The sequence below is a fragment of the Labrus bergylta genome, chromosome 23 (assembly GCF_963930695.1).
Source record: "Labrus bergylta chromosome 23, fLabBer1.1, whole genome shotgun sequence".
NCBI classification, from domain to species: domain Eukaryota; kingdom Metazoa; phylum Chordata; class Actinopteri; order Labriformes; family Labridae; genus Labrus; species Labrus bergylta.
The window spans coordinates 21,767,066-21,838,990 of record NC_089217.1 but is presented as its reverse complement, the minus strand read 5'-3'; the positions used below and the strand labels follow the sequence as shown (position 1 = coordinate 21,838,990).

The 71,925-nt window shown below is 40.1% G+C and overlaps 4 protein-coding genes across 10 annotated transcripts in view; 2 read left to right on the top strand and 2 right to left on the bottom strand.

Annotated features, from left to right (window-relative positions):
* Positions 1-29,467: 29,467 nt before the first annotated feature.
* LOC109987626 (cytochrome P450 2J2) lies at positions 29,468-34,621 on the top strand. 4 transcript variants are annotated; one of them, XM_020638767.3, is made up of 9 exons: positions 29,468-29,722; positions 30,247-30,409; positions 30,620-30,769; positions 30,921-31,042; positions 31,138-31,314; positions 32,945-33,086; positions 33,164-33,351; positions 33,519-33,660; positions 33,768-34,621. In XM_020638767.3, the coding sequence occupies exons 1-9, from the start codon at positions 29,540-29,542 to the stop codon at positions 33,941-33,943; spliced, it is 1,443 nt and encodes a 480-aa protein (XP_020494423.1). In that variant the 5' UTR covers positions 29,468-29,539; the 3' UTR covers positions 33,944-34,621. The 4 variants fall into 4 exon arrangements, with proteins under 4 accessions (XP_020494423.1, XP_020494421.1, XP_065807369.1 ...); XM_020638765.3 differs by having other exon boundaries at positions 30,882-31,042; XM_065951297.1 differs by having other exon boundaries at positions 30,620-30,773; positions 30,886-31,042.
* Positions 34,507-60,604, bottom strand: rint1 (RAD50 interactor 1). Of its 3 annotated transcripts, none has more exons than XM_065951295.1 (15): positions 60,189-60,604; positions 59,289-59,414; positions 57,325-57,440; positions 56,390-56,563; positions 56,151-56,291; positions 40,151-40,334; positions 38,937-39,047; positions 38,451-38,676; positions 38,126-38,263; positions 37,749-37,843; positions 37,121-37,225; positions 36,684-36,904; positions 36,365-36,545; positions 35,763-35,881; positions 34,507-34,944 (listed from the first exon to the last, which is right to left on the bottom strand). In XM_065951295.1, exons 1-15 carry the CDS (start codon positions 60,516-60,518, stop codon positions 34,761-34,763), a joined length of 2,451 nt encoding a protein of 816 aa, XP_065807367.1. In that variant the 5' UTR covers positions 60,519-60,604; the 3' UTR covers positions 34,507-34,760. The 3 variants fall into 3 exon arrangements, with proteins under 3 accessions (XP_065807367.1, XP_020494420.2, XP_065807368.1); XM_020638764.3 differs by having other exon boundaries at positions 34,507-34,928; positions 60,189-60,599; XM_065951296.1 differs by lacking the exons at positions 59,289-59,414; positions 60,189-60,604 and adding an exon at positions 58,043-58,051 and having other exon boundaries at positions 34,507-34,928.
* Positions 60,605-63,715: 3,111 nt separating this feature from the next.
* Positions 63,716-67,514, top strand: prl2 (prolactin 2). Of its 2 annotated transcripts, XM_065951389.1 has the most exons (5): positions 63,716-63,833; positions 64,911-65,089; positions 65,257-65,364; positions 66,490-66,669; positions 67,119-67,514. In XM_065951389.1, the coding sequence occupies exons 1-5, from the start codon at positions 63,812-63,814 to the stop codon at positions 67,311-67,313; spliced, it is 684 nt and encodes a 227-aa protein (XP_065807461.1). In that variant the 5' UTR covers positions 63,716-63,811; the 3' UTR covers positions 67,314-67,514. The 2 variants fall into 2 exon arrangements, with proteins under 2 accessions (XP_065807461.1, XP_029134063.1); XM_029278230.2 differs by lacking the exon at positions 63,716-63,833 and having other exon boundaries at positions 64,838-65,089.
* Positions 67,515-68,948: 1,434 nt separating this feature from the next.
* The window catches only part of hspa14 (heat shock protein 14), a 15,658-nt gene continuing 12,681 nt past the window's right edge, over positions 68,949-71,925 (bottom strand). The window contains exons 13-14 of the mRNA XM_020638792.3: positions 69,215-69,279; positions 68,949-69,089 (exon numbers count right to left, since the gene is read on the bottom strand). Coding sequence (XP_020494448.2) covers positions 69,011-69,089; positions 69,215-69,279 — 144 coding nt within the window. The 3' untranslated portion in view covers positions 68,949-69,010. The remainder of the gene's footprint in view (positions 69,090-69,214; positions 69,280-71,925) is intronic.

Below are 71,925 nucleotides of genomic sequence, written 5' to 3'. Positions count from 1 at the left end.
GTTGTGTCTTTTTGTCTCTGTATATTTGTGTCTTTGTGTCTTTGTGTCTTTTTGTCTCTGTGTTTTGTTGTGTCTTTTTGTTGTGTCTCTGTGTTGTTGTGTTGTTGTTGTTGTTGTTGTTGTGTCTTTGTGTTGTGTTGTATCTTTGTGTTGTTGTGTCTTTGTGTCTCTGTATTGTTGTGTTTTTATGTCGTTGTGTCTTTGTGTTTTTGTGTCTCTGTGTCGTGTTGTGTTGTTTTGTTGTGTCTTTTTGTTGTGTCTTTGTGTTGTTGTGTCATTGTGTCGTTGTGTCTTTGTGTCGTTGTGTTGTGTCTTTGTGTCTTTGTGTCTCTTTGTTGTTGTGTTATTGTGTCTTTGTGTCTCTGTATTGTTGTATCTTTGTGTCTCTGTGTCTCTGTGTTGTTTTGTTGTGTTGTGTCTTCGTGTGTCTGTGTTGTTGTGTCATTGTGTTTTTGTGTCTCTGTGTCATTGTGTTGTGTCTTTTTGTCTCTGTCTTATTGTGTCTTTTTGTTGTGTCCCTGTGTTGTTGTGTCTTTGTGTTGTTGTGTCATTGTGTCTCTGTATTGTCGTGTCTTTGTGTCTCTGTATCATTGTGTTGTGTCTTTCTGTTGTTGTGTCTTTGTGTCTCTGTGTTGTTGTGTCTTTGTCTCTGTGTTGTTGTGTCTTTGTGTTGTTTGGTTGGTGTGTCTTTGTGTTGTTTGGTTGTTGAGTCTCTGTGTCTTTGTGTTGTTGGGTTGTTGTGTCTCTGTGTTGTTTTAGTGTGTCTTTGTGTTGTGTTGTGTCTTTGTGTCTTTGTGTTGTGTTGTTGTCTTTGTGTTGTTGTGTTGTGTCTCAGTGTTGTTGTGTTGTTTCATTGTGTTTTTGTGTTGTTGTGTCTTTGTGTCTCTGTCTTGTTGTGTTGTTGTGTCTTTGTGTCTTATTGTCTCTGTGTTGTTGTGTTGTTGTTGTGTCTTTTTGTTGTGTCTCTGTGTTGTTGTGTCTTTGTGTTGTTGTGTCTTTTTGTTGTTGTGTCTTTGTGTCTCTGTCTTTGTGTCTCTGTGTTGTTGTGTCTTTGTGTCTCTGTGTTGTTGTGTCGTTGTGTCTTTATGTCTCTGTGTCGTTGTGTTGTGTTGTTGTGTCTTCGTGTCTCTGTGTTGTTGTGTTGTGTCTTTGTGTCTCTGTGTTGTTGTGTCTCTGTGTCGTTGTGTTGTTTTGTTGTGTCTTTGTGTTGTTGTGTCTTTGTGTCTCTGTGTTGTTGTGTCTTTGTGTCTTTGTGTCTCTGTGTCGTTGTGTTGTGTCTTTGTGTTGTTGTGTCGTTGTGTTGTTGTGTCTTTCTGTCTTTGTGTCCTTGTGTCTCTGTGTTGTTGTGTCTTTTTGTATCTGTCTTTTTGTTGTGTCTCTGTGTTGTTGCGTTTTTGTGTCTTTGTCTGGTTGTGTCTTTGTGTCTTTGAGTCTCTGTGTTGTTGTGTTGCTGTTGTGTCTTTGTGTCTCTGTGTCGTTGTGTTGTGTCTTTTTGTCCCTGTCTTGTTGTGTCTTTTTGTTGTGTCTGTGTTGTTGTGTCTTTGTGTTGTTGTGTCTTTTTGTCTCTGTCTTGTTGTCGTGTATTTTTGCTATCTCTGTGTCGTTGTGTTGTTTTGTTGTGCTTTTGTGTTGTTGTATTGTATTTGTGTCTTTTTGTTGTGTATCTGTGTTGTGTTGCTGTGTCTTTGTGTCGTTGTGTTGTGTCTTTTTGTCTCTGTCTTGTTGTGTTTTTGTGTTGTTGTGTCTTTATGTCTCTGTGTTGTTGTGTCTTTGTGCCTCTGTGTCATTGTGTCTTTGTCTGGTTGTGTCTTTGTGTCTTTGAGTCTCTGTGTTGTTGTGTTGCTGTTGTGTCTTTGTGTCTCTGTGTTGTTGTGTTGTGTCTTTTTGTCTCTGTCTTGTTGTCGTGTATTTTTGCTGTCTCTGTGTCGTTGTGTTGTTTTATAGTGTCTTTGTGTTGTTGTGTCTTTCTGTCTGTGTCTTTGTGTTGTTGTGTCTTATTGTCTCTTTGTTGTGTTGTTGTTGTGTCTTTTTGTTATGTCTTTGTGTCTGTGTTGTTGTGTCTTTGTGTCTCTGTATTGTTGTGTCTTTGTGTCTTTGTGTTGTTGTGTCTCTGTGTTGTTGTGTCTCTGTGTCTCTGTGTTGTTGTGATGTTGTTGTGTCTCTGTGTTGCGTTTTTGTGTTGTTGTGTTTTTGTGTTGTTGTGTCTTTGTGTCTTTGTGTTGTTGTGTCTTATTGTCTCTGTGTTGTTGTGTTGTTGTTGTGTCTTTTTGTTGTGTCTCTGTGTTGTGTTGTTGTCTTTGTGTCTCTGTGTCGTTGTGTTGTGTCTCTGTGTCTTTGTGTTGTTGTGTCTTAGTGTCACTGTGTTGTGTCTCTCTGTCGTTGTGTTGTGTTATTGTGTGTTCGTGTCTTTGTGTCTCTGTGTTGTTGTGTCTTTGTGTTGTTGTGTCTTTGTGTCTCTGTATTGTTGTGTCTTTGTGTCGTTGTGTCTGTGTCGTTGTGTTTCTGTATCTTTGTGTCTCTGTGTTGTTGCATCTTTGTGTCTCTGTGTTGTTGGGTCTCTGTCGTTGTATTGTTGTGATGTTGTTGTGTCTTTGTGTTGTTGTGTTTTTCTGTCTGTGTTGTTTTGTCTTTGTGTCTCTGTGTTGTTGTGTCTCTGTGTCATTGTGTTGTGTCTTTATGTTGTTGTGTCTTTGTGTCTCTGTGTTGTTGTGTCTGTCTCTGTATTGTTGTGTCTTTGTGTCTCTGTGTCGTTGTGTTGTTGTTGTGTCTCTGTGTTGTTGTGTCTTTTTGTTGTGTCTCTGTGTTGTTGTGTCTTTGTGTTGTTGTGTCTTATTGTCTCTGTGTTGTTGTGTTGTTGTTGTGTCTCTGTGTTGTTGTGTTGTTGTGTCTTTGTGTTGTTGTGTCATTGTGTTTTTGTGTCCCTGTGTTGTTGTGTCTTTGTGTTGTTGTGTTTTTGTGTCTCTGTGTTGTTGAGTCTCTGTGTTGTTGTGTCATTGTGTTTTTGTGTCTGTGTTGTTGTGTCTTTGTGTTGTTGTGTTTTTCTGTCTTTGTGTTGTTGTGTCTTATTGTCTCTGTGTTGTTGTGTTGTTGTTGTTGTGTATTTTTGTTGTGTCTCTGTGTTGTTGTGTCTTTGTGTTGTTGGGTTGTTGTTGTGTCTTTTTGTTGTTGTGTCTTTTTGTTGTGTCTTTGTGTCTCTGTGTTGTTGTGTCTTTGTGTCTTTGTGTCTCTGTGTCGTTGTGTCGTTGTGTCTCTGTGTTGTTGTGTCTTTGTGTCTCTGTGTCTCTGTGTCGTTGTGTTGTGTTATTGTGTCTTCGTTTCTCTGAGTTGTTGTGTCTTTGTGTTGATGTGTTTTTCTGTCTTTGTGTGGTTGTGTCTTATTGTCTCTGTGTTGTTGTGTTGTTGTTGTGTCTTTTTGTTGTGTCTCTCTGTCATTGTGTTGTTGTGTCTTTGTGTCTCTGTATTGTTGTGTCTTTGTGTCGTTGTGTTGTGTTCTTGTGTCTGTGTTGTTGTGTTTCTGTGTCTTTGTGTCTCTGTGTTGTTGTGTCTTTGTGTCTCTGTGTTGTTGGGTCTCTGTCGTTGTGTTGTTGTGATGTTGTTGTGTCTCTGTTGTGTTGTTGTGTCTTTGTGTTATGTTTTTGCGTGTTGTTGTGTCTTTGTGTCTCTGTGTTGTTGTGTCTTATTGTCTCTGTGTTGTTGTGTCTTTGTGTTGTTGTGTTGTGTCTTTGTGTCGTTGTGTCTTTGTGTCTCTGTGTTGTTGTGTCTTTGTGTCTCTGTGTCGTTGTGTTGTGTTATTGTGTCTTCGTTTCTCTGAGTTGTTGTGTCTTTGTGTTGATGTGTTTTTCTGTCTTTGTGTGGTTGTGTCTTATTGTCTCTGTGTTGTTGTGTTGTTGTTGTGTCTTTTTGTTGTGTCTCTCTGTCATTGTGTTGTTGTGTCTTTGTGTCTCTGTATTGTTGTGTCTTTCTGTCGTTGTGTTGTGTTCTTGTGTCTGTGTTGTTGTGTTTCTGTGTCTTTGTGTCTCTGTGTTGTTGTGTCTTTGTGTCTCTGTGTTGTTGGGTCTCTGTCGTTGTGTTGTTGTGATGTTGTTGTGTCTCTGTTGTGTTGTTGTGTCTTTGTGTTATGTTTTTCTGTGTGTTGTTGTGTCTTTGTGTCTCTGTGTTGTTGTGTTGTTGTGTCTTATTGTCTCTGTGTTGTTGTGTCTTTGTGTTGTTGTGTTGTGTCTTTGTGTCGTTGTGTCTTTGTGTCTCTGTGTTGTTGTGTCTTTGTGTCTCTGTAGTGTTGTGTCTTTGTGTCTTTGTGTCTCTGTGTCGTTGTGTTGTTGTGTCTTCGTGTCTCTTTGTTGTTGTGTCTTCGTGTTGTTGTGTCTTTGTGTCTCTGTGTTGTTTTGTCTTTGTGTCTTTGTGTTGTGTTGTTGTTTTTGTGAATCTGTGTTGTGTTGTTGTCTCTGTGTTTTTTGTTGCGTCTCTGTGTTGTGTCTTTTTGTCATTGTGTTGTTGTGTCTTTGTGTCTCTGTATTGTTGTGTCTTTGTGTCGTTGTGTTGTGTTCTTGTGTCTGTGTTGTTGTGTTTCTGTGTCTTTGTGTCTCTGTGTTGTTGTGTCTTATTGTCTCTGTGTTTTTGTGTTGTTGTGTCTTTTTGTTGTGTCTCTGTGTTGTTGTGTCTTTGTGTTGTTGTGTTGTGTCTTCGTGTCGTGTCTTTGTGTCTGTGTTGTTGTGTCTTTGTGTCTCTGTATTGTTGTGTCTTTGTGTCTTTGTGTCGCTGTGTTGTTGTGTCTTCGTGTCTCTGTGTTGTTTTGTCTTTGTGTCTTTGTGTTGTGTTGTTGTCTCTGTGTTTTTTGTTGCATCTCTGTGTTGTGTCTTTTTGTTGTTGTGTTGTTTGGTTGTTGTGTCTGTGTGTTTTTGTGTCTCTGTGTTGTTGTGTATCTGTGTCTGTGTTGTTCTGTTGTTTGGTTGTTGTGTTGTTGTGTCTTTTTGTTGTTGTGTTGTTTGGTTGTTGTGTCTGTGTGTCTTTGTGTTGGTATGTTGTTTGGTTGTTGTGTCTCTGTGTCTTTGTGTTGTTGTGTTATTGTTTTGTTGTGTCTGTGTTGTTGTGTCTCTGTGTTGTTGTTTTGTGTCTCAGTGTTGTGTTGTTGTCTCTCTGTGTTTTTTGTTGCGTCTCTGTGTTGTGTCTTTTTGTCATTGTGTTGTTGTGTCTTTGTGTCTCTGTATTGTTGTGTCTTTGTGTTGTGTTCTTGTGTCTGTGTTGTTGTGTTTCTGTGTCTTTGTGTCTCTGTGTTGTTGTGTCTTATTGTCTCTGTGTTTTTGTGTTGTTGTGTCTTTTTGTTGTGTCTCTGTGTTGTTGTGTCTTTGTGTTGTTGTGTTGTGTCTTTGTGTCGTGTCTTTGTGTCTCTGTGTTGTTGTGTCTTTGTGTCTCTGTATTGTTGTGTCTTTGTGTCTTTGTGTCTCTGTGTCGTTGTGTTGTTGTGTCTTCGTGTCTCTTTGTTGTTGTGTCTCTGTGTTGTTTTGTCTTAGTGTCTTTGTGTTGTGTTGTTGTCTCTCTGTGTTTTTTGTTGCGTCTCTGTGTTGTGTCTTTTTGTTGTTGTGTTGTTTGGTTGTTGTGTCTGTGTGTTTTTGTGTCTCTGTGTTGTTGTGTGTCTGTGTTGTTCTGTTGTTTGGTTGTTGTGTTGTTGTGTCTTTTTGTTGTTGTGTTGTTTGGTTGTTGTGTCTGTGTGTCTTTGTGTTGGTATGTTGTTTGGTTGTTGTGTCTCTGTGTCTTTGTGTTGTTGTGTTATTGTTTTGTTGTGTCTGTGTTGTTGTGTCTCTGTGTTGTTGTTTTGTGTCTCAGTGTTGCTGTGAATCTGTGTTGTTTTGTTGTGAATCTGTGTTGTTTTGTTGTGTCTCTGTGGTGCTGTGTTGTTGTGTTGTTGCGTATCTGTGTCTTTGTGTTGTTGTGTTGTTTGGTTGTTGTGTCTGTGTTGTTGTGTTATTGTTTTGTTGTGTCTCTGTGTTGTTGTGTTGTTTCTCTGTGCAATGCAGATTGTGCATGAAGATGGACTTGAAAGTTTGGTTCTCTTCCAAACCTAGAGCCTTACGTCCCTGGAAATATGCAGCCAGTAGGTGCCAGTAATAATCTTTGGGGGCCTCGTGCTTTTGGTGCAAGACACTGAAAGCACTAAGAAGGCCAGATGCAGGGTCAATGGAGGTAGAGTATTCCTGGCGCAAAGCATTGCAGAGTGCAGAGGGTAGTCGTGAAGTTATGGACACTCTTGGAAGTCGTCTTCCAGATCAGTTTCTCTCTTGTGGATGCATCAGGTAAATCACTGAGACACAGGTTAATCGCTCCGAGGTAGTCACTGATGCAGCGGTTTGAGTTATCTGGATCAAACCGCTCTACATCGTTTGCCATAAATTCAATGAGCCTTGTGCGCATTCTTTGATCTCTGGGTAAAAGGTTGCCATCCGAGTCATCTGAGGTTTGGATATTCCTCAGCTGTGAATCATGCGATGGGAAAATTTTCATGAAAAGATTTCGGCTTCAAAAAAGTTGAAAATTTTCATGACGTATTTTGGCTTCAAAAAAGTTGAAAATTTTTATGAAAAGATTTCAGCTTCAAAAAAGTTTAAGTAAGAGGCAGACACCCATGCTTTAACTTTTAACACTTTAACACTTTTTGGGACTTTTCTTTCTCTGGGATGTTGCAGCAGTGCTACCACACAGAGTTCACGCTACATAAAGACCATTTGTACACATTCCTTGAATTATACAATGAATGGGTAGTGATCTTAATATTGTAAGTTGAAATTTCAAGGGCCTAAATCACCCGGTTGCCAAGCATTTACATTTTGAAACAGACAATATCATAGCTGGTAAGAATGGGAGATTCATAATTGTCTCAGGGAAACTATTTAATGCAAAAGTTATCCTTGCCAATGTCTATGCTCCGAATGCTGATGATGTTAGCTTTTTTGATAGTTTTTTTCTCTCTTCTCAATGGCCTAGACACACATTATCTAATACTTGGTGGGGACTTCAACTGCTGGTTGGACCCGACCCTGGATCGCTCTTCCAGCAGACCAGGGGTAGGGAGTAGATCGGCCTCCTGTATCCAGTTTTTTATCTGAGTTTGAGATTTCAGATATATGGCGGTTCCTCAACCCTAGAGCGAGACAGTATTCCTTTTTTTCCAATGTCCATCACACTTACTCCAGAATAGACTATATTTTTGTTGACAACAGACTAATTCCTCCAGGTCCATTCCTGCACATATCACGGTATCGTCATATCTGATCATGCCCCTGTTGTGATGTCAACGGCCTACGAGGCACTGGTGTCTTAACCCAACCCTACTTTCAGACCCCCAGTTTGTTAAATATATAGAAGAACAGATTAACTTTTTCTTTGAAACTAACTGTACCCCGGATGTCTCTGCTCTTGTTGTCTGGGACGCATTTAAGGCCTACTTGAGAGGGCAAATTATAGCGTTCACTGCAAATAAGAAAAGACAGTCTCAGAAGGACCAAATGGAATTGATATCTAAAATTCAAGAAACCGATCGACAATATGCACTTAACCAAACTCTAGAACTATATAACCAACGATTGGAATTGAAAACTAAGTTTGACCTTCTCACCACTTACCAAACGGAAAATCTCCTATTAAAAAGTAAAAGCACCTACTATGAACATAGTGAAAAATGAATTCACACAGACAGTGGAGATACCACTCTAGACCCCACTAAGATAAATGATACCTTTAAAGGTTTTTACTCCCAACTGTGTACCTCACAATTTAATGGTGACAATGCAGCTATTAAGGCCTTTCTTGACCCTTTGCCCAACCCAACCATTCCACCAGAGTTGGTGGAGAAAATGGAGGCTCCTCTGTCCCAGGCGGAGATAGCCCTGGCTATATCATCCATGCAATCCGGGAAATTCCCTGGCCCTGATGGCTTCCCAGCTGAATTTTTACAGGAAATTTACAGCACTCCTCTCTCCACACCTTGCTACTGTCTTTTCCGAGTCTCTTAGGCAAGGCTCACTTCCTCAGTCGATGAATGAGGCTCGTATAACTCTTATAGCTAAAAAGGGTAAGGATCCCACATACTGTGCCTCGTACAGGCCAATCTCCCTGCTCAACACAGATGTGAAAGTCCTCGCTAAGACACTAGCACACAGGTTGGAGAAAGTTGCCCCCTTAATAATAGCGCAGGATCAGACTGGCTTTATAAAGAACTGACACACCTTCTTTAATGTCCACGTTTATTTAACATTCTATACTCAAGCTCTAGTAATGTCCCCGAATGTGTCGTGTCACTAGATGCCGAGAAGGCGTTTGATCGCGTTGAATGGAAATATTTGTTTAAAGTTCTAAAAAATGTTTTGGATTAGGTCCGTTACTTATAGCCTCGATTAAATTATTGTATGCTTCTCCCATTGCTAAAGTTCAAACAAACAGCACAATCTCTCAGCCCTTCGCACTGGGTCGCGGAACCCACCAGGGTTGCCCACTGAGCCCAATTCTCTTTGATCTACCGATTGAACCGCTCGCAATGGTTCTTCGGAACAGCCAGGGTGTCTCTGGTATTTAGAGAGGGGGTACAGAGCATAGGGTGTCTTTATATGCAGATGATCTCCTATTATATGTTTCAGACCCAAATACCTCACTTCCAGCAGCTCTCTCCCTGCTTGAGCAATTTGGATCTATATCTGGATACAAGATCAATATGCACAAGAGCGAACTGTTTCCAATTAACAGAAAGGCGTTTGACTTAAGACTACAGCGGCATTCCATTCCAAATTCAAGAGAGACAATTTACCTATTTGGGAGTGGTTGCTACCTGACAATTTAAGAACCTTTTGAAAGAAAATTTTATTACCCTGTTAAACCAGGTCAGAACATCACTATCAAAGTGGTCCCCTCTCGCATTATCGCTCGCTGGGCAAATAAACTCCATAAAAATGAATATACTCCCAAAATTTACATATTTGTTTCAGTGTGTCCCAGTAGTTGTTCCGAAATCGTTTTTTGTTTCACTGGATTCCATTATCTCCTCATATATATGGCAGGGCAAGAGGCCTCGAATTAGCAAAGCCCTGCTTCAGAGACCCAAAAGGGACAGAGGTATGGGGCTCCCTGATTTCCGTCACTACTACTGGGCTACCAATATTCGTTGTATTGCTTTTTGGACTCGCTGTCCAGACTGGACATCTCTGGAGCTAAATTCATTCCGAAACATCTCCCTCCCTGCACTCCTCGGTGCGCCGCTTGACTGCCCCTTCCCAAAATCTCTGGATAATCCAGTGGTACGTCATACCCTTCGGGTGTGGACCCAATTTAGGAGATACTTTCGATACAAACTCTTTTCCCTTTTGAGTCCGATTGCCTCCAACCATCTCTTCACCCCCTCACGCTCTGACTCAACTTTTCGGACTTGGCATGAAAGGGGCATCAGATTGTTTGCGGACTTGTTTGAAGACGGCTGTTTTGTTTCCTTTAATCGATTGACTGAGAAATACAATCTACCCAAAATGCACTTCTTTCGGTATTTACAGGTCAGACAGTATGTTCGCTCGCAAGTGCCTTCTTTCCCTTCAGTACCCATAGCTAACCCAATAGATACCTTTCTTTCCTTTGACCCACTGTCTAGAGGTCTGTCCAAGTTACACAATATCATTTCGATGCTGATATGTTCACCACTGGACAAGATTAAGATGGCCTGTGAACAGGACTTGGGACACATCTCTGATGACCAATGGGACTCCATTCTTGTATCAATACATAAATCCTCAATCTGTCTACTTCAATTTAAGGTGGTCCACAGGGCTCACATGTCCAAGGTTAAGCTGTCCAGCATGTACCCCGATATAACTCCCACCTGTGACAAATGCAATTATAGTGATGCTACCCTGATACATATGTATTGGCTATGTCCTAAATTGCAGAAATTCTGGCATGACATTTTTCTTACTTTATCAACAATATTAAAGAAAAATCTAAGCCTTAGCCCTACCCTTGCCCTGTTTGGTGTTGCTAGTGGAGATAACCCCCACCTGACTTCTACAGAACACCACATGGTCGCTTTTGCCTTGCTCTTGGCCAGACGTGCAATCCTGCTGAAATGGAAGGGTGCTGCCCTGCCCACGCATGACCAGTGGCGTCAGGATGTAATGTCCTGTCTCAAACTTGATATGTTACGTTTTTCTGTCAGAAGCTTGAAGGGGAAATTCTATGAGACATGGGAACCTTTCTTAACTTACTTTCATAACACTCAAACTAAATAATCATGAGATGAGCTTTGATCCAGTCCTTGGCATAAAAAGTAAGATCTGACTCTGTGTGGTGCGCTGCAAACTAACTCTTAGATGTTACGCCTTAATTTTTTCAGGACAGCTGGGGTTGGGAGGGTGGGAAGGGCTATTGCACAGAGACTTGTTTGTCTTACTTGTTGTAAGGACACACTCTGGCTTCTCACTGGGGTTGGTGAATTAATCACTGAAATGCAGAGTCAAGTGTGTTTGTGGCTGATTGGCCTTGATTAAAACTAGGTGTGGGGAGCTTATATATACTCCTGGAATTCAGTGCTCTTTGCTGACTCATTATCTCACCTTCAGAGGTAGTGAGAGGTTCTCCCTGTGTTCTCTTGTTGTCTGTGTGTTCATAAGCACAAACAAATAACTTTCTGTGTATTTGTGTCTATTGCCAAAATAACCTTTGGGTGCTGGGTAGTTGATATGCCCCAGCCTTTTGTGTTGAGTTTTAAGGCCTCCCTGGCAGCCTTTACTTTCGTGAATTGTTTCTGGGTCTCCCGGACAATTTAGTTTCGAGTCAGCTGCCTGGCAGCAGTGGTTTAGTTGATAATTTTCGGTGCATTAGTTAGAAGAGCGTTTTGGCTGTATACTATTTTCATTGTTCCCTACCCCCCCTCCAATCTATTGCTTGCGATTTTTGTGGTTATCCTTCTTGGATAACTTTAAGATTTTCATGACAGGATTTCGGCTTCAAAAAAGTCTAAAATTTTCATGAAAAGATTTTGGCTTTAAAAACGTTGAACATTTTCATCAAGTATTTCAGCTTCAAAAAAGTTTAAAATTTTCATGACAGGATTTCAGCTTTAAAAATTAAAAATTGTCATGACAGGATTTCGGCTTCAAAAAAGTCAAAAATTTTCATGAAAAGATTTTGGCTTTAAAAACGTTGAAAACTTTCATGAAGTATTTCGGCTTCAAAAAAGTAGAAGATTTTCATGACAGGATTTCTGCTTTAAAAAAGATGAAAATTTTCATGAAAAGATTTCGGCTTTGAAAAAGTTGAAAATTTTCATAGGCCTACACTGGTCTCCGAGAGACATCACACCTCATCTACAGGTAGAACAATTATTTTATTGTAAAACGTGGGTATAAATGATGTAGCCTAAGCTCTTTTGTTAATTATAAAAAACAAATTCAATAAATCTCAATAGTGGCAGCACCCGCAGACAGGACTGCGCCGACACCGTCTCCAGAAGCACCACCTCCAGATACAGGTATAAATATTGCAAAACTCTGCCAAAGTACAACAAAATCTACATTTTCGTTTCCAAATATTTATTAGAAAATGAAAATATTTCTATAAATAAGAAAATATTTACATAAAGCCTGAATATCGAAATCTTGTAAAGCGTGTAGCCTATCTTTACGTGTGCAATTATTTATGTTTTGCATTCCCGAGCACATGTGAGCAGGGAAAAGATGGGACAATCTGGGAAACCATCCAGCCTGGAGGACACTCGGGGAGGCAACAGTCCCAAAATGTCCTCACCGAATCCGCGGGCCCCACAGCTCATGCAAGGCGCAATATTGAGGACGCTCTGAGTGCCTTCTTGTGCTTGCTGGACATGCAAATGCTGCAGCACATACAGGACTGCACTGTGGCTGAGGCGCACCGTATTGAGGCAGACAGCTCATGGATCTCTCCGTTGCCAAGCTGAAGACCTTCATTGCCCTGCTGTACATGAGAGGAGCTTACAACAAGAACATCGACTGGCTTTCTTCAGGGCCACGATGCCGAGGAACCGCTTTAGGCAGATAATGTGCTACCTGCGCTTTGACAATAAGGATGACAGGCATACCCGTCTGTGCAGTGACAAATTTGCCCTGATGTCTGAGGTGTGGGGTGGATTTGTCAGCAACAGCATTGCCTGCTACAAACCTGGGGTGTGCATTACTGTCGATGAGCAACTGTTCCCCACTAAAGCACAGTGCCGTTTTACACAGTATATGGCGAATAAGCCAGACAAATTTGGGATAAAGTTCTGGTTAGCTGCAGATGCTGAAACCAGATACTTTTTGAACGGCTTCCCATACCTCGGCAAAGATGAAACGAGACCGGCTCATCAACGTCCGGGGGAGAGTGTGGTGATGAAGCTGGTGGAGCCATACGTGGGAAAGGGAAGGAATATAACTACAGACAATTGTTTCACGTCCCTCACCCTGGCCAAAAAACTGCTGCAGAAAAACACCAGCCTGGTTGGCACGATCAACAAGGCCAGACGGGAGTTACCGCCTTCAGTACAGGAGCAGAGAGGGGAGCTGTTTGCCACGAAGTTGCTCAGGCAACCCAGTCTCATGTCAAAATGTGTAATACCTACGTGTTACATCAGACCCTAGACATCAAACTAAACTCCTATGCAATAAATAATGATTTCTGTTACACTTTTATGGATGTCTTTCATTACAACCAAATTTAATAAAAAGATTGGAACAGATCGATGCATATTAGCAACATTATAAACTATAACGTGTAACAATCCTTGATACATAAAGACAATACTGTACAATTCATGTGTGATTTATATGATTTTATTTAACAAAATAATCCTGACAGATTAATACTATCTTTTAAAACAGGTTTGATTTGACCACTTTTTTACAATGTATATAGTCTAGATTATTTTACAAAACCCATTCGGCTTTAGTAAATATTTGAAATAGTGGGTAGATATACATTTTTTACAACCTTAATTATGTTCCCTCTGTGCACAACGCCAGACATAACTACCAAAATTCCTGTTTCTAGAATAACAGTCAAAATATCTGAAATTAACTGATATATGTACTTTATTTTAACATAGATCATATATGTACTATGCAATAAATACTTCGGCCACATGAGATCCGTGACATATTCAGTGAATATATCTTTAGTAAGCCTTTTATAATCCTAGTTACAACCTTTTTTTTGGAAACGAAAAAGACTACAATTATGGAGCCATTCAATATCAAGCTGTATGACTTGACTCTGAGGAATTGTAGTCTTTTAGACAAATCTCAGTGTTTCCCTTACCTAAGAAGTAATATATATTAAATTGAGGGTACACAGGGGAGTTTAATTGGATGGTTAACACATTTATGTTATCAGATATTTAAAAAATAATTGATACATTCGTTAAAATGTATTTTAACCATATATAGCAGCTCCCCCTGTTGTTTTGGTGAGCTGACTACCCTCACATGGTACTTTGTTCCAAGACCTCTCTAAAACAGTTATTCCCATGTCTGTAGCCCCTTTTGTTGCTGAGGTATAAGCCTTCAAACATGCCCTTAGGTCAAGGTTCAAAGGGCATTATTTCAAAACAGGGGTCATGTTGAAACCTCATCTTCACATGTTACTCTTTAGGATGAGACCTTTCCAACAATGTATGTCGTTCAGCTCTAAGCCAAAAACTTAAATATTTTCATTTCATAGGTAAGGGGTCTTGTAGTCATACTTTCATAGAGCGCTTTCAAAGCCCAGTACATAAAATGTTGGTTTTTTTTGTTTTTGTTTGTTTGTTTGTTTTGGTTTAAGTATATCATAAAATCTGGGGAACTATATGCTTGGAGGACAGTGCTTGGTTTAGAATTATGGCTAAAAGTAAAAATCTCTTATGCTCTTGTCCATAATAATTCATCCTAGTACTTTTTTTTTTTATCCTTCTTTCCTTATAGAAGAGTTAATCTTATTTGTCATCAGTCATTGTTTTAATATTCAGTTTAATGTCTCATAGAGCAACAGGGTTGAACAGGTCAAAAGGCTTCATGTCTCTGCTAGGCCTCAAATGGTCAAATTAGCTCTTTTAAGCACCTTTAAAATGAGTTTTTAACATCAGTCTTGTTCACAAAGCATACAGCATATAGTGGAGAATGACCCTCTGTCTTTTGGAACATTTTCATACTTTTTAACACCCTTTTTTTGATGTTTTGATAAAAGTGTTTCAATTGTGAAAGGTTTAGCAAATTGAGAGTGGGGCCTTAAGTGACTTGTGGGCTCACAAAATCTCTTAGAATCTCTTAGACCTAGGAAGTTGATTTTTGTTTTGGTGACAGTTCCCAATCTCACGAACATCTGGTGAAAATTTGGGGGTTCTAGGTCAAACATAAGTGTATGAAAAGGGATTTAAAATAAATTTGAGTCTATGGAGAGGAGGGAGGGGAGAAGTTGAATTGATAGTGAACGCGCCCTCGGCCTTTAAACCGACAGTGGGCGTGACTGCACAATTGCGCATGTCAGCAGTACACTGTCAGACCATGGCATAATGGGCTTTTTGAATGGGTTTTTACTTAGATTCCTGGAATGGGATCTTTGGTTAACACAGATTTAAGATGTGTTTTTGCAACCAACCTTAAAAAACGTCAGTAAATACCCCCTGAAAGATCTAATAAAGAGGTCGCTCACAAGTGACGATTATCAATACGTCATTATTTGATGTCAGTGTCATGCGCCTGTTTATAGTTCTCATCGCCGGCCGTTTACTTTATTGACTGCATTTTCTGGTATTAATCTAATCCGTCAGGATTATTTTTGTTAAATAAAATTATAAAATCATATAAATCACACAAACTGTACAGTATTGTCTTTATGTATTGTCACATGTTATAGTTTATAATGTTGCTAATACGCATCGATCTGTTCCAATCGTTTTATTAAATTTGGTTGTAATGAAAGACATCCATAACAATGTAACAGAAATCATTATTTATTGTATAGGAGCTTAGTTTGATGTCTAGGGTCTGATGTAACCAGTTTTAAGAGCCGCGAACCAAACGTCCACTTCCTTCTGGTTCGTTGTTAATAGAATGATATACACAGTCTTGAACCTATACCTTTGTTTCCGTTTTTAACACCGTTTTGGTGCCGAATTGAATGTACTATAGTAAGTGTTGGGGTAGTTTGTTGTCTTGGTCCCAGGCGCCAATCTCTTGATATATGGATTTTGTGAAAAATCAATGGAGGATTTGAATGGGAAAATATAATTCCGGAACCAGAGCAGCCGAAAAAAGAGCCACGAACCGAACGTCCACTTCCTTCCGGTTCGTTGTTGATAGCGTCCATAGCTACCACCATAGCAACAGTAGAAAACGTAATATCCCAACGTCTTTCTAGCGAGACCTGAAAGAATCTTCGTAGAAACAAACAAACTAAAGATCATAAACAAAAACCGAACGAAGATTATGAAGATACAATGTACATTTGTCGCCAGAAAGGTTATCAAAACTACACTTAAACTATCTTAAAATATAGCATTTTCCACCGAAAATAGAAGGGATGTCCATATTTTGTTGTTTTTTTCGCCAGGGGAAAACTGGGCAGTCACGTGACCTGAGGTATGCCTATATAAAAGAATAGGCAAAAGGAAACGTAGACATGTCACAATTTTAGAGCCCTTATTGTGAAACTACTACGTTTTGTGCTGTGGACCAAGGTAGGTATTATACATTTTGACATGAGACTGGGTTGCTTTAAAAAAAGTGAGCTTATCTCTATGTGTAATGTTTAAGAATTGCTTACATAGATCCAATGTTTGCCTAGAACTACAAAAAGTGCAACGAAGTTTGGCTTGTCCTTTCGCGGAATAGTAATACTGGTGGCAAAGCTACTGCCTGAGGACTTGGAGGTCTGCAACTTAACAGGAGGTCTCGCCTTTCCTCTACTAACTGACTGATCTTGGAGGTCACCAAAGAGTGGGTCTGCTGCTATGCGAGCTTGCTTTTCAATGAAAAGTACTAGGTCTACAATTCTGACTCTACAATGGCGTTGTTCTTGCAGCTCATAAGCACTGTTGCGCCATCTCTCTCTGAATTTGAATGGCAGCTTGAGCACAATGCTTCTCATATTGGACACAGTGTCCAATTCCTCCATGTACTCCATTTCCTCCAGAGCATTGCAGCAGCCTCTTAAGAACATGGCGTAGTCCTGCAGACATCTTGAATCCTCCGATCGTATTTGTGGCCAGGACAGAGCCTTTTCCAGGTAAGCACAAGAGATTTTATATTAGTTTCCAAAGTTTTCTTTTAATAAAGCCTTTGCCTTTGGGTAGCCTCTGTTTGGTGACATGTACTCACAGCTTTTAACAAGTCTTTGTGCATGTCCTTTTGTGAACTGAATAAGAAACTGCAGCCTGTCTCTGTTGTTGTCTGTCTTATTTTCAATCATGTTTTTCAAAAGAGTGGATGAAAGACTTGTACTCGAGAATTTGTCCGTCGAATGGTAGCAGGCTTCCACGTGGTAGAGAGGACTGAAGCTGCTGTTTCACCAGAATCTTTGTCAGGTCATTTTGGTTCTCCAGGATTTTGATAATGTTGTTCTCTTTTACTGTGATGGGGCTGGAAGGAAGAGTTTGGTCTTCTCTACCAGGGAGAGTTGGTTGAGTGTCTTGGGCTGATCGGTTTAATGCGTGGGGACTCAAACGAGCTGGGACAGAGGGAATTCTGTGGGCTGAGGCCTGGTACAGCTGTGGTTGTGGGCCAGCAGACTGACTGTCACGACACCTAAATCAAAAAGGGGGAAATGAGCCTGCACACCTGACCTGCTTCTTACTACTGGAGATGTTTTATAAGAAAAAATAAAACTGTCCTGCTTTAAATCAAACTTGGAATCTATAGCTGCTGCTGCTAAACCAGCCAAACGAGCATCAGGCTGTATTGAATTACTAAGTGACACTTCAGCTTCTTTTAGGTAATTATTTTTAGCAATAGTGGCTTCTATTTCTGTCTGGAGTTCTAATGTTTCTCTTCTTTTTTTAGCAGTTGTTCCTGTTCTTCAATTGCATGCTTTTGTTTAAGTTTTGAAACTTTAGCCATTAAAGTTACCCTCTCCGCTTCTGTACTGATGATTAAGGATGAAGTTGAAACTCTAGAACTAGAGCTAGAACTAACAGATTGCCTATCTAGATCCCTCAGGTCTACACCCTCAGCCTCCTCAGGTGGAGAATACACTGTTTTAGTGGCAGCAGAAGAGGCTGCAGCTAACCTAAGAGAGCTAGGGTTTTCTGTAGCAGATGAGGCTTCAGCTGAGCCAACAGTGCTGGGGGTTTCTGCATCAGCTATCCATTTTGTCACTTTTGAAAGGAAAGTTATTATCTGCACACATTTGGGCTGATACCATTTTTCATCATCTTTTCTTTGTTCTTGATCCAGCGTTTCAGCATAGGAGGCATGTGTAACGGATGTGGTCAGGGGGGTGAAGAAAACCAGACTTTGACCGTTTTCCAGCTTTTATTTTCTGCAGAAGACAAAAGAACATTCAATGTGCCTTGTGGACATTTGTTTTCTGCAGCTCTGCTCCCTCAGCAATGCAAAACGGCACTATCTGAGCTCAAAACACATTTACATTACAATCATTTCAATATTTTAACTATATGTAAATATTTATAACCAAGAGCTGCTACAAATGGCTGAAAAACTTCGGTTTTACAGTGTATATTAACAATAAATCTCATTAAAAAAACATGAGAAACAGTAAACCAAATGGTAAAACAGTGACACCTAGTGGACAAAATAAACGACAACATGCGGCTGTAAAACAAAACAGAAAGTATGAAAATACAAAGAAATACATACCTGCAGAAGACAAAAGAACATTTAATGTGCCTTCTGGACATTTGTTTTCTGCACCTCTGCTCCTACACATGCAAAATAAATATTATTTCAACTGAGAATATCTGCGGCACTACGTCAATCACGTGACACATGCGCTGTAGGATATTACACAATTCGCGCCAAAACCGCTACATTCAAACAGTCTCCAAAGTGATATAAAACTCTCAAAACCTAAACAAAATGACTGATTAACATCGTATTACTTTCAGTTTATAAAATAAACTTAACATTACAACTTAAATCACTTATTTTCCACAGTAAATAAGGTAATGATGCAGCAACGTTTTTACATTCAACTTACCCTCAGCAATGCAAATCGGCACTGTGAGGGACAGACGGAAGGAGCTACGGTAACCCAGGAGGTACAGAAGCCGCAAAGTGCCTAAAAGGTCATTCTCAAAGGAAACATAAATTTGATAAAATAACAGTAAATATACACAACTCGTTAAGATAAAATTCACAAATACTTAACAGAAATAAATTATAAATGAAATCGCAAGTATAAATTGTAAACTGTACTCAAAAATAAAGTGCATTTTAACTCCGTTACACATGCACAGCTTTAAAATCATCCAAAAGACTCATTGAACGTCATGTTTCCTTTAACTTCCTCAACAAAGTCTTTATCAGCCATTAAACTGTTCAGAATGTTCATCCTCCGTGTTATGTGACACATTTGTCCTGATCGGGATGAGCGAAGACGCGCAGCTGCGTCATCCAAGTCTCATCCAAGGTTCCAAAAAACGTTCAAAAACTTCCTTTTCTTAAAAAAAAATCGACAGATCATCAAACAGTTCTTATCTTTTCCAATATCCAGTTATATTCAAATTAACTGGATATTGGAGCGGTGGAGGCCGCGCCTCCACCGCTCTCAATTGTTTGGCCATGCCTAGAAAGTTGCAAAAACAAAGAATGCAGTCAATTCAAACAAAATCAGCGGTGTAATTCGTTTCAATATACTTCAAAAAATATTGTCAAACGAAAAATTATTCTTTTAAACTTGCTTTTCAGGCACGTACCTCCTCCAACGTGTTTCTTTGTTTGCTCCGCTATGCGTCAAGCTGGCGTTTCCTCTGTCTTTGCTCCGCCTAATGTCCTCGAAGTCCTCCTGTGTCCATCCACAGCACGTCATTGACGATTGAAGTAGCAAAAACTCAAAAATCAGGTTTGTCCTGTAACCTCTCCAATATTTTCTTGTTTTTACCACTTTGGAAGAAACGGGAACAGTTCATCAAACGCGCAGACTTGATCCAAAATAAATCCAGTGAGAGTTGATTCTTAAAGTTGCTGATAGTTTTATTGCAAATAAAAGTAAACCAAAAAGTATGTGTGGTGTCTCCAATGACCTAAAAAACATGTAATTGATATAATTAAACGAGACTGCGGTCAATGACGGTATGCGCCGTGACCCGTCTTCCCCCCAGGTGCGCTCTGCACTCCCCCTTATAGACTCGCCGCTCTGCCTATAGAGGGCGCACACAAAATTAGTTACAAATTAAAATCAAATACAATAAACTTAAATGCAGCTCCTACACATACCATACTGAATGCAAAGTGTAATTCGTCGTCGTGTCTGTTTGAAGAACAACAAACGCCGTGTAAACTTGTCTGCAAACTCTGTGCACGGGAAATGATGGCAAGAGACCGATCGAATGTTCCAAACAAGGTTTTATAAAGCGTGAGCTAACAGCAGGAAAGTGACAGGGGAGGGAGGGGCAAGACAGTCCAATCAAATTGATTAGAGTTATTGACAATTATTAAAGAATTGCCACCATGTGATTCTAAATTAATTCATGTTTTTAATGTATAAATTCCCAATTATTCGTTTTTTTATTTCTGCCACATCCCTTTCTAGGTCGGGGACATTTTTAAAAAAAAAATAAGGAACTCCTGGCAGTAGCCGAGTTACTGGCTGACGGCGGTCACTGGTGTTGGTTTCAAGGTGGGACGGGACAAAAGGGTTTGACACAAACGGATGCTTGATCCCAGCAGGGGTGAAAATGGGGTGTTGAGTCCGATGCGGGGGGACCCCGAGCAGCCGACGACAGGAGAGAGGGGGCGAAGATGGGAGGGGTGCCGCTGACGGGGGGGGGGGGGAACTACAGTCGAGTGTGATGGTGTCGAAAAGCCTTGAGGTGGAGGCATGGGACCTGTCTGGGGACGAAGGGCAGGGAGAAGCGGAAGCAGGGAGGGGCAGGCATGTAAATGAGGTCTTATTGGCCTTAAATTTCAAAAGAAATCGTCAGGAACTGAAAAAACTAAGAGGTGGAGGAGGACCCAAGTGCAGAATAAAGAAAACTATTTTATTTTTTAAACAAAAACTTACTTAAAATCAAATCCAAAATGTCCAACTCAAAAACTATAAGAGGGAATCACAAGACGAAGTCACTGACAAACAGACCGACATAACTACAATGAACTGACAACACAAGGGAAGGAACACTGAGCCTAAAAAGACATGGGCCGTATCCGAATTGCCAAGTACTCAATCTTTCAGTAGGCAATAGGCAGTATGCAGTACGTACTATCCGTGCTGCATACTGTTAGTACCTACTATTCAGTATGCACACACAGTAGGCAGATATTTGTGCCTACTTCTTCTGATTCATTCAGTATGGAAGTGACGTCATTTACGTTTCCCGAACCGGCCGCATCCACCCGTTTTTTTGTTTTTTTTTGTTTATCTTTATTCAAGAAGAGTAATGCGCATATACAGTCAGGTAAACAAAAAACAATATCACGATGTAAATCAAGTAAAAGGCAGATTGAATAACTAAATAACATACAGTACATACAGGAAAGTACAAATGAAAGACAGTAATATACAGAATATAAAATAAACCAATAAAGACACATTTAAATAGTAAAATGATTATTCAAATTGAGGGGGAAAGGTTTTATAATAATGCAGATATTTGTTATATTTTCTGTTGTTAATTAAAAGTAGTGATTTCAGTCGGGACTTTAAATTAAGATTAAAAATTGATTCAATTAATCCACGCTCGTTTGTTTTGATTTGGAGGCGGACGTGACGTGACGATTTACGTTTGATTTCGCACAGCATTGTGGGTGGTAAAACACAATTCATTTCCTGAAAGCACGCATCCGATCCATCCATACTGCATAAAACCCGGAAGTTAGTATCCATACTGAAATGTTCAGTATACTGCGCGGACCCAAAAAATGCATCCTGAATGACCACGAAAGTTCAGTATACTGAAACTCCATACTGAATAGGACGTACTGCATACTGAACTGTGACAATTAGGAAAGGGCCATGGGGTAATCAGACACAGAGACTAACAAGACACAGGTGAGGACACTCAGGGTAATCAAGACAGGAGGGAAACACACCGAGACAGGAGCAAAGACAACACATAATCTAAATCATGCAACACAGAGAAATCAAGAATGTAACAAAACACATTAGAACACAGAGACACAAGGAGAAAAAATGACAAAAGAACCCAGGAAACTCTAAAGACTTAACTAGGAAAAATTAACACAAGGGAAACAAGCAACACTGAAAATATACAAAATACAAAACCAAATTCATGTGTTGAAATTAAGTTGTTACTAAAGGTGTAAAACTGAATTGGATAAAGTATCAACTTTAAATTACAGTCCCACCAGACGTGGGGTGCGTTCAAATTGTCATTGTTGCTTAGGAAGGTTCCTAACTGAGTCAAATGACCCAGAAGCATTTAAGTGGCGGCCATGATAAGGGCCGTTTGAATTCTCTAAACGCTAAGGAAAGGTGGGTCAATGCTTCCTTTATAACCTCCTTTAGCATAGGATACACTGGACCATCCTTTACGAAAGGGGTTGAGATATGCCGCCCCACAATTCCTTGCGGCCACAACATTTAAAGCGACTCGCGCAGCAACTAACGATGACAGAAAAGGGAAGGAGATCATGTAAGTTACCGTTGCAATAATATGCCTTGAACAACTTTCACGTTATGCTGATGTTGTAAAACGATCAAAGTGAGTTTAACTTTTATTGCAGCCTATGCTCAGTTTGCATTTGTTATTTATCCACTTTGAGTGTTTTGGCAGCCGTAAGCAATATCATAAATAACGTTAAACTTTCCTTCATTCACAGATGTTAAACTGGACGCACTCCAGTTTAGGCTGGGAGTAAGTATATTTGTTGTGAAAAACGTTTTTACTATAAATGGGTATGGCAAATTAAGCTAATTCTGACCTATAGGCAGGTGGTGAAGGAGATGGGTCTAAAGGGGCAGGTGACTGCCATAAAGGCCTAAAAAAAATGGGACAATTTAAAAACCAAATACAAGGTAGGCTAAAGCAAATCATATGGCTGGGCACTGTGGTGGGCTGGTGTTTGTGGCTATTCCCTTGTACATTTAAAACAGTCTTATGTTGGCTACCCCAGTCTTAGGAAATTTAATGTGCCTATTACTTATCAAACATTACACATTTGATTAATTTTCAACATTTGAGGCAAAAGCAATTATGAGTACACACAATGTTGATGATAATAATACTTTTATTCATAAAGTGCTTTCAATCAATGTGCTGTACAAAGCTCATACAAAAATACAGGGACATGTTGAATGGCTTGTAACTATTCCATTAGGCCTTTTGGTCAGTTTGCATTCTGCCCCAAATGCCCTGTCAGTAACATTCTTTCATCCATGTGTTAATAGGAGTTGAAGAATCCCCCCACCGGAATGGTAACGGACAGTGGTGAGGCAACAGCAGCCACTTGGCCATGCTTTGATGCCATGCATGAGGCTCTGGGGGAAAGACCTTCTATTCAGCCTCCCACCCTCATTGCCACATGCCCGGTGCCAAACCATGACCAGACTGCTGCTGAAGCCTCATTTTATTTTTTATTTTTTTATTTAACTTTTATTTATCCAGGAAAGTCCCATTGAGATTAAAAACCTCTTTTTCAAGGGAGTCCTGGCCAAGAGGCAGCAAAAGTTACACAGTCACACTCACAACATACAGACAGCAATTAAAATGATAAAAACAGTTACAAGTAAAGGAGGTCGTCTCAAGTGCTCTCAGCCTGGATTTAAAAGCATTCAAAGAAATCAGTTCAGTTATTTTCCAGTCTTTTTGCAGCATGTTCCATGTAGAAGGAGCAGAGTAGACGAAAGCCCTTTTTCCCTGCTCTGTGCGGGCAAATGGAACAGACAGCAACAACTGATCATTTGAACGCAAACCGTAAGAATCAACAGTTCTCCGTGTGATTAGGTTACAGATGTAAGAGGGCAGTAGCCCAAGCATGGCCTTGTAAATAAAAGTGCACCAGTGTCCCAGCCTCCTGGTGGACAAAGAAAGCCATCCCACTCAAGAATGCAGTTCACAATGAACCTTGGGGGGTCTGTGCAGGGAGTCACAGGGGCAGCTCCTGTAGAGTCAAACAAAGAACCAGATGATACAAAATGCTTGTTAAAGCAATTTAGTACCTCAGTTCTATCATAGACTGGGACAGAGTCTTTTAGAACAAATGTCGGAAGAGCCTGAGGACTTTTAATTACAGATAAAGTGATAAAGGTCACTTTCCAAAATTTCTGTGGATTATTGAGGTTCTCAGTTGTGACAGATAATAGATATATATATATTCTGATTGAGCCTTTTTGGTAAGAGAAGTGCATTTGTTCCTTAGTTGCCTGAAAATAGACCAGTCAGAGGCAAAATCACTTTTTCTGGCTTTGGTCCATGCCACATTACGTTGATGGATGGTATCTGACAACTCTGGGGAAAACCAGGGGTTTTCTCGTCCCTTCACCCTGAATTTCCTGATAGGAGCATGTTTATTTACAATTTTCACAAAATTTTCCTTAAAGAATGTCCAAGTTAGCTCAACATCCGGCAACAGACCTATATGCTCCCAATTAACCAAAGACAAATCATTATGAAAAGCTTGTTCATTACATTTTTTTTAATTCCTCTTGAAAATAATGCATGGTTTACATTTGGGGATTTTAGTGTCCCTGCAAGTAGCAACAACACAATGATCACTCAAATCATTACAGAAGACTCCCAAGGATGAGAATTTATGAGGAACATTTGTTAGAATTAGATCAATCAAAGTGGACTTATCAGAACTTTTAAGATTTGGCCTTGTAGGTAGGTTGACCAGCTGGCTAAGATTAATAGAGTCACAGAAAGATTTAAATTCATCAGAAACTGCATTTAGCCAGTCCCAATTCAGATCTCCAGCCATTAAAAGTTCATTATAATTTAATTTGGACAAAAGATGCTTCAAGGACGATAATGCCTCCTTTGTGGCAGATGGAGGCCTATAGCACCCAACAACAGTCATAGACAGGGACTTGGCTATTTCCACCTTCAATGCCAAAAATTCCATTTGCTTACAGATCGACTCAGACAGAACAATTGAAGCATCAAATCTTGATTTAACATAAATAGCTATACCACCACCTTTCTTGGGCCTGTCGGTACGATAAACATTGTATCCGAGTATGCTAATGTCTTCATTTTTAATAGATGTCGTCAGCCAAGTTTCTGAAATTATCACAATATCTGCATCTGTTGATCTAACCCAAATTCTGACCATGTCCATCTTTGGTAATAAGCTGCGCACGTTAAGATGAACAAATTTGAGACCAGACATTAATTTGAAATCAGCAGGGGTCTGGATACATTGCAGCTCAGGACCAGGGTTTGATTGCACATCTCCAGACAGAAGTAAGAGTAGGACAATCATCAGTCCTCGTTTCACATTATATTTTGAAGCAGTCTTTTCATATGTTGAAGCCAGGCAATGCCTTTCCTTAAGCGAAAGAGTAAGATTATATAGAGCAAAAAAACGTTGAAATTTAGGTAAGTCCCTAGGCGGGTCCAACCACAAGTTTAAGGCCAAAAACAAATGAGACTGTGGTTGCTGAAGATGCACGGCAACATTAGCATTAGTGCCACTATAGTAAGTGTCTTGCATGCATGACACATAGCTAGAGGTACTCACCAAGGGGCATTTGCTTGGACTCAGGTCCCAAACAGCCAACAAACATATTAAAGTTAAGAAAAATGCCATCGTCTTTAACTTATAGCGCATCCGTAGAGACAGTTTAAGAGCTGCACAGGTTAGCTAAGAAGGCCCCAGCAGGTTAGCCCAGGCTCCAGGAGGATGTACCAGGCTCAGGCTAGTTGGCCCAAGTAGCAGCTGCTGCTGATGGTGGAGGTAGCTGCTGCTGCTGGTGGTTGAAGTAGCTGGTGATTGAGGTAGCTGCTGATGATGGTGGTAGCTGCTGCTGGTGGAGGTAGCTGATGATGGTGGTAGCTGCTGCTGGTGGAGGTAGCTGCTGCTGGTGGTTGCTGCTGGTGGTTGAGGTAGCTGCTGCTGGGGCTAGCTGCTGCTGGTGGTAGCTGCTGATGATGGTGGTAGCTGCTGCTGGTGGCTGGATGCTAGCAGGCTAGGCAGGTGGCTAGAGGCTGGATGCTAGCAGACCAGGCAGGTGGCTAGAGGCTGGATGCTAGTAGACCAGGCAGGTGGCTGGAGGCTGGATGCTAGCAGGCCAGGCAGGTGGCTGGAGGCTGGATGCTAGCAGGCCAGGCAGGTGGCTGGAGGTTGGATGCTAGTTGCTTGGTGGAAGCTGTCTGCTGCAGGGCTAGCTGCTGATGATGGTGGTAGCTGCTGCTGGTGGAGGTAGCTGATGATGGTGGTAGCTGCTGATGATGGTGGTAGCTGCTGCTGCTGGTGGAGGTAGCTGCTGATGGTGGAGGTAGCTGCTGCTGGTGGAGGTAGCTGCTGCTGGGGGTAGCTGCTGCTGGTGGTAGCTGCTGATGATGGTGGTAGCTGCTGCTGGTGGCTGGATGCTAGCAGGCTAGGCAGGTGGCTAGAGGCTGGATGCTAGTAGACCAGGCAGGTGGCTGGAGGCTGGATGCTAGCAGGCCAGGCAGGTGGCTAGAGGTTGGATGCTAGTTGCTTGGTGGAAGCTGGCTGCTGCAGGGCTAGCGGGAGCTGGCTGCTGTAGGGCTAGTGGAAGCTAGCTGCTGCTAGCACACACCACCAGGTAAGATTCCAGAATGGCTCAAGGCTTAAAACAGTCCAGACAGTTCAAACACGCCAGTGCTAGGCCATGCACTACCAGGTTGATTCCAGAAAAACCTCCAGGCTTCAAACAGCCCATAAGCAGGACCAGGCCTCAGCGAACCCAACGCAAATTAATATTAAAGTGTACAAAAAATAAGCTCCAGAGATCTCAGAGTCGAAAAATAACGAAGCACTTGCAAAACATCCCAGACTCAAACCTAATTTTCATAAAATAGAAGACATACAACAACTTAAGACATTAAAATTCAGACCTCACAAACAAAGAGCTGGATTGGCTGCCATCTTTTCAAATCTCTCAGCCTCCTCATCATCCCTCCAGCCTGCCACAGATGATGAGGAGTCCGTGCCCTCCACCTGCTCCCAGCCTCCCACCAAAAGGCAGAAGAGAAGTGGGGGCATGTTGGCATTAATAAGGGAGCAGGCCAGAAAGGATGATGCCACCAATGCTGCTCTCCTTGAAAAATAGAAGAAACGTACAAACGAAATTAGTCCGGTTGTGTTAATTGAGTGATATCAAATGTAAAGTTCTGCAGCCATCTATCAGGAGGGTAAAACCTGACACCAATGCATACTCACCATAAACTCTCAATTAAACAGCCCAAACAAAGGAAAGACAGGCAGCTCAGCCCATAATGTCAAACTGAAAGAAAAAGAAAGTGGGGGAAATAACATGAGTGCAAATTCATTTCAGAATTCATAGAAAATGTAACCAGAAACCCATGCATTACCTTAGAAATATTAAAAATAGTCATGATCCTGCAGTGCGGGATGATATTGGTCTGGGGCTGAGGCATGTGCTGCCAGCCTGTCCCTGAAACGCTGACCCCCATTCTCATCCCCTTGTACAGGTGGTGGTGGTGGAAGCACAGGATCCTCTTCCTCTGCCGGCTCCAAGATGTCCCCAGCAGTGAGGCAGATGTTGTGGAGCATTGCACACACTGCCACAACATTCAGAGCAAAGGTATGATCCACTTCCAGGGCTCTGAAAAAGATCCCTCGCCACCGTGCCTTCATCATGCCAAAAGCCCTCTCTATGATGCACCGCCCTCTGGCATGGTGAGCATTATAGCGAGCCTCCACTCTTCCCCTCAGTGGCTCCCGGTATGGGGTAATGAGGGTCACCGGTGCATTGAGGCACGGCTATCCCCCATCCCCCACGATGAAATATCCAGCTGGTGGGTAACAGCCTCTGACAAATACTGGACTATTTCGCAGCACCCTGGTGTTGTGGACTGAACCAGGGTAGCCCACAAAAATGTCCAGAAATTTGCTTGTGCTGTCACAGATCGCCTGCAGCTGGACCGAGTGGAACAGTTTCATGTTCAGGTAATCTGCTGCATGGGGACCGTGGGAGCCTTGATCCGGATGTGGCATCCATCAATGGCTCCAACACAGTGGCTGAAGGCTGGGCTGTTGGCTAGGTGTTGAAAGCCATTGCTTACTTCAGCACACTGTGCGAGGGTTGGAAATTGGACAACTTTTTCCAGGTGGGTAAGAAGTGTGTCACACATTCCATGGACAATACCAAAGACGGTTGTCTTTGGCACATCAAAGACCCAGGAGACAACAGTGTATGACAACCCATGTGCCAGCCAGTACACCACCAGGAGAACCTCCATGTACTGCCACCAGCCATGGTTCTTCTCCCTCCTGAGTAGGGCCATCAGGGCCTCAATCGACGGTAGTCAGAGTGTAGATCCTGTGTTAGATCAAAAAAGATCTGAACAAGGGGGACATGAGGGTTGGGGGTGGCATAAATGTTTCTCCGCTCCTGTAAAGGACAAAATAAAATGTCAATACATGACAGTGTGTTTTTTCCCGTCTTCTTTTCATTTTGAAACCTAATGATGCATTTTCATTGTGTAAGGTAAAACATAATGCCTATATTGTACTTAGGAACACATTAGATATGCAGGATTAGATTAAATTATGCTTTGATGGTATGTTAAATTTAAGCATGCTCTGATCTTTGGTCTAAACCCATATCAGCATCCTCTTACCATTTGTGCACACAATGCCATGAACCTCCGCAGTCGCACCCTCCTCCTTCTGATTATGCGTTGGTTTTGCTGCATGGCGGACCATGCAGCAGCAGCAACAACTTCATTCTCCATTTTTCTTGATAACTAAACAACCCAGCTGCCATTTTATAAGCCAGTAAATTATAATTGTCTCATCTGGATTCATACCACACAGCTGGGTAGATCGTTATTTATTTTGGGAATCAACTATTTTGTCACATTATAAATGCACAGCCTGTATCAGTCATAGCAAATTCATAGCAACATCAAGTCTAGATATCACAGTGTTTTCTGATATGTGTTGTGGTTCTTAAGATATTATGCAAAGCCATATAATCAGATTACGATCACCATTAAAAAAACATCACCCTGTCTTTCAGGTAAAAAGGATCGGAGACATTTTGAGCCAGATGATGTTTTATTCAACATATTTCATTAAATTCAGAATGTTTTATGTATTTCTTCAGTTGTACATTCTTGTCTTGCATAAATGTAACAATTCACTTCATACTAAAGTTGATGTTGATTTATGAGTGGACAGGAAGCTGATGGTTTCACTTTTGTTACATGTAGCCTGGTAGTCTATATTGCTTTTATTTCAATCCCAACCTTGTAGTAATTAGGATTATTTCACCGGTAAGAAGGCACAGGGGAAAGTTTTTTTTAGATGCGCTTTTAGTAGTCTGTTTTCAGAACATTGTAGTTTCAACACGGCAGACCCACGTCATTAACCTCCGCCGGCCCGTCGCATTTAATGACGTTATTGTCAGCGCAATGAGATCGCCTTTCCCCAAGTCCTTCATGAATTCTCCTAACATCTTTCCTTAACCTCATGATGTTTTCCCCGGGGTTAAGGTAAAGTGGATAGTGAAAGGAGATAGGAGGGACAATTCGAACGCACCCACAGTCATTTTGACCCAAGACGACAGCACGTGTATGGCAATCTGGAGGACATTACGAGGGTCTCTAACCATTTGAAACCATTAAAACTGAGCAAATGTGAACTTAGCTACATCAATTCCATTTAAAACCATCAAAAATTTAAAGTAATACACATTCTAATGAATTGTTTTGAGAGTATTTTATGGCTAACACAAGAGGAAGGTTAATGTCTGAAAGGCATGCACAAGCACAACATATTCATTGTAATGTCAGTTCTTAGGATCATTGAAGGGATATTTTTTTACCTGACCATTTGAGACTGGGTCGAGTTAAGTGTCTAAATGACTATGATATTATAAAACAACTTTGGAGGAAACATCAGTGACATTCACCTGCAAAAAAACACAACTGGTCAGATAAAAAATAAACAATACCTTTTTTTTTTAATTTACCATACTTTATAAAGTCAGTTGTTGATTTACTAATCACAGAAAAAGTATTAGTGTTAAAACAATGATCTTAAACAGCCTGTAGACTTTAGACTCAGGACATGTTTTTCACCTCGGGTTGTATGAGGTCATCTGCATTACATAACACTTCCTTCATGAGGCCCCTTTCCCCCCCTGCCTTTCACTCAGATAACAACATTCCTCTGCAAAAGCAGAAGCTAACATTTTACACACAGAGGGCTTTGAAACTGTAAACTTCATCATGATTTTTCAGACACTTTTTGAGTGTATGGACTTCACTGGCTGGCTGTTGTTCAGTTTCTTTCTTTTACTTGTGGTTGATGTGGTCAAAAACTGGAGGCCACACAGTTTTCCACCAGGACCCTGGGCTGTGCCTTTTCTAGGAAATATTTTCACTGGAGTGGACTACAAAACAATGGAGAAGGTGAGGTGAACTTAATACATGCATTTCAATATTATACAAGACACTATTTAGTTTACAGAAAAAGTCACTGACAACATTGAATAGCAAAACAAATTCAAATACACAATTTCATGGAAATACTTGAACCCTGACCCTTTGTGCCAAATATCCGTTTGCTGAAAGTATATTCACTTGTGACACTCTACATTAAATCTTCTGCTGCTCTGCAGCTTAATAAGAGTTAAAAATACACAGCAACTATTTCAAAAGGCTTTTTGATCTCAGTGATAATTACTAGGAGCAGATAAAAACACTAATTCAAAGGTGTTTAAAGTTAAGTTATTGCTAATGGGTTGTCAAATGATGACACCTTGAGGTTAAGTATTGAGTTTTAAAAGCATCAGGAAACATTTTACAAAGTGACAAACAGAGAGTCAACTGTGGAATATACTAATCAGCCATTGTAGTGTTACAGAGAAGTTTAGTTTCATTTGATTTTCTACCATGTAAAACATTCCTGATATTAACTGTTGATGTTGATGCAGCTTTCTGCGGAGTATGGCCCAGTGTTAAGTCTGAGGAGAGGCAGTGAGAGGATGGTGTTTATTTCAGGATACAACATGGTCAAAGAGGCTCTCGTCAACCAGCTCAACAGCTTCGTCGACCGACCTATTGTCCCTCTCTTCCATGTTGTCTTCAAAGGCATTGGTTTGTGCAAGATACCATGAATAAAAACATCTGTAGGAATGAAATTGACATTTTAGTGTCGCTACTCTAATGGAAGTACACTACAAATGATATGAAAATGTTTCTGGAAAATATTCATTAAAACATTAGAATAAATGTCATCATGCATGCAGGAATCTTAATGTAGCATCTGTTCACTCTGTCATTCTTATTTTTTAAACATTTTTACAGGAATAGCTTTGAGCAATGGTTACCTGTGGAAGAAGCAGAGGAAGTTTGCCAACACTCACCTGCGTTACTTTGGAGAGGGCCAGAAGTCGTTGGAAAATTACATTCAAGTGGAAAACAACTTCCTCTGTGAAGCTTTCAAAGAAGAACAAGGCAAGTAGATCATATACTCACATGTTAGAAATAATACAGTTAAAAATACTGACATGATACTGGCATGCTATTAATGGGATTTATTTGCTAACATCATTTTTTTTGTTCCCAGGGAGACCTTTCAACCCTCACTTCACCTTAACAAACGCAGTGAGTAACATCATCTCCTCCGTGATCTTCGGACATCGATTTGAATACAGCAATCGAAGCTTTCGGAAGGTTCTGGAGTTGGACAATAATGCTGTCCTGCTCGCAGGTTCTCCTCGGACCCAGGTAATTCTACTAATGTCAACAAAAAGGTAGCTAACCCTAACCCAAAAAAGGGATTGTGTGTTTGTTGCTGACCTTACACTCCAACTCTCCAACAGCTGTATGACGTCTTCCCTGGACTGATGAAGCACCTGCCAGGCCCTCACCAGACTGTCCATGCTAACTACAGGGAGATCATGAACTTCCTGAAGGAGGAGGTGGAGAAGCACAAGGAGGAGTGGAACCCTGATGACCCTCGAGATTTCATTGATGTCTACCTGGCAGAGATGGAAAAGGTGAGTTACCTTATCACACATTTTGAGAAAATCAATCAATCAATAAATCAAACTAATTTTTTTAATTTATATAGCACCTTTCAGACAAATTAAATTGCAGTTCAAAGTGCTTTACAAGAGTGCAGAAAAGTTATTGACGAAAAAGTAGTTTATAAAATCATTGAGAGGCTAATGCACACTAATAAGAATTACAAAAAATATGTATAAATATGAAAAAATAAAATATGACACATAAAAGCGATAAGATATTAAAATGAATACATAGGAGAAGAATATTTAAAATTGTAGTAGCATAAAAAAGACAATACAATAATGTTAAGATTTGGGGCGCGCTGGTGGCACAGTGGCAGGACGCCCACGTGTGTTGAGACTCTCGTCTCGAGCGGTAGGCCCGGGTTTGCTTCCACCCGTGGCCCCCTTCCACATATCATTCCCCGCTCTCTCTCCCTGGTTTCCAACTCTATCCACTGTCCTCTCTCTGAATTAAAGGCACGAAAAAAGCCCAAAAAATAAATCTTTATAAAAAATAATGTTAAGATTTGAATTCATATAAAGCACTATATAAAAGCCAGACTGAATAAATGAGTTTTAAGACTGCGATTAAAAATCTCAATATTCTCCTCTCAGACCCTCAGGAAGGTCGTTCCACAGTCTCGGAGCGTAACAGCTGAAAGCAGCATCACCAAAGGTTTTTGTCCTGCTCTGTGGAACAACTAAAAGAGAGGAACTGGTGGATCTGAGGGGCCGTACTGGTTCATAAACTAAAATCATATCTGATAGGTAGTCTGGTGCAAGGCCATGTCATGCTTTATAAACTAATAAAATAATTTTAAAATCAACACGAAAACTTACAGGCAGCCAGTGTAAAGATTTTAAACCACGTGTGATGTGTGCTCTCCTTCTGCTCTTTGTCAGTACTCGTGTGGCAGAGTTTTGTAGTAGCTGTATCCGATTGGTTGTGTTTTTAGGAAGACCAGAAAGGAGAGCATTACAATAGTCCAGCCTGCTGGTGATAAAAGCGTTCATTAGTCTCTTTGTTTGGCTCAGAGAGAGAAAAGATTCCAGGAATATTGGTTTTCTTGTCAAATTATGTTCACAGATATTTATTGTTGTTCAATAATCATGCAATGTCCCTGCTTCGAAACAGGAATCAGAGAGTTGCTCTAAAACTTCTAAAGGTCTTTTCACAGGCACCATTTGATGCAGTCATGATGAAACAACTGTTTTAATGAACCATGCTGAGATGGCACTTATCATGAAAACACTCTGTTAACTCATCTGTTAAGCAAATGGAGAGAAAGTGAATCTACCCAGAAACATATTTTATCAATCTGTTTCCTCGCTCTTCTGACGGTCGGACACAGCAGCAGCATGCTAGCTTGTTGAGTGAACATGTCCCTCCTTTCAGAAATGTTACAGAGACCCACTGACCAGATGAGACACTGTATATAGTCCCAGAGGACAAGGATGGATCTCTGGAAATGACCCAAAAGAATAAGGGGGATCAGAACCGCCTCAGCAGGCTCATCTAGAAACAGAAAAATATGTTCCTTCTATAAGGTGACAAGTTGTCCATGAATGAATGCTCTTTGTAGAACAATAAATCTAAATGTCATCCGCTGACTAACAGAAAAAGGAAGATCCTCAGGCTGGCTTCAACATGGAAACCCTTCTGGTTTGCATTCTGGACCTGATTGAGGCCGGTACAGAAACAGCTGCAACCACTTTACGCTGGGCCCTCGTGTACATGATGAACTACCCTGAAATACAGGGTGAGTTTCTATCCATCTTAATCAACCAGCTATGTCAGGTGTATGATGATCAATAATCAGACTTCTTCCTTCCTTAGAGAAAGTCCAGTCAGAGATCGACCAGGTGATCGGACAGTCTCGTCAGCCCACCCTCGCTGACAGACCCAGCATGCCTTTCACCGACGCCGTCATCCATGAGACTCAAAGGTTTGGAAATATTCTCCCCTTGGGATTTCCAAAAATGGCCAGTAAAGATACAACACTGGGAGGATACTTTATACCAAAGGTACAGGACCTTGTTGCAGATTCAGTCCACTATTTATTACAAAAAAATGTATCAATGACTAACAGTTGATCAACATCTCGTAACTGCAGACACACCAGAGGATAATTGGTAAACTGTAAAATAACTGAATCACCACTGTTCAGTTGATGTGTCATGACTGTGTTCAGGGGACAGCCATCTCTACAATTCTGGCATCTGTGCTGTTTGATAAGAGCAAGTGGGCGACTCCAGATGTCTTTAATCCTGAACACTTCCTGGATTCACACGGACAGTTTCGCAGAAGAGAGGCCTTCTTACCATTTTCAACAGGTTTCTACAAAACTTCCTCTCTTCCCAACATGAAGATCAGTTTACAGTAAATACCAGAAACATACAAACAAACTAACTAAAGCATGTGTCGACTGTTTTACCTTCAGGTAAACGGGTGTGTTTAGGGGAGCCACTGGCCAAAATGGAGCTGTTCCTTTTCTTTACATCTCTGCTCCAACACTTCACCTTCTCTCCACTTCCTGGAGAAATGCCTAGTTTGGAGGGCGTGGAGGGCTTCACCAATTCTCCTGCCAAGTTCAGGATGCTCGCTGTGCCTCGCTGATTTTCTCCATTGTTTCTGAAAGGATCTTCCATGAATGATGATTTTACATCTTAAGTTTTCACCACCATAATAAAAAAAGAAACAGGTATAGAATATTTTCATGGCTGATTTTTGTTGAGAGATTCTTTTTTTTAACATTGAACATACAGTAATAACTGAAAGAAACACAATTTTATGATCATAAATAACAGCTCTCTAATTATATTCCTGCTCTTACACAATAGATAGATCTCATGTTATATAGATGCACAAATATAACCTCTGTATAACACTAGGGATCTTACCAATCTGGGTCTCTGATTATTTTAAACATATGGTCAGGGGGCGCTGGTGGCGCAGTGGTTAGTGCATGTATGGAGGCTGTATACATGGGGGGGGGGGGTGCTGTGTTTGTTTTTAAAAACATCTTTCAAAAAACAAAACATATGGTCACTAACAAACGACCTTCAATAACAGATGACCCTTTAACTTTAACATGAATTACAAAACAAGTGGAAATGGACTACAAACACCAGGAACTGGACTACATGAAACGAGTCATTCAGTTCAACTTGAAAACAACCTGAACAAAAACTTGATCCAACTTTATTACTCATTCAGACAAAGTACAGTCAGTATTTATACTTTTGTTTTCCTCTGCTGATGTTTCAATAAACAAAAAACAGTTACACAGTTGAACTTTGTGTTGAACAGTTTTCATGTTACTGAAGTCTCCTGTGGTTTTACAAAAACAAAGACAACATGAAGAAGAAACATTTCTAGAACGAGGAGTTACTGTCCTGGCCATGATGCTCGCAGGTTCAGCAGAATTAAAACATCACACGCAGCCAAACAGAAAACTCCGAGCTCGTTCAGAGCAGACTCGGGAGAAGGATCTCCTGCTCCCACACATTCCCTGTTCTCCTCCTCTGACTCCTTCAGGAGGTTCTTCAAGAGAATTGCAGAGCCAACGCTGAGACACAAGACGATGCATGCCTCCTTTACACTGTGGATACACAAACCTCATTGAAATTATTAGTCATAAAAAACTCAATATTCAAAGTATGGGGGGGTTAGGGGGGGGGCTATGGTCCTCCAAGTGGGGGGCCCTTTCGGCAATCTACCATCTCTCCACGACCTGTACACCTCCAGGACCCTGAGGCATGCAGGTAAGATTGTGGCCGACCCCTCTCACCCCGCACATGGACTGTTTGAGACCCCCCCCCCCTGGTAAGAGGCTGCGGTCCATCAAGACCAAAACCTCACGCCATAAGAACAGTTTCTTCCCCTCTGCTGTCAGCCTGATAACAATATCTATGTCCTCCCCCTCCCCCTACATAACCCAGACTCTCATCACCCCTGCAGTCAGAACAACATCACAGTAATGTGAATGCTGAATCTGTTTTTATACGTTGTATTAACACTCACTGGACTTTGAATACTGCACATTTTGTGTTCTTAGATTTCGTATACTCTATTACATAGATTTGTTATTACTTCTTATTATTTAAGTTCTTGCTATTTTGCGTCATTTCCCTTGTTAACTTTTTTTGCATCTATGCACCAAGACTAATCTCTTGTATGTGTGAATGTACTCTGATTCTGATTTAAAAAATGTTATATTTATAAAGTATATGTTTGAAAAAAAGGTGAGGTAGATAATGTTCACTTTACATTTTAATACCTGGGTAAGGGGGTTAGGTTGGACCTTATCCTGGGCACAAAACGTCAGTGGAACTTAATGAACACTTTCTATCTGAGTTTTATTTACTTATTTCAAATTGTACAAATCATTTAAGTCTCACACACACACAGTAGTATGAATGTCACACACACTTACTGTTTAAAGAAGTTCTCGGGTCTCTTGCAGTAATGTCCAAACAGAGGAAACAGATTTCTATTCATGTCGAACTGAAGCTGAGCAGCCCCCCCCTCACTGAAGTGATTACACAGGATCACCTGACACACACACACACACACACACACACACACACACACACACACACACACACACACACACACACACACACACACACACACACACACACACACACACACACACACACACACACACACACACACACACACACACACACACACACACACACACACACACACACACACACACACACACACACACACACACACACACACACACACACACACACACACACACACACACACACACAGTGTAACAGAAACACATGCGTCTGTAAAGAAATCTTTTTCTAATTCTCTGAGTTTAATTAATGATAAACAGTCTCAATGTTTAAGTTAAAATGTATATAAGTTGAATATCAAGAAACATTTAGATAAACACAGTCTGACAGTTTTTACTTCTATCTTATATATTACACAAAGTGTGACTGTATATATATATAAACTCATAAAATATACAAATAAAAGACATTAAACACAGTGTTGTGTTTTTCTGCGTCCTACCTCCTGGTACAGGAAGTTGTCGAGTCTCTCAGCGAGTCCTTGCCACGCCAGCTGGAACAGAGACAGACTTAGGACCTGATGGAGGTTCAACAGTCGGTCCCTCACACAAAGCATCACGGGACACGCTGAGCTAGACAGCATCATAGTGGACACGTCATGCTGGGAGGGGAGGGACAACCACCTAAAGAGTAACAACACAAAGCATCATGGGACACGCTAAGCTGGACAGCGTCCTGCTGGGAGGGGAGGGGGGGTTTAGGGTTAAAGTATTGTGTCTAAACTCCACACATAGGTTAAAGGGTTCATTGTGAGCTCTCACCTGTCCATGCAGTATGGTTTGGACTTTTCGGTTATTTCTCTCATGGTCCACTCCAGCAGCCGTCCCATCATGTCTGCTTTGAGTCGATCCAACAACGACAACAATCCTTCAAACAAAGAACCTTCCAGCGAAGCCAGACGACCCACCTCCATCACTCCCAGTCCTCCCAGTACCGCCTCCTCCTCGAGGGATACCGCTGCCTGCTGCAGCTGTAGAAAGAACTGAAGAAGAAGAAACACTGGACTGTCAGAGAAAAAACATAACCTTCTCCTCCACTTAATCATTCCCCCTAACAACCCCTAAGTAAACCATGACTAAAGGAAGACGTTTAGATTTCATCATATTTCCTTGTTTAGTAATGAACAATCAGAACACTGATAATAATGTCTAAAGTCATTTCATATGAAATCAAAGTCTCGTGAATAATCTACACTCACCACATTGTCTCCCCAGTCTCCCAGGATGGTGCAGATGTAGTTCACAGCATTCAGGATGGCACAATAACGAGCGGAGAGTGGAGAGCGAGATTCCTCCTTCATCACCTGGAGAACGATAAAAAAAAAAAAATCAAACCTCTCTTTCTGTATTATCTCGTTTAAACTTCTGCCATTAATTCATGTCGGAACTGACCATGGACACGGTTCAGTCCTCTACTTAATGGTGTCAATATTTAGGATGGATTTGATTCTGATTATAATTCTAAGATGTGGATGTTGTTGATGACAATATTTTTTTATCTTAAAAAAAAGTGCCTGGTCACTTCCTGTCAGCACCTGTGCTCTTCCTCTGGTCACTTCCTGTCAGCACATGTGTGTCCGATCAGACTTAAAGCTGTCTGTTTGCACTTCCTGTTGTTGTTTCCTCTCTCTCTCCTTGCTCGTGTTGTTCTTACTCTCTGATGTTTGTCACTTTGGATAAATGGGTCTGATAAATGAAGTGTAAAATTGTACTCAAACATTAACTCCTGAATCTCTTCGTCCAGTTTCATGTCTTTCTCAGTAGAATTTTTCATCTGCAGTAATTCAATATTATTTGAAAATAACAGAGCGTATATTGCTTTGTTACCTGTGTGAGTCGTATGCGAAAGTCATCCACCAGTTCTCGCTGCAGCTCCAGAAACTTCAGCTGTGCGGAGGGAGAGGGTAACGGCCGGTATCGCTCTGAGCGCAGTAAGACCAAAGACAAAACACTGAATTAAAACAATGATAACGACTACGATACCCCAATAATGTGCACTTGTTTTAAAGCATTAGAAATCTAAATCTGTGAGCTGAACCCCTCATGGTCCCTGCTTAGCCCAAAAATATTAAGGCCATCTGACTCCGCCCATATCCCTCTGTTATTGGCCGATCTGAGATCACAGCATGTATTTGATAATATATTTGAAATAAAGAGTCAGAAAGTATGTGCAGAGTATCTTTTATAATAAGAGTGCGTCTCACCTGTGATGACCTGCAGCAGAGTCATGAACGTCTCAGCACAATCTGGAGCCTTCAGCTCGTCCAGATCACTGATGTCTTTATACTGCGAGCTCCACGCCCCGTCTGCAGACAGCATGGCATCCATCTTCTCCACCGCCACTGGACCCGGAAATGACTATATTACTACACCACCACTGGACAACATTATAACTTTATATTATATATACTGCACCATTACATTTATTCAAGATATTTGTATATTGTATTTATTTGATATATATATATATCTTTATATTCTATTCATTGTTGGTATCATATTAACACCAGTGTGACGCTCTTTACTCACTCTTCTTCTCAACTGTGAGCCACTTCTGCAGGATGGAGTCCTCCAGCAGCAGGTGGAGCAAGCCTGGCAGCACTGCTGGGTAAGAGTGGTTACTCCTCAACTCCTTCTCAAACTGTAGCACCTCCTCCACCAGGTGGCAGAAGAGAGCATCCTCGTAGAGCAGCTTGGAGGCATCACTCGACACCTTCTCCTGCACCAGAGACAGCAGGCCACGACACAGCTCCACCTACAGACAGAGTGATACATTACAGCTCCACCTACAGACAGTGATACATTACAGCGCCACCTACAGACAGAGCAATGCATTACAGCTCCACCTACAGACAGAGCAATGCATTACAGCTCCACCTACAGACAGAGTGATACATTACAGCTCCACCTACAGACAGAGCAATGCATTACAGCTCCACCTACAGACAGAGTGATACATTAAAGCTCCACCTACAGACCACCTTTAAAAGGGAACACTATTTCTCAGCATCTTACCCGGGCGCTGATGGAGGCTCCAGCTCGGTCCAGGATGGGCTGGATTTTTTCCTCCATGAAGGTGGAGCTATTTCCAATCCACATCAGAACCTGAGTGAGGTACCATTCCGGCTGCAAGTAAAGGCACAACAACAATTTTAGGATTTACACACATACAATGAGCTCTGTCTCAGCTGTAGTAGAGAAACTCAGGTGTGTGTATATATGAATGGTTCACATGCAAAGTTTAGAAAATGTAACCCTGTTCAGAGTGTAATTTCAAGATGCCATATTTGGACCCCCTATGAAACTACAATGCAGTCTCTGTGATGCCTAGAATCCCAACTTGCAACACATTCTAACTGGCTCCAAATCAGCCTTGACCCACAGCTGGTACAGAAGCCATTATGACCAAGTGCTCAGAAAACTGACAGAAGTGTTGGAGGAACGTAAGCTTGAAGCCAACAGAACCAGCCCTCAAGCCTCAGTTCAGTTTCCATCCGGACTAGCCACAAATGTATCAAGGCCAGACATCATCATGTGGTCCTTCTCTGCCAAGTAGGTAATCATGGAGGCAGCTTTCGAGAGGATAAAGGAGAAGTACATCTAGCTCGCTGCAGCATGCACAGAAGCAGGGTTGAAGGCATACACCTACCCCATGGAAGTCAGATGCACAGGCTTTGTTGGAAAATCAACTCACCGGCAATTGAAAACCCTCGGTGGCGTAGGGTTGGAAAAAAAAAAAAAAAAAAGGAAGGCACTGAGAGGTAGAAAAGGGTGTTGCTATGTGTGGCTCGGCAGAAGAGTCCAAACGTGGGGAAACCAAGGTTCTTAGGGCCATCCGCAGGGAGCGGTACAGAGGGACTAAACATCTGTGAAGGGTGGCTTACAGCTGAAAACTCCACAGCTGCCCCACTGGCCGAGGAGCGACAGGTAGAAATACCTTGCCAGGGACGAATACCTGTGCTTTCAGCTAAGTCCCTGTGACGTTTCTCCTTCAATATGAATTTTGCAGAGGAGTAATGGGGGGGGGGGGGGGGGGGGACAAATGGACCCCATCTGTACTATATTCAGAGGTAGTAACAGAGGTGTCCCAAGGGCGAGACAGGATGGGCAGAGCCAGTGGGGTGGTCAGCAGAGTGTGTGTGTGTGTGCATGTCTGACTGTGTATGTGGAGCTTCATTACAGCGCTGTATTTATTATGTGTGTATAGAGTGTATGTGTAAGGCTGGTACCTTGCTGAGGGAGTTGGTCTGTCGATTTCCATAGAAATGGTATCTGAACCTCCTGTTGAGCGGCAGTAGCATAATCTGGATTGGCAGGCAGAGGGGCGGTGCCTGAGAGAGAGGTGTGGCTGATGAACCAGGTGGGAAGGAGGATACAAAAGAGACTGAAGCTCTCTGTGAGATGAGGTCATCACTGGCAGGTAAGTTAAAAAAAAAACAACCCTTGCTGATCGGGATTCATGTCATTAAAATAAAGCACTGCTTTCTATTCTGCCATTGGTGATTTTAAATATGCTATATACAGGTATCATACCTGTACATATAGTATATATGTAAACAGGAATATTGTAACATAGAATCAAACTATAGAGATGTACTGTGAAATACAATCAAACTATAGAGATGTACTGTGACATAGATTCAAACTAAAGAGGTGTACTGTGACATAGATTCAAACTATAGAGGTGTACTGTGACATAGAATCAAACAATAGAGATGTACTGTGACATAGAATCAAACTATAGAGATGTAATGACATAGAATCAAACTATAGAGGTGTACTGTGACATAGAATCAAACTATAGAGCTGTACTGATATAGAATCAAACTACAGAGGTGTACTGTGACATACAATCAAACTATAGAGGTGTACTGACAAAGAATCAAACTATAGAGGTGTATTGTCACATAGAATCAAACTACAGAGATGTACTGTGATATAGAATCAAACTATAGAGATGTACTGATATAGAATCAAACTATAGAGGTGTACTGACATAGAATCAAACTATAGAGGTGTACTGACAAAGAATCAAACTATAGAGGTGTACTGTGACATAGAATCAAACTATAGAGGTGTACTGACAAAGAATCAAACTATAGAGGTGTATTGTCACATAGAATCAAACTATAGAGATGTACTGTGATATAGAATCAAACGATAGAGATGTACTGATATAGAATCAAACTATAGAGGTGTACTGACATAGAATCAAACTATAGAGGTGTACTGTGACATACAATCAAACTATAGAGGTGTACTGACAAAGAATCAAACTATAGAGGTGTATTGTCACATAGAATCAAACTACAGAGATGTACTGTGATATAGAATCAAACTATAGAGGTGTACTGACATAGAATCAAACTATAGAGGTGTACTGTGACATAGAATCAAACTATAGAGGTGTACTGACAAAGAATCAAACTATAGAGGTGTATTGTCACATAGAATCAAACTATAGAGATGTACTGTGATATAGAATCAAACGATAGAGATGTACTGATATAGAATCAAACTATAGAGGTGTACTGACATAGAATCAAACTATAGAGGTGTACTGTGACATAGAATCAAACTATAGAGGTGTACTGACAAAGAATCAAACTATAGAGGTGTATTGTCACATAGAATCAAACTACAGAGATGTACTGTGATATAGAATCAAACTATAGAGGTGTACTGACATAGAATCAAACTATAGAGGTGTACTGTGACATAGAATCAAACTATAGAGGTGTATTGTCACATAGATTCAAACTATAGAGATGTACTGTGATATAGAATCAAACTATAGAGATGTACTGATATAGAATCAAACTATAGAGGTGTACTGACAAAGAATCAAACTATAGAGGTGTACTGTGACATACAATCAAACTATAGAGGTGTACTGACAAAGAATCAAACTATAGAGGTGTATTGTCACATAGAATCAAACTACAGAGATGTACTGTGATATAGAATCAAACTATAGAGGTGTACTGACATAGAATCAAACTATAGAGGTGTACTGTGACATAGAATCAAACTATAGAGGTGTATTGTCACATAGAATCAAACTACAGAGATGTACTGTGATATAGAATCAAACTATAGAGATGTACTGATATAGAATCAAACTATAGAGGTGTACTGACAAAGAATCAAACTATAGAGGTGTATTGTCACATAGAATCAAACTACAGAGATGTACTGTGATATAGAATCAAACTATAGAGATGTACTGATATAGAATCAAACTATAGAGGTGTACTGACATAGAATCAAACTATAGAGGTGTACTGTGACATAGAATCAAACTATAGAGATGTACTGTCACATAGAATCAAACTATAGAGGTGTACTGTGAAATAAAATCAAACTATAGAGATGTACTGTCACATAAAATCAAACTATAGAGGTGTATTGTCACATAGAATCAAACTACAGAGATGTACTGTGATATAGAATCAAACTATAGAGATGTACTGATATAGAATCAAACTATAGAGGTGTACTGACATAGAATCAAACTATAGAGGTGTACTGTGACATAGAATCAAACTATAGAGATGTACTGTCACATAGAATCAAACTATAGAGGTGTACTGTGAAATAAAATCAAACTATAGAGATGTACTGTCACATAAAATCAAACTATAGAGGTGTATTGTCACATAGAATCAAACTACAGAGATGTACTGTGATATAGAATCAAACTATAGAGATGTACTGATATAGAATCAAACTATAGAGGTGTACTGACATAGAATCAAACTATAGAGGTGTACTGTGACATAGAATCAAACGATAGAGATGTACTGTCACATAGAATCAAACTATAGAGGTGTACTGTGAAATAGAATCAAACTATAGAGATGTATTGTCACATAAAATCAAACTATAGAGGTGTATTGTCACATAGAATCAAACTACAGAGATGTACTGTGATATAGAATCAAACTATAGAGATGTACTGATATAGAATCAAACTATAGAGATGTACTGATATAGAATCAAACTATAGAGGTGTACTGACATAGAATCAAACTATAGAGGTGTACTGTGATATAGAATCAAACTATAGAGATGTACTGATATAGAATCAAACTATAGAGGTGTACTGTGACATAGAATCAAACTAAAGAGATGTACTGTGACATAGAATCAAACAATAGAGATGTACTGTGACATAGAATCAAATTATAGAGATGTACTGTGACATAGAATCAAACTATAGAGGTGTACTGTGACATAGATTCAAACTATAGAGGTGTACTGTGACATAGAATCAAACTATAGAGGTGTACTGTGACATACAATCAAACTAAAGAGATGTACTGTGACATAGAATCAAATAATAGAGATGTACTGTCACATAGAATCAAACTATAGAGGTGTACAGATATAGAATCAAATTATAGAGATGTACTGTGACATAGAATCAAACTATAGAGGTGTACTGTGAAATAGAATCAAACTATAGAGATGTACTGTCACATAAAATCAAACTATAGAGGTGTATTGTCACATAGAATCAAACTACAGAGATGTACTGTGATATAGAATCAAACTATAGAGATGTACTGTGATATAGAATCAAACTATAGAGATGTACTGATATAGAATCAAACTATAGAGGTGTACTGTGACATAAAATCAAACTAAAGAGATGTACTGTCACATAGAATCAAACTATAGAGGTGTACAGTCACACAGAATCAAACTAAAGAGATGTACTGTCACATAGAATCAAACTATAGAGGTGTACTGTGAAATAGAATCAAACTATAGAGATGTACTGTCACATAGAATCAAACTATAGAGATGTACTGTGATATAGAATCAAACTATAGAGATGTACTGATATAGAATCAAACTATAGAGGTGTACTGTGATATAGAATCAAACTATAGAGATGTACTGATATAGAATCAAACTATAGAGGTGTACTGTGACATAGAATCAAACTAAAGAGATGTACTGTGACATAGAATCAAACTATAGAGGTGTACTGTGACATAGAATCAAACTATAGAGGTGTACTGTGACATACAATCAAACTAAAGAGATGTACTGTGACATAGAATCAAATAATAGAGATGTACTGTCACATAGAATCAAACTATAGAGGTGTACAGATATAGAATCAAATTATAGAGATGTACTGTGACATAGAATCAAGCTATAGAGGTGTACTGTGAAATAGAATCAAACTATAGAGATGTACTGTCACATAGAATCAAACTATAGAGGTGTATTGTCACATAGAATCAAACTACAGAGATGTACTGTGATATAGAATCAAACTATAGAGATGTACTGATATAGAATCAAACTATAGAGGTGTACTGACATAGAATCAAACTATAGAGGTGTACTGTGACATAGAATCAAACTATAGAGATGTACTGTCACATAGAATCAAACTATAGAGGTGTACTGTGAAATAGAATCAAACTATAGAGATGTACTGTGATATAGAATCAAACTATAGAGATGTACTGATATAGAATCAAACTATAGAGGTGTACTGTGACAGAATCAAACTATAGAGGTGTACTGACATAGAATCAAACTATAGAGGTGTACTGTGACATAAAATCAAACTAAAGAGGTGTACTGTGACATAGAATCAAACTATAGAAGTGTACCGTGACATAGAATCAAACTATAGAGATGTACTGTCACATAGATTCAAACTATAGAGGTGTACTGTCACATAGAATCAAACTATGGAGATGTACTGTGATATAGAATCAAACTATAGAGATGTACTGATATAGAATCAAACTATAGAGGTGTACTGTGACATAGAATCAAACTATAGAGGTGTACTGACATAGAATCAAACTATAGAGGTGTACTGTGACATAGAATCCAACTAAAGAGATGTACTGTGACATAGAATCAAACAATAGAGATGTACTGTGACATAGAATCAAACTATAGAGGTGTACTGTGACATAGATTCAAACTATAGAGCTGTACTGATATAGAATCAAACTACAGAGGTGTACTGTGACATACAATCAAACTATAGAGGTGTACTGACATATAATCAAACAATAGAGATGTACTGTGACATATAATCAAATTATAGAGATGTACTGACATATAATCAAACAATAGAGATGTACTGTGACATAGAATCAAACTATAGAGATGTACTGATATAGAATCAAACTATAGAGGTGTACTGTGACATAGAATCAAGCTATAGAGGTGTACTGTGACATAGATTCAAACTATAAAGATGTACTGTGACATAGAATCAAACTATAGAGGTGCACTGTCACATAGATTCAAACTATAGAGGTGTACAGACATATAATCAAACTATAGAGATGTACTGTGACATAGAATCAAACTATAGAGGTGTACTGTGACATAGATTCAAACTATAGAGGTGTACTGTGACATAGAACCAAACTATAGAGATGTACTGTGATATAGAATCAAACTATAGAGATGTAATAACATAGAATCACACTATAGAGGTGTACTGTGACATAGATTCAAACTATAGAGATGTACTGTGACATAGATTCAAACTATAGAGATATACTGTGACATAGAATCAAACTATAGAGGTGTACTGTGACATAGAATCAAACTAAAGAGGTGTACTGTGACATAGATTCAAACTAAAGAGGTGTACTGTCGCATAGATTCAAACTATAGAGATGTACTGACATAGAATCAAACTATAGAGATGTACTGACATATAATCAAACTATAGAGATGTACTGTGAAATAGAATCAAACTATAGAGATGTAATGACAGAGAATCAAACTGTAGAGGTGTACTGTGACATAAAATCAAACTAAAGAGATGTACTGTCACATAGAATCAAACTATAGAGGTGTACCGTGACATAGAATCAAACTATAGAGATGTACTGTCACATAGATTCAAACTATAGAGGTGTACTGTCACATAGAATCAAACTATGGAGATGTACTGTGATATAGAATCAAACTATAGAGATGTACTGATATAGAATCTAACTATAGAGGTGTACTGTGACATAGAATCAAACTATAGAGGTGTACTGACATAGAATCAAACTATAGAGGTGTACTGTGACATAGAATCAAACTATAGAGCTGTACTGATATAGAATCAAACTACAGAGGTGTACTGTGACATAAAATCAAACTAAAGAGATGTACTGTCACATAGAATCAAACTATAGAGGTGTACCGTGACATAGAATCAAACTATAGAGATGTACTGTCACATAGATTCAAACTATAGAGGTGTACTGTCACATAGAATCAAACTATGGAGATGTACTGTGATATAGAATCAAACTATAGAGATGTACTGATATAGAATCTAACTATAGAGGTGTACTGTGACATAGAATCAAACTATAGAGGTGTACTGACATAGAATCAAACTATAGAGGTGTACTGTGACATAGAATCCAACTAAAGAGATGTACTGTGACATAGAATCAAACAATAGAGATGTACTGTGACATAGAATCAAACTATAGAGATGTGATGACATAGAATCAAACTATAGAGGTGTACTGTGACATAGATTCAAACTATAGAGCTGTACTGATATAGAATCAAACTACAGAGGTGTACTGTGACATACAATCAAACTATAGAGGTGTACTGACAAAGAATCAAACTACAGAGATGTACTGTCACATAGAATCAAACTATAGAGGTGTATTGTCACATAGAATCAAACTACAGAGATGTACTGTGATATAGAATCAAACTATAGAGGTGTACTGTGACATAGAATCAAACAATAGAGATGTACTGTGACATAGAATCAAATTATAGAGATGTACTGACATAGAATCAAACTATAGAGATGTACTGTCACATAGATTCAAACTATAGAGGTGTACTGTCACATAGAATCAAACTATGGAGATGTACTGTGATATAGAATCAAACTATAGAGATGTACTGATATAGAATCAAACTACAGAGGTGTACTGTGACATACAATCAAACTATAGAGGTGTACTGACATATAATCAAACAATAGAGATGTACTGTGACATATAATCAAATTATAGAGATGTACTGACATATAATCAAACAATAGAGATGTACTGTGACATAGAATCAAACTATAGAGATGTACTGATATAGAATCAAACTATAGAGGTGTACTGTGACATAGAATCAAACTAAAGAGATGTACTGTGACATAGAATCAAACAATAGAGATGTACTGTGACATAGAATCAAACTATAGAGATGTACTGTGACATAGAATCAAACTATAGAGGTGTACTGTGACATAGATTCAAACTATAGAGGTGTACTGTGACATAGATTCAAACTATAGAGGTGTACTGTGACATAGAATCAAACTATAGAGGTGTACTGTGATATCGAATCAAACTAAAGAGATGTACTGTGACATAGAATCAAACAATAGAGATGTACTGTGACATAGAATCAAACTATAGAGGTGTACTGTGACATAGATTCAAACTATAGAGGTGTACTGTGACATAGATTCAAACTATAGAGGTGTACTGTGACATAGAATCAAACTATAGAGGTGTACTGTGACATAGAATCAAACTAAAGAGATGTACTGTGACATAGAATCAAATAATAGAGATGTACTGTCACATAGAATCAAACTATAGAGGTGTACAGACATAGAATCAAACTATAGAGATGTACTGTGACATAGAATCAAGCTATAGAGGTGTACTGTGACATAGATTCAAACTATAAAGATGTACTGTGACATAGAATCAAACTATAGAGGTGCACTGTCACATAGATTCAAACTATAGAGGTGTACAGACATATAATCAAACTATAGAGATGTACTGTGACATAGAATCAAACTATAGAGGTGTACTGTGACATAGATTCAAACTATAGAGGTGTACTGTGACATAGAACCAAACTATAGAGATGTACTGTGATATAGAATCAAACTATAGAGATGTAATAACATAGAATCACACTATAGAGGTGTACTGTGACATAGATTCAAACTATAGAGATGTACTGTGACATAGATTCAAACTATAGAGATATACTGTGACATAGAATCAAACTATAGAGGTGTACTGTGACATAGAATCAAACTAAAGAGGTGTACTGTGACATAGATTCAAACTAAAGAGGTGTACTGTCGCATAGATTCAAACTATAGAGATGTACTGACATAGAATCAAACTATAGAGATGTACTGACATATAATCAAACTATAGAGATGTACTGTGAAATAGAATCAAACTATAGAGATGTAATGACAGAGAATCAAACTGTAGAGGTGTACTGTGACATAAAATCAAACTAAAGAGATGTACTGTCACATAGAATCAAACTATAGAGGTGTACCGTGACATAGAATCAAACTATAGAGATGTACTGTCACATAGATTCAAACTATAGAGGTGTACTGTCACATAGAATCAAACTATGGAGATGTACTGTGATATAGAATCAAACTATAGAGATGTACTGATATAGAATCTAACTATAGAGGTGTACTGTGACATAGAATCAAACTATAGAGGTGTACTGACATAGAATCAAACTATAGAGGTGTACTGTGACATAGAATCAAACTATAGAGCTGTACTGATATAGAATCAAACTACAGAGGTGTACTGTGACATAAAATCAAACTAAAGAGATGTACTGTCACATAGAATCAAACTATAGAGGTGTACCGTGACATAGAATCAAACTATAGAGATGTACTGTCACATAGATTCAAACTATAGAGGTGTACTGTCACATAGAATCAAACTATGGAGATGTACTGTGATATAGAATCAAACTATAGAGATGTACTGATATAGAATCTAACTATAGAGGTGTACTGTGACATAGAATCAAACTATAGAGGTGTACTGACATAGAATCAAACTATAGAGGTGTACTGTGACATAGAATCCAACTAAAGAGATGTACTGTGACATAGAATCAAACAATAGAGATGTACTGTGACATAGAATCAAACTATAGAGATGTGATGACATAGAATCAAACTATAGAGGTGTACTGTGACATAGATTCAAACTATAGAGCTGTACTGATATAGAATCAAACTACAGAGGTGTACTGTGACATACAATCAAACTATAGAGGTGTACTGACAAAGAATCAAACTACAGAGATGTACTGTCACATAGAATCAAACTATAGAGGTGTATTGTCACATAGAATCAAACTACAGAGATGTACTGTGATATAGAATCAAACTATAGAGGTGTACTGTGACATAGAATCAAACAATAGAGATGTACTGTGACATAGAATCAAATTATAGAGATGTACTGACATAGAATCAAACTATAGAGATGTACTGTCACATAGATTCAAACTATAGAGGTGTACTGTCACATAGAATCAAACTATGGAGATGTACTGTGAAATAGAATCAAACTATAGAGATGTACTGATATAGAATCAAACTACAGAGGTGTACTGTGACATACAATCAAACTATAGAGGTGTACTGACATATAATCAAACAATAGAGATGTACTGTGACATATAATCAAATTATAGAGATGTACTGACATATAATCAAACAATAGAGATGTACTGTGACATAGAATCAAACTATAGAGATGTACTGATATAGAATCAAACTATAGAGGTGTACTGTGACATAGAATCAAACTAAAGAGATGTACTGTGACATAGAATCAAACAATAGAGATGTACTGTGACATAGAATCAAACTATAGAGATGTACTGTGACATAGAATCAAACTATAGAGGTGTACTGTGACATAGATTCAAACTATAGAGGTGTACTGTGACATAGATTCAAACTATAGAGGTGTACTGTGACATAGAATCAAACTATAGAGGTGTACTGTGATATCGAATCAAACTAAAGAGATGTACTGTGACATAGAATCAAACAATAGAGATGTACTGTGACATAGAATCAAACTATAGAGGTGTACTGTGACATAGATTCAAACTATAGAGGTGTACTGTGACATAGATTCAAACTATAGAGGTGTACTGTGACATAGAATCAAACTATAGAGGTGTACTGTGACATAGAATCAAACTAAAGAGATGTACTGTGACATAGAATCAAATAATAGAGATGTACTGTCACATAGAATCAAACTATAGAGGTGTACAGACATAGAATCAAACTATAGAGATGTACTGTGACATAGAATCAAGCTATAGAGGTGTACTGTGACATAGATTCAAACTATAAAGATGTACTGTGACATAGAATCAAACTATAGAGGTGCACTGTCACATAGATTCAAACTATAGAGGTGTACAGACATATAATCAAACTATAGAGATGTACTGTGACATAGAATCAAACTATAGAGGTGTACTGTGACATAGATTCAAACTATAGAGGTGTACTGTGACATAGAACCAAACTATAGAGATGTACTGTGATATAGAATCAAACTATAGAGATGTAATAACATAGAATCACACTATAGAGGTGTACTGTGACATAGATTCAAACTATAGAGATGTACTGTGACATAGATTCAAACTATAGAGATATACTGTGACATAGAATCAAACTATAGAGGTGTACTGTGACATAGAATCAAACTAAAGAGGTGTACTGTGACATAGATTCAAACTAAAGAGGTGTACTGTCGCATAGATTCAAACTATAGAGATGTACTGACATAGAATCAAACTATAGAGATGTACTGACATATAATCAAACTATAGAGATGTACTGTGAAATAGAATCAAACTATAGAGATGTAATGACAGAGAATCAAACTGTAGAGGTGTACTGTGACATAAAATCAAACTAAAGAGATGTACTGTCACATAGAATCAAACTATAGAGGTGTACCGTGACATAGAATCAAACTATAGAGATGTACTGTCACATAGATTCAAACTATAGAGGTGTACTGTCACATAGAATCAAACTATGGAGATGTACTGTGATATAGAATCAAACTATAGAGATGTACTGATATAGAATCTAACTATAGAGGTGTACTGTGACATAGAATCAAACTATAGAGGTGTACTGACATAGAATCAAACTATAGAGGTGTACTGTGACATAGAATCAAACTATAGAGCTGTACTGATATAGAATCAAACTACAGAGGTGTACTGTGACATAAAATCAAACTAAAGAGATGTACTGTCACATAGAATCAAACTATAGAGGTGTACCGTGACATAGAATCAAACTATAGAGATGTACTGTCACATAGATTCAAACTATAGAGGTGTACTGTCACATAGAATCAAACTATGGAGATGTACTGTGATATAGAATCAAACTATAGAGATGTACTGATATAGAATCTAACTATAGAGGTGTACTGTGACATAGAATCAAACTATAGAGGTGTACTGACATAGAATCAAACTATAGAGATGTACTGTCACATAGATTCAAACTATAGAGGTGTACTGTCACATAGAATCAAACTATGGAGATGTACTGTGATATAGAATCAAACTATAGAGATGTACTGATATAGAATCAAACTACAGAGGTGTACTGTGACATACAATCAAACTATAGAGGTGTACTGACATATAATCAAACAATAGAGATGTACTGTGACATATAATCAAATTATAGAGATGTACTGACATATAATCAAACAATAGAGATGTACTGTGACATAGAATCAAACTATAGAGATGTACTGATATAGAATCAAACTATAGAGGTGTACTGTGACATAGAATCAAACTAAAGAGATGTACTGTGACATAGAATCAAACAATAGAGATGTACTGTGACATAGAATCAAACTATAGAGATGTACTGTGACATAGAATCAAACTATAGAGGTGTACTGTGACATAGATTCAAACTATAGAGGTGTACTGTGACATAGATTCAAACTATAGAGGTGTACTGTGACATAGAATCAAACTATAGAGGTGTACTGTGATATCGAATCAAACTAAAGAGATGTACTGTGACATAGAATCAAACAATAGAGATGTACTGTGACATAGAATCAAACTATAGAGGTGTACTGTGACATAGATTCAAACTATAGAGGTGTACTGTGACATAGATTCAAACTATAGAGGTGTACTGTGACATAGAATCAAACTATAGAGGTGTACTGTGACATAGAATCAAACTAAAGAGATGTACTGTGACATAGAATCAAATAATAGAGATGTACTGTCACATAGAATCAAACTATAGAGGTGTACAGACATAGAATCAAACTATAGAGATGTACTGTGACATAGAATCAAGCTATAGAGGTGTACTGTGACATAGATTCAAACTATAAAGATGTACTGTGACATAGAATCAAACTATAGAGGTGCACTGTCACATAGATTCAAACTATAGAGGTGTACAGACATATAATCAAACTATAGAGATGTACTGTGACATAGAATCAAACTATAGAGGTGTACTGTGACATAGATTCAAACTATAGAGGTGTACTGTGACATAGAACCAAACTATAGAGATGTACTGTGATATAGAATCAAACTATAGAGATGTAATAACATAGAATCACACTATAGAGGTGTACTGTGACATAGATTCAAACTATAGAGATGTACTGTGACATAGATTCAAACTATAGAGATATACTGTGACATAGAATCAAACTATAGAGGTGTACTGTGACATAGAATCAAACTAAAGAGGTGTACTGTGACATAGATTCAAACTAAAGAGGTGTACTGTCGCATAGATTCAAACTATAGAGATGTACTGACATAGAATCAAACTATAGAGATGTACTGACATAGAATCAAACTATAGAGGTGTACCGTGACATAGAATCAAACTATAGAGATGTACTGTCACATAGATTCAAACTATAGAGGTGTACTGTCACATAGAATCAAACTATGGAGATGTACTGTGATATAGAATCAAACTATAGAGATGTACTGATATAGAATCTAACTATAGAGGTGTACTGTGACATAGAATCAAACTATAGAGGTGTACTGACATAGAATCAAACTATAGAGGTGTACTGTGACATAGAATCAAACTATAGAGCTGTACTGATATAGAATCAAACTACAGAGGTGTACTGTGACATAAAATCAAACTAAAGAGATGTACTGTCACATAGAATCAAACTATAGAGGTGTACCGTGACATAGAATCAAACTATAGAGATGTACTGTCACATAGATTCAAACTATAGAGGTGTACTGTCACATAGAATCAAACTATGGAGATGTAATGTGATATAGAATCAAACTATAGAGATGTACTGATATAGAATCTAACTATAGAGGTGTACTGTGACATAGAATCAAACTATAGAGGTGTACTGACATAGAATCAAACTATAGAGGTGTACTGTGACATAGAATCCAACTAAAGAGATGTACTGTGACATAGAATCAAACAATAGAGATGTACTGTGACATAGAATCAAACTATAGAGATGTGATGACATAGAATCAAACTATAGAGGTGTATTGTCACATAGATTCAAACTATAGAGCTGTACTGATATAGAATCAAACTACAGAGGTGTACTGTGACATACAATCAAACTATAGAGGTGTACTGACAAAGAATCAAACTACAGAGATGTACTGTCACATAGAATCAAACTATAGAGGTGTATTGTCACATAGAATCAAACTACAGAGATGTACTGTGATATAGAATCAAACTATAGAGGTGTACTGTGACATAGAATCAAACAATAGAGATGTACTGTGACATAGAATCAAATTATAGAGATGTACTGACATAGAATCAAACTATAGAGATGTACTGTCACATAGATTCAAACTATAGAGGTGTACTGTCACATAGAATCAAACTATGGAGATGTACTGTGATATAGAATCAAACTATAGAGATGTACTGATATAGAATCAAACTATAGAGGTGTACTGTGACATAGAATCAAACTATAGAGGTGTACTGACATAGAATCAAACTATAGAGGTGTACTGTGACATAGAATCCAACTAAAGAGATGTACTGTGACATAGAATCAAACAATAGAGATGTACTGTGACATAGAATCAAACTATAGAGGTGTACTGTGACATAGATTCAAACTATAGAGCTGTACTGATATAGAATCAAACTACAGAGGTGTACTGTGACATACAATCAAACTATAGAGGTGTACTGACATATAATCAAACAATAGAGATGTACTGTGACATATAATCAAATTATAGAGATGTACTGACATATAATCAAACAATAGAGATGTACTGTGACATAGAATCAAACTATAGAGATGTACTGATATAGAATCAAACTATAGAGGTGTACTGTGACATAGAATCAAACTAAAGAGATGTACTGTGACATAGAATCAAACAATAGAGATGTACTGTGACATAGAATCAAACTATAGAGATGTACTGTGACATAGAATCAAACTATAGAGGTGTACTGTGACATAGATTCAAACTATAGAGGTGTACTGTGACATAGATTCAAACTATAGAGGTGTACTGTGACATAGAATCAAACTATAGAGGTGTACTGTGATATCGAATCAAACTAAAGAGATGTACTGTGACATAGAATCAAACAATAGAGATGTACTGTGACATAGAATCAAACTATAGAGGTGTACTGTGACATAGATTCAAACTATAGAGGTGTACTGTGACATAGATTCAAACTATAGAGGTGTACTGTGACATATAATCAAACTATAGAGGTGTACTGTGACATAGAATCAAACTAAAGAGATGTACTGTGACATAGAATCAAATAATAGAGATGTACTGTCACATAGAATCAAACTATAGAGGTGTACAGACATAGAATCAAACTATAGAGATGTACTGTGACATAGAATCAAGCTATAGAGGTGTACTGTGACATAGATTCAAACTATAAAGATGTACTGTGACATAGAATCAAACTATAGAGGTGCACTGTCACATAGATTCAAACTATAGAGGTGTACAGACATATAATCAAACTATAGAGATGTACTGTGACATAGAATCAAACTATAGAGGTGTACTGTGACATAGATTCAAACTATAGAGGTGTACTGTGACATAGAACCAAACTATAGAGATGTACTGTGATATAGAATCAAACTATAGAGATGTAATAACATAGAATCACACTATAGAGGTGTACTGTGACATAGATTCAAACTATAGAGATGTACTGTGACATAGATTCAAACTATAGAGATATACTGTGACATAGAATCAAACTATAGAGGAGTACTGTGACATAGAATCAAACTAAAGAGGTGTACTGTGACATAGATTCAAACTAAAGAGGTGTACTGTCGCATAGATTCAAACTATAGAGATGTACTGACATAGAATCAAACTATAGAGATGTACTGACATATAATCAAACTATAGAGATGTACTGTGAAATAGAATCAAACTATAGAGATGTAATGACAGAGAATCAAACTGTAGAGGTGTACTGTGACATAAAATCAAACTAAAGAGATGTACTGTCACATAGAATCAAACTATAGAGGTGTACCGTGACATAGAATCAAACTATAGAGATGTACTGTCACATAGATTCAAACTATAGAGGTGTACTGTCACATAGAATCAAACTATGGAGATGTACTGTGATATAGAATCAAACTATAGAGATGTACTGATATAGAATCTAACTATAGAGGTGTACTGTGACATAGAATCAAACTATAGAGGTGTACTGACATAGAATCAAACTATAGAGGTGTACTGTGACATAGAATCCAACTAAAGAGATGTACTGTGACATAGAATCAAACAATAGAGATGTACTGTGACATAGAATCAAACTATAGAGATGTGATGACATAGAATCAAACTATAGAGGTGTACTGTGACATAGATTCAAACTATAGAGCTGTACTGATATAGAATCAAACTACAGAGGTGTACTGTGACATACAATCAAACTATAGAGGTGTACTGACAAAGAATCAAACTACAGAGATGTACTGTCACATAGAATCAAACTATAGAGGTGTATTGTCACATAGAATCAAACTACAGAGATGTACTGTGATATAGAATCAAACTATAGAGGTGTACTGACATAGAATCAAACTATAGAGGTGTACTGTGACATAGAATCAAACAATAGAGATGTACTGTGACATAGAATCAAATTATAGAGATTTACTGACATAGAATCAAACTATAGAGATGTACTGTGACATAGAATCAAACTAGAGGTGTACTGTGACATAGAATCAAACTACAGAGGTGTACTGACATAGAATCAAACTATAGAGGTGTACTGTCACATAGAATCAAACTATAGAGGTGTACAGGTTTGTGAACGCCCACACTGAAGGATACGAGGTCTGCAGAGCCAGCAGCTGTGTGACCAGCAGCTCCAGCTGGCTGTGGATCTCCTGACCGTTTGCAGTGGGAGTCAGTGATTGGGTCGGAGGGGAAATGATTGGCCAATGAAGTTGAGTAAGAACTTTTTCAAAATCACTTCAAAAAAAGAAAAGAAAAAGAGCACAATGAACAAGAACAATGTAACAGCGATCGATGTGTCATCAGAGCACTTCTAAGTGAGAGTGCAGGATTACCTAGAGAGTCGGTCCTTGATGATTTTGTGCCAGAAGAGAAGCGTTTTTCGGACAAAGTCCCGGAGGTAAATGCAACCCGACTCGTTTAGTCCAGCATCCAGACCAGCCATGCTGTCCACTGCCCTGATGGCCTCCCAGACACTGCTGGTCATCAGGCACTGCTGGACTGCAGCGCTACATTAAAAAGACAAGCCACTAGTAAGTGCAAGTCACCATTTTCATCAAGTCATCATAAACACCAGGGGCCCGTTTCAGAAAGAAGGTTGAACAAACTCAGTCTGACTCTGAGGTGATTTACCCTCAGGTGGGAAAATCAGAGTGTTTGGTTCCAGATCAGCTGATTTGAGTTTGTTAAATCAACTCTGAGTAGGTTCACTCTGTTCAGAGCGTGCACCACGACGATAAAAACCAACATTAATGGAGCCCCAATACTCCGATTCACCATGGTAACAGGTGACACACAGCAAATATGAATATATATCAGGTTTTAAGAAGGAAAAAAAAGTAACAGAGAAAACAATAAAGTCTATTAATTTAATATTTAATCAGAATTATAATATTGCAGGTAAACACTGGTGGAATGGTATTAAACCTACAATTTATTTTCATTAAGATGAAATCCAGCAGAAGAAAAGTGACTTTAAAACAGCTGAATGAAATTAAATATAAGAACAAACTACACTCATGGTGTTATTTGAATTATAGTTAAAAAAGGCTATTAAACAAATGTAGTAATGCAGCCCCTTCATCTCGAGGCTCCTCGCTACAAGACGCCATGTTCTACAAAATATTTTGTTTTATACACTATAGCCTACCTGACATACAATATCCAAAGAACCTGGATTTTTATTCAGAAAACAGTGAATAACCATTTACACATTAAGTCATCATAAACATCAAGTCATCAACCCCCCCTCCTCCCTCCTCCACAGTACCTGAGTTCCTCCACATGATGAAGGCACCGCAGGTACTTCATGTGTCTCTCTATGGTGTCCACTTGGTTCAGCGTCTGGCTGAGATTATCCATCCAGGACTGCGCCCCCTGCAGGTGCTAAATACATGAAATAAAGACAAACTGTTGCTGAGATCCACAAGATAAAGTCAGTAACCCTTACTCGAAGAAAAACATCATCAGGATCATAACATTAAAGATCAAGTTAGGTCAGGTAAAGATAAAAAATACCGGAAATCTCCACCTGCAGCTTCATACCTGAGACCTCTACCTGCAGCTTCATACCTGAGATCTCTACCTGCAGCTTCACACCTGAGACCTCTACCTGCAGCTTCACACCTGAGACCTCTACCTGCAGCTTCACACCTGAGACCTCTACCTGCAGCTTCACACCTGAGATCTCTACCTGCAGCTTCACACCTGAGATCTCTACCTGCAGCTTCACACCTGAGACCTCTACCTGCAGCTTCACACCTGAAACCTCTACCTGAGACCTCTACCTGCAGCTTCACACCTGAGACCTCTACCTGCAACTTCACACATGAGATCTCTACCTGCAGCTTCACACCTGAGACCTCTACCTGCAGCTTCACACCTGAGACCTCCACCTGCAGCTTCACACCTGAGACCTCTACCTGCAGCTTTGTACCTGACTCAACCCTATGGTCTGTTTATTGATGTATACAATGTTTGTCTTCCACCTGGTGCAGTGTGTTAACATGGCGATATACCCAGGTAACAAGTGAACCACCTTCATAGGAATGAAAACTCAGGGTACCCCAAATCCTGCTTCGTAGTACAGGCCAGTGTGTGGATGTTAGTGTGTACAGGTGTGTTTACCTGGTGCAGTGTGTTGATGTTAGTGTGTACAGGTGTGTTTACCTGGTGCAGTGTGTTGATGTTAGTGTGTACAGGTGTGTTTACCTGGTGCAGTGTGTTGATGTTAGTGTGTACAGGTGTGTTTACCTGGTGCAGTGTGTTGATGTTAGTGTGTACAGACTTAGACTTTCTTTACTGTCATTCAAACTTGTACTTTACAGTGCAGATAAGAACGAAATTTCGTTGCATTTGGCTCGTTGTAGTGCAGGATAAAAAACAGCAGCAAGTATTTACATAGAAAAATAAGGTGCAGATATAAATAGATATAAAAAGAAAAGCTATGAGTAAAATGACTATACAGATAAATATATTGCATGTTTGTGATATATGTTATACTGTATTTTACAGTCCAGTGAGGTAGTCCTGTGTGGGGGTTTGAGGGGGAATGGAGGGATTATTTTGTGTTCAAAAGTCTTGAACCTGGAAGTTCTGCTTCGGAGGCTGCGGAACCTCTTTCCAGAGTCCAGCAGCAAAAACAGTCCTTGGTGGGTGTGGGAGGTGTCTCTGCTGATTTTCTGAGCCCTGGTCAGACAGCGGATTTTTGAGTCTTAATGATCTTTTACGCCGTCCTCACCACTCTCTGCAGGGACTTCCAGTCGGAGGCACTGCAGGCTAATTGTAGCAGTCTTTAAACATGATGGTACCACAGCCTGGATCAGCGAGGTGTTGAAGATGTCTGTGAGAACCCCAGCCAGCTGGTCAGCACATTCCTTAAGCACCAGTCCCGGTATGTGGTCAGGGCCCGCTGCTTTCCGGGTGTTCACTCTCCTCAGGGTTCTCCGGACATCGGCTGTGTCCAGGCTGATTGACTGCTCATCGTAGCGAGGAATAGATTTCCTTGCTGGAGTGGTGTTGAGTGCCTCAAACCTTGCAAAGTAGTTGTTGAGGTCGTTGAGAAAGTTGATGTATTTGTGTCTGGTGTTCGTGGCGTCCTCGAAGAAGTCCTGCACATTCTGACTGTGAGCACGCTTTGCAACCTCTATGGCACAGTTCAGGTTGGCTATGGCTGTACAAGTGTGTGTACCTGGTGCAGTGTGTTGATGTTAGTGTGTACAGGTGTATGTATACCTGGTGCAGTGTGTTGGAGATGACTCGCTCTCTCTGCAGCAGCTTTTCCAGTGAACACTGAGCGTCCTCAGCAGCATTCAGAGCTGCAGATACTTTAGGAGGAACAGAGCAGGAGACAGAGAGAACCTGAAAGAATCACACACACATTAACAAATACACACAGATACAAATTATGCCTGTGCTGAAAAAATCGATATGGCAAAATATCGTCAGGTTCTCCTTGCAAATACATGTATTGATGCAGATGTTACTGAATGGATACGGCTGCAGAGCTGTGATGACAGTTTAGAAATTGACCTATGCAGCAGTTCACAGTATAGGCCTTAACACCATGACCATAGCTCTAAGATTAAAATATTTAAATGCATTTCAAGGATCTCTGAGGACCTGAATTGAAGTGTTTTAAGTTGTAGGATCCTTAATATAGTCCCTAAACCAACCCAGCCTCCACCATCGGACTGTGTCGTCCCTTAAAACATGGCTGTCCTCGTTAATGAACGGCCTCTCCTCCACCTCAGCGGCAAAGGAAGTGTGGACAACAGGAACGAGAGGAATACAAAGGAGAAATCCTTCCTGCATATGATCCCATATGCTCTTTGTAAAGCGTCTCAAAATAACACTTGTTATGAATTGGCACTATACGAATAAAGATTGATTGATTAATACGCCTCTGCTGTTATTCTCAACAATAAAGATCAGCTGTTTTAGTGAATTATGTGTAGGCCAGGATCATTATCCAAAATCAATCACTGGCTGTTTAACCGCATATCACCGATTTTAATGGCAGGTTTGTTTGTTTGTCTGTTTGTTCAAAGTGCTTCTGTGTGTTTTAAAGTTATGACGTCAGACGGTTAGGGTCGTGGTACTGTTTTTAATCAGCATGAGAGCAGGTGAGTGTACCTGTTCCTCCAGCTCGGTGTTCTCCTCTCTCAGTCTCTCCAGAAGGTCTCCCGCCTTCTTCAGAGACTTCAGGTCACCTCCGACCTCATTCAGCAGGAAGTCCAGCACCGACTCCTGCACCGAGTCCTGCAGGTGTCCCGGGTCTTCAGGGTTTAAAAAGTGATCTGTCTGTTTTCTCATGGTTTCTGCTTCGGACGCCGCCATCTTTTCTCCTTCGCTGTCAACAAACCAGCTGGCACGGAGCGGAAGTGGGCTCTCGGTTAATGTGTGCGTGGGCACGCTCCATGCGGGCGGTGTTGGTTTGAATGTTCCGGAAAGATTTGATCTCATCTATGTCCGTTTGTGACTTTTTACTTTTTTAAAGAAAAGCTGAAACTTCCATCTTTGGATTTAAACACGAGTCCTTTTTTCTACAAACACCGCCCCGTCGGATCACAGCGAGGTACAAAACAAGCGGAACTCTGTCACGTCAGCAGCGGAAATGGTGTTTACAAGCGACAGAACCTATGGACGGACAGAACCGACAGAACACGTCACAAAAAACGTCACAGACACGTCACCCTTTTTTGTTTATTAGAATTAAACTTCCGTTAAACTTCAAACAACCGTTTTTCAGTCTGAGATAAATAATAAAAGCACCTTTAAATGATATATTAATATAATGTATAATGTAATGTATGTTTATATAACCCTAAAATATAAAAAAACATTCATTTTATGTTTATATTGTTATTGTTTAAAAAAACAGTAGTAATGAGGTCACACATAGTTTGAAGTTTGTTTGCAGAGTTAAAATAATTAATTCAAGTTTACACATGATATATCAGGTTCTGGGGGGGGGGGCATTTGGGATCCATTTCACAAATACTGTCTGCTGTGACGTCAGGCCTGTGACATGTTTATATGGATGCTTTGTACAGATGTTTTCTGTTTTCCTTAATAAACATATTTAAACACAAAATTCTACATCTAATCAAAGAGGACTGATTAGAACAAACTTCAGATTATTATCTCACAAAGCTGCAGACATTTATTTATTCATTTGTTGATGTTGGGTGGGGAGAAGAAGAACCCTGAGGTTTGGTAGCACATGAGGGCGCTGCTTAGCTGCAACAGTTTAAAAATGAAAACTGAAGATGTCTTCTTCTGTGGTGGAGCCGCTCTCAGGATATTAAATCAAACGGACACTCCTTAGATAAGATGAACTTGATCTGTTGTTTCCTAGAAAGATGCCAGACGTTTGTATCTCTCAGAGTTTCCGGTCTGTCGTCACAGTTGTTGTAAAAATGCAGAGAAAGGTCACCGCTGAGAGTTTGTGCCCTGCAGCAATGTTCAGCTGTAACAGTCACCTCATTTCTCTGCAGGTCAGTCCGGATGTGACAACATGAGGCCGTCTGCCCCAAAACACTCTGATCCTTTGTTGCTGTGTTCCTGAGAACGTGCAGCACACTCACGTGGAGCAGCAGTGACGTTTTTACTGAATGAAACAGAGTTCAACTGCAGAATGATACCAAACATCAGTGAATACAATCCTATCTCAATCTTTATGTGTACAGCACCAAATCCTTACAAATGTTATCTACAAACACTTTACAAGAATAGCAGGAATAGCTTAGTATGATAAGAGACTAACCCGAAATAATGAATGATGGAGGAACAAGGAGGACTCTAACACTGCTGTTTTATAATTATGATAGTGTTAGGCTGATTTTATTGATTGATGATGATGATGATGGTGATGGTGATGGTGATGGTGATGGTGATGGTGATGGTGATGGTGATGGTGATGATGATGATGATAATGATGATGTGATGGTGATGGTGATGGTGATGATGATGATGATGATGATGGTGATGGTGATGGTGATGGTGATGGTGATGGTGATGATGATGATGGTGATGATGGTGATAATAATGATTATGGTGAAGATGATGATGGTGTTGATGGTGATGGTGATGGTGATGATGGTGATGATGATGGTGATAATGGTGATGTGATGGTGATGGTGATGGTGATGATGATGATGATGATGATGATGTGATGGTGATGGTGATGGTGATGATGATGATGATGATGATGGTGATGGTGATGGTGATGGTGATGGTGATGGTGATGGTGATGATGATGATGGTGATGATGGTGATAATAATGATTATGGTGAAGATGATGATGGTGTTGATGGTGATGGTGATGATGGTGATGGTGATGATGATGGTGATAATGGTGATGTGATGGTGATGGTGATGGTGATGATGATGATGGTGATGGTGATGGTGATGGTGATGATGATGATGATGATGATGTTGATGGTGATGGTGATGGTGATGGTGATGATGATGATGATGATGATGGTGATGGTGATGTTGATGATGTGATGGTGATGGTGATGATGATGGTGATGATGGTGACGATTATGATGATGATGATGATGATGGTGAAGATGATGATGATGAAGATGGTGATGGTGATGGTGATGATGATGGTGATGGTGATGGTGATGATGATGATGATGATGATGATGATGATGGTGACGATTATGATGATGGTGAAGATGATGATGATGAAGATGAAGATGAAGATGGTGATGGTGATGGTGATGGTGATGGTGATGGTGATGGTGATAATGATGGTGATGGTGATGATGATGATGGTGATGGTGATGGTGATGGTGATGGTGATGTTGATGTTGATGTTGATGTTGATGTTGATGTTGATGTGATGGTGATGTTGATGATGGTGATGGTGTGGTGATGAAGATGATGATGATGATGATGATGATGATGATGGTGATGATGATGAAGATGATGATGATGATGATGATGATGAAGGAGATGACAGGGATGATGATGGTGTAAAAATGTTGACTTAATGACGTTCACTTCTTCTCACATGAATCTCATTTTAACTGATGGTGACTTCCTGTCACAGCCTGCAGCACTACAACCTTTAAAACACGTGAGTGTGTGTGTGTGTGTGTGTGTGTGTGTGTGTGTGTGTATGTGTGTGTGTGTGTGTGTGTGTGTGCTCGTTTGTGTTTGTGTGTGACATGATTACAATGATCTTAAAACATGTTGAGTCATACTGAGTGACGCCATGTTAGACACTCTTTTGGATAGACAGACAGACAGACACACACACACACACACACACACACAACCCTAACGCTAAGAATGTGGTTTTAATATTAAAAACTGACATTAAAACTGAGCTGGCAAAAAGAGGAATTTTTATTTTTGTATATATTTTTCTTTACTGATGAATAAAAGATTTTTTGAAAATCAGTAAATCGTTGTAAATAAATAAATTAGAGAAATCTTTTTAAATGCTTTTGTTGAGTACGTGTTAACGGTCCAATAACTCAAGAGTATGATTTCATTTGTTTTTAATTGAGACAGAATAAATTAAAACTCTATAAATCAAATATATACATTTTATATCATTTAATAAGTACTGTATTATTTCATCATGTAAAGGTTACGTCAGGATAAATGATTTGATCCCCCTCCACCTCCCCCCCCACCCTTATATTAAAGTGCAGTCGCTCAGTGAGGACCTCAGATGAAGCTGTGGGGTTTTTGAACACATCACATTCAGAGCTTGGAGCTCGTTGTCACTCTGCAGGATGTCTGCAAACATCAGAAAGGGTATTTAACTTTATCTTTTACTTAACTAAGAAGAAGTGTTCTGCTGACATCCTGTCGTCCAGTCATCCTTTCATCCTGTCATCCTGTCGTCCTCTCATCCTGTCCCTCAGTCGTCCTCTCATCCTATCGTCCTCTCATCCTGTCCTCCTATCGTCCTCCTATCGTCCTCTCATCCTGTCCTTCTGTGTTCCTCTACTCTGTCGTCCTCTCATCCTATTATCCTCTCCTCCTGTCCTCCTATCGTCCTTTCATCCTGTCGTCCTCTCATCGTCCTCTCATCCTGTCGTTCTCTCATCCTATAGTCCTCTCATCCTGTTCTCCTATCGTCCTCTCATCCTGTCATCCTCTCATCGTCCTCTCCTCCTGTCCTCCTATCGTCCTCTCATCCTGTCGTCCTCTCATCGTCCTCTCATCCTGTCGTCCTCTCGTCCTCTCATTGTCCTCTCATCCTGTCTTCCTCTCACCCTATCGTCCTCTCATCCTATCGTCCTCTCATCCTGTCGTCCTCTCATCTTGTCCTCCAATCGTCCTCTCATCCTGTCCTTCAGTCATCCTCTCATCCTGTCCTTCTGTGTTCCTCTACTCCTATCGTCCTCTCATCCTATTGTCCTCCTGTCGTCCTCTCATCCTGTCCTCCTCTCATCCTATCGTCCTCTCCTCCTGTCGTCCTGTCGTCCTCTCATCCTATCGTCCTCTCCTCCTGTCGTCCTCTCCTCCTGTCGTCCTCTCATCCTATCGTCCTCTCCTCTTGTCATCCTCCCATCCTATTGTCTTCTCATCCTATCGTCCACTCATCCGATCGTCCTACTTTCTTCCCAATCATCCCTCACCATGACTTTGTCTCAGTTCCTTAGTTTTAGACCCTAACATAAAAAAAAAACATATTAAAGTAGAAACTGACGTCTGTTTAATCAGATTCTGTAGAGATGATTCAGGTGGATTCATTTTTACCATAAATAATAATGAACTCTTCATTGATAATAATTACTTTCTTATTGATCTGGATGTCCGTTCTCTCTGTTTTTAATGCCTTCCCTTTTATTAATGATTGTCTGATTGATCTCTCTCTCTCTGTAGTTTGGGTGGAGGTGGTCTGTGTGTTGCTCTGCAGTAGTTTGAGCGGTGTGTGTTCGGCTCCTCTCTGTATGAACGGTCAGAATGGCTGTCACATCCTCTCCTTGTCCGACCTGTTTGATCGAGTAATCCAACACTCTGCCAGGATGCATGGCATCTCCAATGACCTACACTCAGAGTTTGTGAGTCTGTCCGAAAACCACGATTGGTCAAAGATATTTTATTATTTTCATGATTTTCAGTATCAGGACATTCTTATGGTTAGGTTCTTCACTTCTGTGCTGTGGCCTTAGCTGGTGTTCAGCTGACCTCTGACATTTCATTCTTGCCTTCCTGTTTGTCCTCATAGGAGCAGTACTTCCTGCCTAGTAAGAATCAGATCGGCCGGGTCAGTCGTAACTGTCACACCTCCACCATATTAACCCCCAATGGAAAAGAGAACGCTCAGAGGATGGCGGTGAGTCAATCTTAACGCAGACTGATTGGTTTGGTATTATCTCACCTTTTTAAGTATTTTTTAATACCCATTGTCCCCCAAGTGCCCGTGCTCCTTTCAAACTACAGGAGCACTCCGCTTTTACCTAACCTAACCCTAGCTAATGGCGCCCTCTCTGGTCAGTACTCCTGTATCCGCTGCAGCTTCAGCTGTCAGCTTCCTGCATCTGTCAGCAGCACCACTCCGCTCTTCTCTGTTCCATAGTTTATTACTGACGGAGCATGCTGCAAGCATGCGTCAAACTGAACAGAGAAAATTGACCCAGACAGGAAGTCAGACAAGGGAATGCATGAGCATCCGTTCAATTTCAAAATAAAACACAATGTAAAGACTCCCGATCGTATATCCCATAACTTTATCAACATTATGTAAAAACAGGCACTAAATGAACAGCTAATCTACCTAGGAAAAAGACAAAGTAGTGTGGTTGCACATTGTTTTATTTATTCCTGCTTAATCCTATGGTTCTCCTGTGTCTTGTGAACCCATGAGTCCAGCTACTTGTGGCTGCACTCCACAAACAGACCCAGTTTGGCAGGGCATGCACTGTCAGACAGAACAAAATCGTGGTGGAGACAAACACTGCATACACGTATTCCTGTGGAAACAGCCATTAAGCCTATAGCAGCATAACTAGGAGCGTGTCTGAGCCAGCTCTAACTATAAGCTTTATCAAAAAGGAAAGTTTGAAGCTTACTCATAGTGGTAGAGAGTGTCTGCCTCATGGACCCTGACTGGTAAATGATTCCAAAGGAGAGGGGTCTGATAACTGAAGGCTCTACCTCCCACTGTACATTTACAGACTGTAGGTACCACTAGCAGGTAAAGGTGAAAATAGGTTGTCCTTGATTGTTTTGTGAGCGCTAAAGGACATATCTTGATGAACAGTGGTGTTGGATGCCAGGCTGATGTCATTAAGGACAGTTATATTAGAAATGCTTGGGGCCAAGGCTGGAGTGTTTATGGCCAAGCACAATAACTTCAAACTTGTTTAAGTTCAAATATATTTTAATCTTCTGTGGTGAGTTTGAGAATGTATTTAAATTGTATTTTAACAAAGTCCCGCCCCTTCTGTCCACTCTGCAGAGACAGGAGCTGACGGAGGTGATTCTGAAGCTGCTGCTGGCCTGGAGGGATCCTCTGTGGCACTTCCACCAGAGTATGGCTCACCATCCCGACTTCAACAAATTCAGCTCCAACAAAGCTCTGGAGATGAGCGACATGGCGCATGAGCTACGCAAAGGTGTAGAGAAGGTGGCTGAGAAGGTAATAAGAGTAAATAGTGTCAATTATTTCTTCTCATTAGGTGTTAAACACAGTTCGGAGCTGAAGTTAAAACAGATTCCGGGAAGTTAACATTCTTACTCAGATAAATCTGTTTCGTACTTTGCTGCAGACGTTCAAAGGTGCTGAGTCACAAAGCTTCCAGCTGATCTCGTCAGGTTGAGTAATGTCTAAAAATGAGCTTGAAACAAAGTCCTGATGTGACCGTCCGATGACCGACTCAAAACGGTTATCATGAAGTCCTCAAACAAATCAGAAACATGACGTGAATCAGACATTTTATTCTGGTCTGTTGTCAAATATTTTCATTGAGGAGGATGTTGAGAATCTCAACAGAAAACAAACCTTTAGTTTGTATCTTTAGGAAAACAAAAGGTGCATTTAGGAGGTGTTCAAACATGTTGATCATGATTGGTTTGTGTCCGATTCAGATGCAGATGTTGGGGATCATCAGTAACTCCGTCAGTAGTCTGGCCTCTCCTGAAGCTCCTCTGCCAGCCAATGGTCACAAGTGGCGTCTGATGAAGGACTACGACCTTCTATACTGTTTTCGCAGAGACTCCAACAAGGTGCAGAACTACCTGAAGATCCTGAAGTGTCGCATCGTTCCAGAGCACGGCTGCTGAAAAACTGTGAGATCTGTTTGACTCGATGAACCGTCAACACGCAGGAAGAGCTTCAGATAGAAATAAGTCGTTTTTTTAACTGCAGAGACATTCAGACACATTTGTGTTTAGAGACTATGCCCCCCTGTGGACAGGACAGAGTACTACATGATGTGACTCCTGTGTGAAAAAAATCAAATACAGTAAAACAAAAAAAACTTAAAACAATGGTTTCATGTATTTCTTCACACACACAAAAATATATATTTTTTAAATTTTTATTTAAAGTCACCTTACAAAGCAGAGATAAAACAACAAATTAAGAATACATTGATAAAATGAACAATTAAAAGACAAATTTACAAGATGTATGAAATCATTGTGTAGAGGATTCATGACAAAGGATGGACACTTATCAGACTGAATATGCCAGACGTGTTTTGAGATGAAATTAAAACATGGAGAGTGAGTCAATATTACAGCTGAAGGTCCTGGACCCCATGGTGGACAGGTGGGAAGGTGGTGCAGTGAGGTGAATGGAAGAAGACCTGAGAGTGTGGGTGTGTTGATGTGCAGTTCAGAGAGGTAAGGCGGAGCGAGGTTGTGGATGGCCTTAAAGGTGAGGAGCAAAATTTTGAAGTCGATACGATATTTAACCGAAAGTCAATAAAGCTGCTGAAGGACAAGAGGGATGGGATTAACGGGGGATTCCGGAGATGATGAGAGCAGCAGGGTTCTGGACCAGTTGAAGTTTGTGGATGGACTCGAGAGGCAGAGCAAAGAGAAGAGAGCTGCAGGAGTCAATGCGGGCTGTAACCAGGGCGGGAATGAGGATGACGGTACTGTTGGATGTGAGGGACGGGCAGAGGCGATTAATGTGACGTAGATGAAAATAAGCAGACTGAGAGACATTATTGATGTGAGCTTGGAATGATAGCGTGCTGTCAAGGATGACACCCAGACTCTTAACCTGAGGGGAGGGAGAAACTTGGGAGTGATCAATAGCAAAAAACTCAAGATGTCAAATTGTCGATTTGGTGCGGATAAGGAGAATCTCGGTTTTGACACAGTTTAATACGAGGAAGTTGCAGGAGAACCAGGATTTGATTTCTTTTTGGGCTTTTGTGCCTTTAATGCAGAGAGATAGGACAGTGGATAGAGTTGGAGGCCAGGGAGTGGGGAATGGCATGTGGAGGGAGGCCACGAGCAGGATGCGAACCTGGTCCTGAGATGACAGCTCAATACATGGGGCGCGTGCCCTAACCATTGTGCCACCAGTGCGCCCCAGGATTTGATTTCTTGAAGGCAATCAGTCAGGGAAGTGGGCGGGAGGGAGGCGGTGGGTTTGTTGGACAGATAGAGCTGGGTGTCATACACATAGCAATGGAACTGGATATTATATTTATGGAAGATATGGCCAAGATGAAGGAGCTAGATGATGAACAGAAGGGGACCCAAAACAGAACCCTGAGGAACACCAGTAGTGACTGGAAATGGCTGGGATTTGCGACCGGAGAGAAAGAATGTAAACCAGTGCAAGGGTGTGTCAGTGATTCCGGGCTATGACCTTCTTCTGTTTCTGCAGATAAGCAGTAAAGGTTTGTGTGTGTGTACAGTATCCATGAATGAAGAAACACATAGAAATAATACACACAGTTTGTTTGTGATCACATTTATTGATTTAAAAAAAATGAACTTTTACTGACAGCCAATCAGCTTCATGAAGCAGCTGCAACAGTGACCACCTCTGACCTCCCACTGCTCTGATCCACACAGGACACATGCAGTGAGCCGTCCCTGAAAAACAAAAAACCACACACACACACTTCATCAGGGCCAGGTGGATGGTGTGTGCATTTAGTGTAATTCTGTGTGTGTGCATGTGCATATATATATAATATATGTGTATGTGAGTGTGTTACCTCTTCATGGTGAGCACAGTGTCCACGTTGTGTTCCTCTGACGGCTGCAGGTCTCTCAGGATAATCTGAACATTAAACACAAACAGATTACAAGATCTGTTTTAAATCCTAAATATTTTTCTCCATATATTTACATTGTTCACACCTACTTAAAACATCACTCCCACTTCATAATGTGGTCTGTGTGCATCACTCCCACTTCATAACAGGATAGGATAGGATAGTACTTTATTGATCCCCATTGGGGAAATTCGGGCGTTACAGCAGCACAGACAAGAAAGCTCAAATACACATTAAACAGAATAGATAAGATAAATATAAATAAAAATAAAAACAGGGGGTATATACAGTACAAAATGAATGATGAAGTTAACTGGGGGTAATTGAGAATTTAGACAGTATTTGCAGAGAATGACAAGATAAAGTGACAAGTGATTAAATGAGATGAGGCGTTGGCTGAAGGAGCTGCCCATCTGCCACAGCTCACCATGTAGAGGGTGAGAGGAGTTATCCAGGATGGATAAGATTTTGTCCTTCATCCTCCTCTCACCCACTGTCTCCAAACTGTCCAGATCAAGACCCAATACAGAGCGGGCCTTCCTTACCAGCTTGTTCAGCCTGTTTGCCTCACCAGTCTTGATACCACCCCACCAGCACGCCACAGCAAAGAAGAGGGCACTGGCCACCACAGACTGGTAGAAGGTCTTCAGGAGTCTGTTGCAGACACTGAACGATCTGAGTCTCCTCAGGAAGAACATCCTGCTCTGTCCCTTCCTGAAGAGAGCGTCAGAGTTGTGAGACCAATCCAGTTTATTGTTGATGTGGACCCCAAGGTACTTGTATGAGTCCACCCTCTCCACTTCCTCCCCCTGGATGATGACTAGGGCAGGGGGCCTCTTCTTCTTCCGGTAGTCCACTACCACCTCCTTTGTTTTGCTGATGTTGAACTTCAGGTGGTTGCTTTCGCACCATGTGACGAAGCTCTCTAACAGTCCTCTGTACTCCTTCTCGTCGTCATCAGTGATGCACCCAACAATGGAGGAGTCGTCGGAAAACTTTTGGAGGTGGCAGGAACCAGAGTTAAACCTGAAGTCTGATGTGAAGAGAGTGAAGAGAAAAGGCACCAGAACAGTTCCTTGAGGTACTCCTGTGTTGCCCGTCACTACATCAGATACCCACCCATCGACTCGTCGGCCCGTGAGGTAGTTGAAGATCCAGGCGGAGATGTCAGGGTACAGCTGCATATCCAGCAGTTTGTCCCTCAGGAGGCAGGGCTGGATGGTATTGAAAGCACTGGAGAAGTCAAAGAACATGACTCTCACAAGTGCTTTCCTTCGTCTCCAGGTGTGACAGGGCTTTGTGGGTCAGGAAGATGATAGCATCCTCCACACCAATGTGCCTCTGATATGCAAACTGCAACGGATCCTGGAAAGCAGTGAGCAGGGTCCTCAGGTGCTGGAGAACCAGCCTCTCAAATGTCTTCATGACATGTGACGTGAGTGACATAAGTCTGTAGTCATTGATAGCGTTGGGACGATCTCTTGGAATTGGGACGATGCAGGAGGTCTTCCACAGGTCAGCCTCAGGGAGAAGTTGAAGAGGTGCTGAAAGACTCCTGCAAGCTGCCCAGCACACACCTTGAGGATCCTGGGACTGATGTTGTCTGGTCCACTGGCTTTTCTGATGTGGAGTCTGGAGAGTTCTCTTTGTACCTGGCTGGTAGTAAGAATGAGAGTGGGACAGTGAGCGGGGGAGGGGTGTGGATAACTGTCTATTGTCATGCAGGTACCTGAAGGGAGGGGGCGGGGGGTGAGGGTGGGCTGTCCTGTGAAGCTGCTGATGAGGAGCTAAGAGAGGTGGGGGGGAGGTGGTCAGGACCTTGATGGGAGGAAGAGCAGAGCCTCCAACAGAGGTGTAAATGGGGGCTGAGGTGGTGGGGGGAGACCTAGACCCAGTATTTGAGCTCACTGGGTCGGGGGATGTGTCAAACCTATTGAAAAATAGGTTCAACTCAGCAGCAAATACTGGGTCTCCTTTAATTCTGGGTTCTGGCCTGCTGCAGCCCTTCATCTGCTTCATGCCATTCCACACCTTCTTTGAGTTGTTCTGTCCCATCTTGGCCTCAATCCTGTCCTTGTAGTTGTTCTTGGCCTCTCTCAGCTTCTTCTTTAACTCCTTTTGGACAGCCTTGAGCTCCTCCCGATCCCTAGTCATGAAGGTCCTCCTTCTTTCTGTTGAGGAGAGCTTTAATGTCTTTATTGATCCATGGTTTGTTATTTGAGAAGCAGCAGACCGTTTTGGTAGGGACTATGGTGTCCTCAGAAACGGATGTAGTCTGTAATACAGTGAGAGAGGCCTTCAATGTCATCACCATATTCCTCCTTAAACAGTTCCCAGTCTGTGACATTGAAGCACTCCTGCAGGGCCTCCTCTGTATCCTTAGACCAAACCTTCAAAGTCCTTGTGTTGGCCCCCTGCTGCTTCACCAGGGGCCTGTAGGTGGTCTCAAAGTGGATGAGGTTGTGGTCTGATTCCCCAAGAGGGGGGAGGGAAGAAGAGCTGTATGCTCCCTTCACATTGGCATACAGGAGGTCCAGGGTTTTATTCCCTCTTGTAGCACAGTGCATATACTGTTTAAAGTTTGTCAGGACAGGGGAGAGAGAGACATGATTAAAGGCCCCGCTGATCAGTATGAGGGCGCTGGGATGCTG

Bases quoted from the DNA above. Each gene is read 5' to 3' on its own strand.
- LOC109987626 (XM_020638765.3), top strand. From the start codon at position 29,540: ATGATTTTTCAGACACTTTTTGAGTGTATGGACTTCACTGGCTGGCTG. The intron at 31,315-32,944 runs GTGAGTTACCTT...GCTGACTAACAG, and splicing joins ACCTGGCAGAGATGGAAAAG to AAAAAGGAAGATCCTCAGGC. The intron at 33,661-33,767 runs GTTTCTACAAAA...TTTTACCTTCAG, and splicing joins CTTCTTACCATTTTCAACAG to GTAAACGGGTGTGTTTAGGG.
- rint1 (XM_020638764.3), bottom strand. From the start codon at position 60,518: ATGAGATCAAATCTTTCCGGAACATTCAAACCAACACCGCCCGCATGG. The intron at 38,264-38,450 runs GTGAGTAAAGAG...TTCCGGGTCCAG, and splicing joins GCTCACAGTTGAGAAGAAGA to TGGCGGTGGAGAAGATGGAT. The intron at 36,546-36,683 runs GTGAGAGCTCAC...GTTACTCTTTAG, and splicing joins AAACCATACTGCATGGACAG to GTGGTTGTCCCTCCCCTCCC.
- prl2 (XM_029278230.2), top strand. From the start codon at position 64,838: ATGTCCGTTCTCTCTGTTTTTAATGCCTTCCCTTTTATTAATGATTGT. The intron at 65,365-66,489 runs GTGAGTCAATCT...TCCACTCTGCAG, and splicing joins AGAACGCTCAGAGGATGGCG to AGACAGGAGCTGACGGAGGT. The intron at 66,670-67,118 runs GTAATAAGAGTA...TGTCCGATTCAG, and splicing joins TAGAGAAGGTGGCTGAGAAG to ATGCAGATGTTGGGGATCAT.